Below are 72,089 nucleotides of genomic sequence, written 5' to 3' on the forward strand. Positions count from 1 at the left end.
CCTTCCACACCAAGGAAATTTACAAATAAAAACATATAATATATTAGTACCTGTAAAACCACGTAAAATTCTGACAATTTAAAATATATATACAATTAGTTGTAGTAATAAATATCACGGGGCAGAACAAAAGGCATTACATAATTATACACAAATGCGTTATTTGAATATAAACACGGTAAGGATTGAATGAGGAAATACCAGGTCCAAGATGTTAAGATGTTATTCACTAGTTTCCTCGTACGTCGCAGGATCTTGTGTAAGATTATTGAATCTATGTCATAATTAATTAAAGTTTAATACAGTAATACAGGCTAAGGCTACAATCTAAGACGTCAGGTGTACATTTGTAGACTCGGAGATCTGCAAAAACTTATCCAAACCAAAATCATCGCATTGATACAGTTTTGTCGTTAGGTGTATTAGAGCAGAGACGTGTATATCAGAGAGATCGGTAGCATAAGTAAGTCTCGCTACATCTCGCATGCCGCTATTGTTACATGGAGAGGAAGCTTTGTGTCGCACGATTTGGCTGTGCGCCTGCGCCTAACACTGAACCTAGTTTTTGATCAAGGCTCAGCTCGTCCACTGAAACAGTGACGGGCCGTAAATACTGTAAATGATATTAATTACTACTGTCTTGTTCAAATAAATTCTACCTTAAATCGCCGGGTGTAACAAAAACAGAAAATAAAAGTTTTGACTGTCATAGTTTGAAACGATAAAACAGTTTCCGGACAGATAATATTTTTACTATGACAAATTAAGTTAAGATTTTTTTTCAAGTGTGTCTTATTTACATATCACAAACATGTACATAAATTAATCGACCGTAGGATCTTTCTCCTAATATTTTATTTTCTATGCATATTATTCCTGGTTTTAATTTTCCTGAAAAGTTTGACATTGTATGGTCCTTAATGATTACTTAATAAAGGAACATATAAGATATGTATGTCCCTGCTTGATGATTCCGCTGATAAAAATAGCGTTTGATACCTCCTGAAATTAGCTACAGACAATTATACAACTATCAGATTATTAGAAACATGTCAGGAATTTGCTTGTGTACTCATCACCGTTTGTCAACCTATCTCAGCTAAGTTGTGAATCGTATCACAGGTACGTTGAAAGGTTCCTTTGAACTGCAGCCAGAGAACTTCAGATCTACAGTCCTACCTGTACTGGTATTGCATGTATAAGTTGTAGGTAAAACCGTCCATGGCCGGATGGGGTTGGGGTTGGGGGGAGGGGGATAATATGGCAGATAAAACTTCACTTCACTAGAAATAGAGTATCCTGCTGGTTCACCGAGGCAATTTCATTTGGTTCGAGTTCAGGCTGGCGGTCAGCATTCACTAGAAGTATATCCAAAGATCCTCATCTTGCGAGATACGTTTGTCAGACGCAACAAGAGCTTGTCCCCATTGCAAACGTCTACACCTGCCTTTAACTTAATCTAATTCCCCTGATTAAATTGTTTTTCGTTAATTGCAAACAATGTCTTTTGCCTCTATGAATTCCTTAATGTCCTTTCGTTTGTTTTCCTCCTGAGAACTTGCTTGTATATGTGCTTGCAGTGCCTTAATTTCACCCGAAGGATTGTCCTCGATCAATTTCAATTGTTCTTACCACTGAATGAAGATGTAAACCACAACTACCTGGCCATATAGGGAATTAACCTTCATTTTATTTGAATTTGCGTCTTGTTGATCCCTAATTGCACACACGCCTTGGGTAAAGTGCCAATACAAGCTCCAATTGCCATACTGATCACTACTTCTAATTGCAGGAAAATAACAAAGCTTCAACACCTCTAGGCCCTCAGCGATCGTTTGTTTAACGTTTTTGAATTAAGTTCAAAAGGCAAGTATAAACCATTGGGAATTTGCATTTTTGCACACTGCTCAACTGCTTTACTAAGGTTGATTAAGATATGACACCAACCACCCTAAAATGTCCCCTTAAATAAGACTAGACACGAATGTCCCGAGCAGAGCCAATACTAGGACATTATTCATACCTGCATCTCTTATCGGGCTTACACCATTATGAATTAAAGTTGTTATCGCAAAGATTGCAGATCATGTTCTAACAATAATATAATTTTACGGCATGTCATGTATTTGTATCTTTTTTGATTTTGAGTAGTGGGGGAAAGAAGTATAATTTTCTTTGGTAACTTATCAAAATTTTAAAAAAAATACTGGAAATTTGGGTGAACACTTCGTTTTGGAAATCTTTTACCAATTTTAAAGGAAACAATTCTCATTTTTGCGTGGGGCCGCGTAACTTAATGTTTGACGTCACAGGAAAACAAAAAATGTGTAGATACGTCGGGATTGTAAGTCTGCAATTTGTAGCGCTTCAATGTTATAGTACTAATGAACACAAGAACAACCACACTTTTGAATTCGCTTTGAGTAGGAAGTTGTGAACTTGTTGTATGTATATAGCAAGCTATTAAATGTCCTTTTCTTGTGTCCCGGTTACGACGTGTCAGTATATGTTTCCTTAGAATGGTTCTTGAGTTGTTCATGTATGCGGTTACGACATCTTCATATTACATTGTTAACCATAGATGTTCAGAGGATATAACTCGACAAACAGATTAGTATTATAACTTTTATGTAAAGAAAAATGGTCGTTTTTCGCTTATCCTAACCTAGACCGTGAACAGCGATAGCCTGGGCTAAATATTCAGGTACAATATCATGTGACATATTGTGATTCCCAATAGTATGAAAACATATCGCCGTTGTCCATTAGTGCGCTGCGCGTTGTGAACGAACACTTTTGGTTTGGTTTGGTTTATTTTCTTTAACGTCCTATTAACAGCTAAGGTCATTTAAGGACGGCCTCCCGTGCGTGCGACATGCATGCGTGTGGTGAGTGCGTATGTGTGTTTGGGAGGCTGCGGTATGTTCGTGTTAAGTGTCCTTGTGATAGGCCGGAACTTTTGCCGATTTATAGTGCTACCTCACTGAAGCGTACTGCCGAAGACACCCAGCAGCACACCTCACCCGGTCACATTATACTGACAACGAACACAAAGTGAATTTGACATATAAAATAGAAAATGTTATACTACCCATCCATGTACTTGTTTGTCTCTTGTCGACTCTGCGGATTGTTTACATTTTACTTTGAACGATACAGAATAAACCCGATACTTCATCTTTTTTATCCAAGAGTAATTTTCATTCTCAACATTTTTTTTTATCTTAATACTAAATCTACTTTTAACTGTTGAATCTTTCAAATACTATCACGAAACATTAAATGGTTTTAAAAAACATAAATATATATATAAAAAGATAAATGTAGAGGATTCGAACTCCGAATGTTCATGTTGCTAGGTGGTGGCTTTAATGGAGTAAATACTTACAAATTTGATATTTTATATATGACTAACTTCTCTTTTTCAAATGTTATTAAACTACCGCATCAGAAGAGAATTACTCTTAAGGAATAGGATTTAAGCTGTCATTTTTTTTACACACAATAAGACATTGTATTTGTCCAACGATGTGCTCTACTAGAAACTTGAATTCGGGGCGGAGGGAACCTCACTCGAACATACCTAAAAGCCTAATGAAGCAACTTTAAGGTCATATAATGAAATATTCATCGCAATTATCTAACACGTTTTTTTCGAAATTGTATGTTATGTGCATAAGGGTTGTATTCAAAAGCTCAGTTTTTGAATTGATTTATTCATTTATTCATTTGTAAAGGCTGGCGGTTAGGTCGAAATAGGCCAATATGCTCCATACATCATTATCTATCTCGTAGTTAGCCTTTTCCCCATTCCCTATATGATCATTGTATTATTACCACGTCTCTCATGTAATCAATATGGCTATCGAAGTTCAAAATGACAGATATTCTTGGTGTGACTATAATTAACAAGAAACCATTTTGCAATATCGGACAGATCTTCAACATGTGATACTTATCGAAATGTGAAATTCTAACTTCGTCGAAATAAAGGCAAATATCTTTCACTTCCGAAGACACAAATACGTCATGCTCAACAATGGATAGAAATAAAATCTTGGTCGGTACTGTACAATCGAAATAACATTGAGGTAATAATCATCTACTATTGTAAAGTCAATTAACTTCTCGTAAATGTCCACATCAAGGAAATAAAACTGATACATTGATGAATATGTCTCTCCAATAATCTAATTTCCGGTTTAAAATTGAGTTTCACGAGTGTTAATAAGGGACAGCTGTGTAATCAAATGGCATAGCCCTGACGTATACACATAAGGAGATGTTGGTAAGTCTATGTAAACTTATATACGAAACTTACCACAAAATGCACCAACTAACAACAGTGCGGAAGGTACTGTAAATCACCTATATTTCGCGTGGGATTTATTTTCGCGTTAATTTGCGGGGAGAATCAAACGCGAATTCAAATCCCTCGCGAATATTTATATAAGAATGACAAGAATAAGTGGCGTCCATTTTGAATCTATCGTAATCTTTAGTTGGTGAACAGACATCTCCATTAAAGTAATAACAGAATGATAGATTATATACTTATATCAAAGTGTAATTTTATATCACAAAACACCAAAATTTCACAACACACAAAAAACCCGCTGAACACTAATATTGTAGTTGAACTCGGACTAAAATACCTTCTAGACGACAATTTAGTTAATTTAAGCGCAGTAGGTCCGGTCCCGAGGATCCCGGATGGTCACCCGGAAGACGTCGTTCTTTATTACCCGCGTTGTTGTTTATGTAAGCCTACATGTTTGTTGTACTTCACATCGCTTGATTCTACATGTTTGTTCCCTGTTTACGTAATTTGGACCGGCAAATTATCTTTGGTTACCATTTTTTTTAATTGGAGATCTGTGGCGTGGTCATGTCGGTGAAATAATGCAGAAAAACTATATATGAACGGGCGTGACACTTGTATATGGCCTAGAGGCATATACAGGTACGGTACATACAATTCAGTATAGACAGACATCGATATCACATGACTTTTCTTGTACCGTCACATGACTCTCATAAACAAAATGGCTACCAACATGGAAATATCGCCGACCTGTTAACGTTATTTGCGAATTTAATGCATTTTGAGGTCAGAATTCGCGAAATTATGTATTCGCGAATAAGTCCACTGAGGTGAGTTCGCGAAATTAAGTACTCGCGAAATATAAGTGATTTACGTTTGAAACTCCAAAGTCTGCATTAAGGACCGCTAACCCCTGTATCTGTATAATGTGACCGACTGGGGTGTAACGTGCTGGTGACTGGATGCGACATTTTATTGTGATTGAACTATCAAATTTCCGTACGAGGTCACACCACTTTTGGTCATCGTCCCTTAAGGAGCTCAAATTTAATAAATGTAACTTAGTCAAAAACAAGCATTTCTTCATCTTATTTCTCTGTAAATATGTAGTGCGTCAAATATTTAGTACCCTTCATGCCTTTTATTACAGTACATTTGCCTGGTAACCCAAAATAAAACTGGAAATATTTGTAAAAAAAATTGCCGTACATTGTATCTAATGACGTTTTCCTTATTCCACAATAAAAGTCATCTTCCTCATGGTTCCATCACAACACCTGTCACTGATAGTCCGAAGTTTATTTTCCATTTGTAAAAGAAATAACAAAATCATCGTATCCGAACATTTATTTATTAGTTTAGTATGACATTACTAGAAAGATGAAGAAGTCGTGTGTGTTTTAATTTATATCCATTAATCTGCATATGATGCACAGGTATCTATAACTGAATGAGTTTTACCTTTATTGGATCATTTGTATGAGTCAACAAGCAGCAAATCAAATAGATGCCGACTAATAGAAGTACATCTCAACTAATAGCTTTTAGTTATGTGGGTGAATCTAATCAATTACAAGCTAGGACTTAAAATTTGTCAAATTCACTCAACCAATTGTAATCAAATTCGAATTTCCGAGATGTTAAATCTACAATATGAGATTTTTACTAACATACCGATGGTATCATTTAACAATAGGATTAAGTTGCATAGACCTTGGTCAAGAGTATCATGTAAAATTTTTATATGCTCGACAATTTCAAGCATTTGTATTTTCCATTGTAAGAAATTATATAAATACGTTTTGGCTCGTTCTCGGTATCCAAATATATATACAAGAATATTCAATATTGCCACGTTTTCTTTGCATGGAATGTAAATCTTTCGATAGCAGTCACACCTCAGGTGAAAATGTGTCGAAATCATATACAGGTATTTGTGGAATTAAATGATTAGAATATCATCCGAGTACCCAAAAGTATACCATTTTGGTATTTAAATATGAAGAAATGACTCTACTTTGTACATAGTATCATATATATATATATACATTTATATATAAATGTTTTTACACAAATATACCTAGTTCACATGTATAACATGTAGATATTTAACTTATAAAATAAATATAAGAATTGAACATGGCCGTTGATATTGCCTCGTCTGATGTCACAGAAAACAGACAAATACTATGCAGATGTATTTTACCAGTTTGAGCAAGAGTACAGCTCTTAGAGCATGCAATACTATCTAGTTGCCATGTATAAAGTTTCAATAGAATGATCAGAAAGAGTCCGTAATATTTCGAAAGTTGACGAGACCTTAAAAATATCGTTATGTATCTGGCAATGTCTTCTGCCAACCTCACGCTAATAAAATTATTTGACCATTTTCATCTCAGAAAAACTCCTTTAAGATTGCATAAAGCCTATAACACATTTAAATATGTAAATCTGTTAAACAATACGTGCAGTTCGTGGTTTAATTACTTTAGTGTGTAAAATCCATCCAGGTCACCGACGGCTGACGACCAATAGTTTTATAGCTGATGCTCTAAAAAATTACCATCAATATATAATTGATATTTGAACGGTATGCCAAATATAGAAACGACTGTTATGACCAATCAAACCTCTTTCCTATCTGTTTGAAGAAAAGCTCATTTAAAGGTAGAAAATATCGTTTCAACCTCGATTTTACTTCCGGGTTAATTAAAATATGTTGCCTGCCCTTGTTTTCTCGCAGACACTCTACCACTGAACTAGTCCGAAAACAGTAGAAACCCTTGGTGGCGTTGAAGACGAATTGTTCCCGCCTCACCTGGTGGGACAGTCCCAGAAATTCCTCCACTTTGTATATTTCTTCGTATGGGTTTCGTTTCAGGTTTTCGCCGTCTACAATATGTATCTGGCTTAATGGGAAGTATTTTAGCCAGCGTTTTAGATTTGTATGGTACAGGGAGGGTCTTATACATATATACTCTCGATTTATCTCCCCTGTCCGGAAGTTAAATACAGAATCTTCAAACTTCCGGCGACTCCGGTTGTTGATGACGCGTTGTGTATAATCAGAAATAGCTCTCTCCACAGGCTCGCGAACAACAACGATAAGTTTTATTGTATTGTTGAATTCAAAAGTTCGACCGGGAGCTTGCTCATGGTGAAAATTGTTACTAGATTTTTCAATAGTTAACTGACCTTTTGTAGAATATGGCATCAAATTTCTATACCAATCGAATCCATTTTCATACCGAAAACTGAAAAAGTTTGGTTCTTTCCCGGCTGTTATAACATCCGGGTGTAAATCTAAAAAATGACGTAATGCACCTGTTCCCGCCTTTTTTACTCCAATAATGATACTTTGAGGTAGTCTCCGTTGCCGGCTATCACTAGCCATATAATTTGATGACGGAAACTTGCATGTCCTGTCCGGCCACTGCCGAGTGATACAGGCCTTCGTTATGAAGATAAGTGTCAGAGTGCATATGACACATATTCCAATCAGTTTTAACCTCGTGACCTTTCTATGGCAACACGTGACCTGTACCTTCGAGTTCATGTTGTCTGCTATCAAAGGCACGTGCGATGTGTCCTCCATTGATTAATGGCAAAGGGAAACCTGAAAGAATAATAAAAAAAAAAGTGACTTAGGGGTAACAATACTGCAACACTTGTCTGTCATTTAAAACCAGAAAACACTTAAACAAAAAGGGATAATGTTAAATTGATTTCCTTTTCAATCTTAAATCTGAAAATAACGTGTCTTCATTCTCTTGTGATGATCATCATTAGAGTAATTTCGAAAATGCGTGGATGTTTCACATTACTTTCTAATATTTTCTTCGGTATTACATCATAATTATGACATTTTCATAAAAATAACACTTAAGGCCAATGTATTTATCTGTAAGACTAGATCAAAACAGCCGTTTGGCAAAAACGGTTGTTTTGATCTAGTCATACAGATAAATCTTACAATGTTAGGAATATATTATGAATATCCGTAAAATTGCAGTTCATAGGGCCATGCAACAAATTCCCCAGCTTCAATACAAACATATTACCATTATTTTCATAATAAATGAAATATATGGAATAAGTTGGGATAAATCTGTCTAAATTATATTAATTGTATTTATAAAATAATGAATTTAAATTATTATTATCATATTCGTAACGACTCAACGACATTTAACATATCGTTAATGCAAAAAAAAAAATGGTGAAAACAAATTCAACAAAATATGTAAGAATCGGTTGGTACACACATAATACTATAAAGGTGATACATGTGGGTAAGTTTATCTTGTGGTGTGGACCGCCTTTCAGATAGTGCATAAATTAATATTGTGTACAAGTTTTGAATTGTAATTTTTAGACATGTTATACTGTTATATAATCTATCCTCGTGTAGGTTGTTCATCAATAAAATCCAATAAGATGTGTTTTAAGTTTAAATAATGTTAGAAAAGTTTCTATTATTTGCCCAGTAGTCGACACAGCCAGATAAAACACGAACATTTGATTTTTTTAAATTTGAGTCATTTAGGGCCAAACAAGACCGGATTAGAGGAACGTTGGAATAATAAAAAAAAACTCAAACTAAAAGGTTGAAAGATAATCTAAAACTCATTTTTATCAAACTAACTGATTTTAAAACACATATGTGATGGTATCGTACGAAAATAATCAAATTTAAGCGATGTAGAAATTGTATCGAACAAGTTTACAGTTAATGTTGCATGCAACACTCGTCCCCTGTCGTCAATTAAATTTTCTAAGCAACATAGACCTTGATAGCTATGAACTGAAGTCTCATTTTAACAATCATTTCTAGAAATGAACGGCTTCCTCATTTTAACAATAATGCCTCAAATCTATTGTCTTAACTATTTCATAAGGCTGATCGTGACATGAAAAGTATTGAAAACCTTATTTCAGTAACAGTGACCTTTGCGTATGAGATTTTGAACCATTAATCATAAAACAAACAGCAGTAAAGATAAAATCATATGATATATACGTTTATCTTTTTGTATATTTTGCATTTATATAATGATTTAAAGTAGAAATTGTTGTAAACACTTCCACTGTATATATGTGTATAGATTTTTATAAAAAGTAGTAACGCATATAACGAAGGGACCTCGAACTCGCGATCTACGGCACCTAATCGCAAGCCAGAATACCCGCATCTTATACCAATGCGACACAGTCACGTTCTTAACAAAGAACGTTTCACTGGTGCTGTGATGGGCGGCCTGATGCTCTGACATGAGCATATATTGATGTGTATATACTTCTATACATATATGTTTAATTTGATTTCTATTTTCAAAGTGAACCGCGATATAAAAGCATCTGTCAGTGGACCCATCGTGTGTATGTCCTTAGCAGTTATGACGATGTAAATCACAGGAGACCCGTGTATTGGAATCGATCTGAAATATTTGTTTCTTCTGGACTAGCATAGATTGGCTATAATCCATCATCAGCTCTAGATTGGCTGTTAAATCCGAACGGTTTGGGCGAACATCTGAGGATATCGTGTTAACAACTGCAGAATTTCGAAAATCCCTGTCTTGCCTAGTTGCAAAGGGTCAACGAAATGGTTGTGTTGGAGTATAAAAAAAACTTCGCACATATTTACACGTTGGAAATATTGTCCATGCGTATATATTAACCTTTTCATATAAATTATTTTGATCTCTTTTTCCTTGATCACGGAGAAGTATGACCATTTCCCTAAACAGATTTCTAGCACCAGTTGCCTCCGTTGCAATGTCGTTTGTAACACTTCGTGCAGGTCGGGGGTTGAAGATTTATTTTTTATGTGCCTAGACACATCAATTGTGTAATTCCGAAGTAGTATCTGGCAAGAAATATTACATACACAATGACCACACAGCATGTCCATCCTCTTAATTCCGATTGGAGCAGATACGCTGTCATGGTCACGCGCGTCGTAATTAATTAACGACAATGACGAAGGTATTGACCGGATCTACATTGTAGAACTTAAAATCAAGGACACTACAGACTTTCAACATCAATTGCCTACCTCGATCTTTACTTTAACAACAAAGACAGCTTATAACAAAGCCAGTGATGTCGATGTCCGAGATGTCAATTTCCTATTTCAAGACAGGAGCATCCCAGCTTCCCATACATGTAGTGTTCACATTAAGTGCGATATCAAGTCAGTCTGTTGGATGTTTGTTGATATGCTGTCACTGCCCTATCTCATTTTGTGATAGTGACTTAATCCGGATTGCTTCTTGTTTTGCCTTTTTTGAATCAGAAGCGCAGTTTTGTTATTTTGTCGGTATTCTCTGTTGTCTTAAAACATTATTATGTTTTTATCTAAGGTTATGATATGCAGGTGTGTGTGAAAGCTATTTCGTTAAGATGTACAATGTATCAACTTATTTTATGTGAACAAACGCTTTTGTTTTGGTAAAATCTGCAACGGAAACTTTTATAACAGCCTAAGGCTCAGCATTTAATTTGTATTTTGTGTTTAAATTGTTTCTCATAAAAAGACCCGGCAGTCAGCAGCAAACCTATAAGCTTATATGAAAAAAATGAATCTATACATTATAACAGATTTGTCGAACGGACGTGTCCATACATTGCATTTTAAGTGTCAGGTTGGCGAGTGGTAATACAAGATGTACAATAAACCATGTACCTTTCACAACGTCAGCGTACATTTTGTAGATATGAAATAGAATTAAAAATATAAATGACGTCGATCTCGGAAATATTTTGATTAAGGTAATAATGTTATGCTTAATAATCTGCAATAGAGGCTTGTATATATCTATACCGATATTACTGTGAGCGTACTTTTATGTTATCCGAGGTATAAAGTCTCAACTATATATAGTAATACACGCCTGGTCCTATACAAGTACACACAGGGCATGTCATATCTTATGTTGTTCCAAACGTTATGTTCCAGACAAAAGAAATCCAGATGATTGACGACAATGTCTTCTAATTTCCTGGAGATTCTGTTGTGGATATATACACAAACACCATCGTTACCCTTTTTATAACTAGCTGTCGCTTTTATTGTCACGTGATCGACGGGGTGACGAAGACCTTTAGTCTGTCTTTTAAACGTGCAAGGGGACGCGAAGTACTCCAGGAGACTCTAGGTATTCCAGAAACTCTACGCGACAAACATTGTAACCAAAATAGAAAATCAAAGATAACATTCGGATGTTTCCAAATGCTGATTTATTTGATATCTACATAACTATAGTTATTTTTAAAGCTGGTCTTGTTAACTGCCTAATGAATAAACTATGCTTTCGGGTATGAATGTTTGCCTGACGATGCTTCTGATGCAAAAATAATTATATTTTGGTCTTGGTTTGCAGGAGAGTTGTAATTTATTACGTTTATCCACTGAAAAGAACCAAAGCAATCCTACAACAAGTTTGTAATACGCAACTCGAAGTAGTCATCGCTTTATACAATACAACACGACTCCATGTTGCAGACAATGTACCCACTCCATGACAAATGCAATTATTATTACAATGGCAAATATACTCTATTTCACTAAATACCTGATAATCCATATGCACGAATGTAAAGCATGTCCAATCTATATCTGACAATCCAAATGAACGATGGTAAAGTATTGTCAACTTATATCTGACAATCCAAATGCGCGAGGGTAAAGCAATGCCAATCTATAACTGACGTATCCAGATGACATTGGTAATGTATGGCCAATCTTGGAGAGAATTAATCGAATAAGGAAGACGTTCGGAAACAAAAAGTTATCTAGGATATAGAAATAAAACAGATTTTATAAATGTTACAATTGATATAGTAGATTGTAAGACACACAAATAAAGACGATTATCAAAATGATTTTAGTACGATAAATATATGACAACAAACAGTATAAATCCATCACACAGCTGTTTCTTGTCATTCCAGCACTCATCACTGACACTAGAGGTCAGACTGTCGAGATACAGAAATAATTTGAATTTGGAGGTTTGTCAAATACACCCGGAGAAAAGTTACCGGCTTCAAATGTATTAGGAAGGAGAATTCCCGGGAATCTAACATTCACTTTCCATATACATGTAAGCTCTACCATCATACATTGGCGGGTGCTCTGCCATCATAACTTGGTGGGTATTTGGTTTAATTTGGTTTATTTTGTTTAACGTCCTATTCAAAGCCAGTGTCATTTAAGGACGTGTCATATCTTGGAGGTGGAAGAAAACGGAGAAAAACCACCGGCCTACGGTCAGTACCAGGCAGTCGCACCACGCGGGTTTCGATCTCGCGACCCAGAGGTAGAGGGCCAGTGATAAAATGTCGGGACACCTTAAAACCTACGCCAAAGTGGCCCAATACTTGGTGGGTACTTTACCATCATAAATTGGTGGGTGGTGAACTAACATGACTTGGAGGGTGTTATTCCATCATGACATGGTGAGTGATCTACCATTATCACTTGGTTGATGATGTACCATCATGATTAAGTTTGTGTTTAGCTACATCACTTGGTGGTTGCTCTGCCCTCATAACTAGTTGGGTGCTCTACTATCATGACTTGGTGGGTGTTCAGCTACATCACTTAGTTGGTGCTTTACCATCTATAATCGATTGATATGTTCTTTGTGTGATGTTCAACTTAGAGATATTTAGAACAGTAAAGAAACACAAGTTGTTCCACGTTTAATACGAAGGAATAAATTGGCAGCTTAGTTTAAAGAGGCTCGAAAGGAAGGAAGTGTTTGTCAGCATTAACTTGTCAGAGCGCCCGCCGTGCATGTGTCGATGTCATAATATACTTTCTGTTTGATATTATTACACCAAGCACTTTCGGGACATGACGGAGATCTCTTGAGTCCGAACCATGTTATACGGTATACTATTGGACGTTATAGTATAGATACCGACTACAAATTAAAGTCTAATCATGTCTAATCTCGTCTTTAAAGGGCATAGATCTCGACATTACTGTCGTCCGCTAATCCGCAGCTACACCTTAAAGTTCGTTCGTTATTATCATCTTATCGCCCCAACGTTCACGTGATATAACCAATTAGTGTATTTGACATTTATAACTAAGACGTATTCGGTATCACACAAGTTCAGCCAGACATTAACATTTGGTGATCCCTGTATCACTAGTAACCAGACAAGCCGAGAACGAAAATATCAAAGCATACTCTACATGTACACCTACAACCTGCTTCGTTATAACAGGAAATATCTGTTAACATCAGTCTCGGCGGAAAACAGTAACAGTATTAGCAGACATCCTCATTCCACAAAATTTACTAGACACAAGGTCGTACGAAGTCTCTGTAGGGCCAGGAAACAGACAAAGCTGGACACAAGGTTAATATATAGCCCTCTGGAGACCTATAGAAAGGGTAAAACATACATTGTCCCGAGTCACCAGACAGGCCTGGACATTTCCGCCTTGCGGATCGGCCTGTGGATGCCCGGTGATCTTCGAGCAGGCGCAATGACTACATCGCCTACTCTATTGGATATAATAACGATTTGTGTAGTTATCCCCGTCAATAATACACAGATCTAGAACATGCGTTATTTGCAAAATATGTTCACTGGATTGGTTTGATTTTGCTCTTTTTCTCATGGGATTTGCTTTCGCTTTTGTTAAGTTTTATTAACGTTCTATCAACATTTGCTTTCTGACAAGCGTTGAAATACTTCAAATTAGATTATTGACAAGATTATATCACTTTTTTATTTTTTACAAAAAAAAAAAAAATTATAAACACTTCGTGTTTTGTCAGCTAATACTTGCTGCTTCGATCAGAGACACAAGTACAACTAACCACGGAAGGCATTACGTGATTTTTCGGACCGACCTTTTAACCCATCGGAAATGGGGTCAAGGAAAATGTTAACATTTTTCACGTGGAGTACATGTGCTGAGGTCGCGAACAATTAGCTTATAAACGTCCTGATTCTATTAATGAATGATCGCAACTTCTACTGCCTCGACTAACATGTCAGGTGAATAGTCAGACCTTCTGTAGGTGATCACATTCGCGGATATGAGTACCTGTATGTATTATATTGTTTATGGCCCATTGACCATTTGAGACATTTAGGACCAAATAACACCAGACTAGGACTTTGTCAAGGAATACAGCAAGCTCGAACTAAAATATTAAAGATATAAATGTTATAAATGATATTACGCTGTTCATCACTTTAGAGACGGCAAGGATATATAACGATTTAGTCGCTTTAATGAGGAACTAATCCATGTAGGTTTGGCTACAGACAAGTTAATTCTTCTTCACTGTAATACCTACCATCTCACTGATATCAGGTGGTTTGGCTCTATCCCCCGAAACATAATTCGTTCATGTACGAATAAATCAGCAATGATCTGACTATATTAGGGATATGTGGCTGATTATAACTTCCTACTACAATCGAGGATCAAACCAAAATGTCACTATATACCACAAAGGTAATATTATGAAAGGTTATTCTATTCAGGCTGCACACACAATTGATATCTTTACATATTTCAGCTGTCACTCACAAATGAGTATACTATTATCAATGTTCTGTATTGAAATACCCCCGTTTAAGTGGCCATTTTAGGTTTATTTGCAATTCAATTAAAGTAAAAGACAAAACAATTATATAAAGTGTATCTGATCCAGCAGACTTATGAAATACAACATTCATAAAATGTCCTGTATATATTTATATTGTAGACAGTAACACCATCATCGATCTACTGTCTACGACACTATTATTACACACTGATAAATACTGTATATACTTCAATATTGATTAAAAGGGCATGTTTATGTCACAAAGCCAGGTTTTACGACTGACTTAATACGGTTTCAATTTCCATTTCTGCTATTGCTGGTTATTTAATCTCTCATGGGAAAACATCCCAACCTGATGGAGCTGAAGTTGTGTCTATACAATGTCAACGTATACATGTCTAATCGTCATTCACGAGCAATATATCGGAATTGATATTGCGATATTGTTGACAGTCGTGTAACATGTCTGACGTGGTTCTAATGGCTGCTTCGTAGTCATTTAACAAACCTAGGATTGTGTTTTCACATTTCGATCACAAATGTTCCGGTCTATCACTAGGAGACTTTACATGAACATACCACAGCCTCCCAAAACACACATACGCACTCACCACACGCATACATATCGCACGCATGGGAGGCCGTCCTTAAATGACCTTAGCTGTTAATAGGACGTTAAACAAAATAAACCAAACCAAACCAAAATCGATCACATCCTTTCATTTCTCTATCTATTCGTCCCCTTTTTAACTTTTAATTCTATATTTTATCTTCACATTTTCTACTAAAGTCTTTTGCATCTCTATCCGTGCCCCATGTCGAGTTATGTCTTCGTGATAATAGAGTCAATGAAATAATTTCGAAAATGGTACACTGTTGAAATATGACTAAAATTTACGTACGCAGATTGCAACCTCAAGGTATCAGGATAGTAAAAATTTGACTTGATCCTCGAAATGCCATCGTGCTCATGTCATATTTCTTTAATTGGCATGTCATGACAATTGCGATGAATTCATAAACTATAAAAGGCATATCGATATAATCACTGGGGTCGCCTGCTCGTAAACAATTTTACTATAATGGCTAATCATAAGGCGATGTTTATCTCTAAAGCAACTAACAATTATTTGACAAAGCTAGCTCGATGGGAAGGTCGAATCTTCACTCAGAAAATGTCAATAAGTATTTCACATGATATTGGGGTTTCCCAACTGTGATAATGGAATTTATTACATTTTTACCAGTGAAATATCAAAAATTATTCATTCTATAAAAGTGATATTTTTCACTAGTGAAAAATATCACTTTTGCTGATTTGACAATCAAATTAATGATTAGAAAATACCAAAATAATTGACCAATCAGAAAGCCCGACATATATGTCAGCACCTGGACAGGGGAAACTACTTTTTTTGTATGCAAACTTTCGCTGTAGGCCTAGTTAGCATACGGGGTAGGTTTTTCGTTGATAAAAAATGTAATAAACAGAATATCTAACAGTGTCTTCAGTAATACCAAATATATTTCACTCGTGTGGCTAATATTTTGATATTTTTCACTCGTGCTGCGCACTCGTGAAAAATATCAAAATATTAGCCCACCTCGTGAAATATATTTGGTATTACTGAAGACACTGTTAGATATCCTCTATATCTTCAACGGAACTCCTATAATAAGCAATGAAATGATGGGGGATAATTAAATCTTTAAATAATTATTTCACGGATAAAAAATAGAATGATAGTTCCATGGAAGGTTTGGTTCATTTTGTTTAACGTCCTATTAACAGCTAAGGTCATTTAAGGACGGCCTCCCGTGCGTGCGACATGCATGCGTGTGGTGAGTGCGTATGTGTGTTTTGGAAGGCTGCGGTATGTTCGTGTTGTCTCCTTATGATAGGCTCCATGGAAGGAAGTCGCTGATAACAGGAAAACTACATATATCCGCAAGTTTTCCCCGATAATCTCAGCCGTGTATAATTTTCCAGCTACATATAGCCACTACGTTCGCGATAATTATGGTCGACTTTTAATTTTGTGGACTTCAGATGGTTGAATGACGAACATGTTCAACATCAAACACGTCTTGAGTCGGAATGTAGAGAGTAAAATAACTACTTTGAACCTCCCTTCCCCTACAATAATTACAACACTTAACATTGCCATGACGATGTTAAATGCGTAGTGAGCACATTATAGCTTGGTGCACTGTAGCAGACTATAATATAGAGTGATATCTATTATCGGTGAAGCTAGTAAAACCCGTCACCATACACTTACAAACTGTTAAATAATTGAAACTAGGATCGTAGATATGTAAACCAATACTCCTGATGAATGTATTGTAAATCATGTATTTTAAGTAATATCAACAAATGTAACAGTGTAAAAGGGTTTGTTACAGTATACATATTATCAACAAATGAAACAATAGTATCAAAAAAAATGAGACAATAGTGTCAATAAATGAAACAATAGTATCAATAAATGAAACAATAGTATCAACAAATGAAACAATAGTATCAATAAATGAAACAATAGTATCAATAAATGAAACAATGTGTTTAATTAGCATTTGTTATATATTACTAATTCCTGAAACAGTATACATATATGTATCAATCATATATGTTACTTAGTTTCAGCACATGAAACAAGATAATTCGTAAATCGGGTCTGATTTATGATTTTAATAAATTAAAGGAATGACTAATATTGTTAATAGTTGAAACGCTATATGTCTGAATTATATTTATTACAATCAGGAGGTTTGGCTTAAACAAACAAAAACTAAACTCAGAAAATATCATATGTAATGTAAAGTCATTATCCATAAAAGAATACTTAAAATCAGTTTTAATGAGCAATTATAACAGTGCTGTCAATTTCCCCGTCAGACACTGTTTATAACATAGGGGTAACCGGCTGTAGCTACTCCCGATTTCATATGCGTGAGATACTGAAGTCCATGTTACCTTTTGTTTCATTCGTTCTGCATAAGTAAAACAGTATTGAACACACAAGTGAACTATGAGATCTGTACTGTTACCAGTCAATGACTGTATACTTACACCATAACCATGTATTCCTATTCCAGCGAGATTTGATAACGACGGTCATCCAAGTACACCTCTACATTTGGTACACGCATGTTTAACCGAGTTTTCTTCAAAGAAACAAAACAATGACAGCAAGACCGAGATTTTGGTCATGTTATATTATTAGAATTATATATAATATTTGTTTCTTTATCATATTTTATTATTATAATGATATATATATATATTTGATTTGACATATTATCGGCTAACAAGGTGTTTTTTTGATTATCTTAATCTCTTTTTTTCATGGACCATAGACATTGAAATCATTTTGGGCGAAATAACAATAGAAAATATTATAAGAAAATTATTCACGTTAACACAGGTCATAAAGGCCAACAAATGATGGTTTAACCTGGTATTAAAACGCAACAAACATAATGCATTGCATGCATGTCAATAGGGAATGTTGTTTTAAATGATAAAATTGTACATAAAAGGAAAGTACCAGATACTAAAAAGATTGAAAAGCGTCATCAATACATAAAACGTCAATTACATGTAAATAAACGTAAATAAAGTTTGCATAGTCTTAGCAATATAACATCTTTCACGTGCAATTTATACAAACATCTTCAATGGAGCCGCCAATTATAAAAAAAAAAATCCTGACACTTCGCCACAGGCCCCATTGCACTTCTCGAAATCATACAATAAGAATATTAATTGCCTTTCATCACGATTTAATCATTTTCATATCTCCGTCAAACTCTTCATTATTTTTTCAAAAAAAAAATTCAGGTTGCATAGTAAAAAGTAATGCATTTCTTCAAATGAGCCTCAAGTTTGAAGAGAAACATATCATAAATTGTTGGTGGCGCTCTGATAAGCTAATTTCTAATACGATATAGACGTCACTAATTGATGTTGAGCATACAATTATTGTTGAAATAACGGACCACTTTAGTATGGAATACATATCCAAATGCACATGAATATACAATAAACACAATTCATCTATAACCTTTCAACAATTCATAAAGTTAAGCTTTCCTAGCTTCCTTGACTCTTCATTCAGCCTGATGCGGCTATCATTCTTCCCCAGAACTTTTACCATTACAAAAAAAGGTAATGAGGTTATTTGTTACCAGAAGAATAAAATACAATAAATGAATGTCAATTATCAGCAAACAAGAGAAGTACACGCTAAACGATGTCGATTACAGTGAACTTTTCAGATTTTACCAAAGTACATGCAATGGTACACTTCACCCTTTGGAAATAAGGTAACTTGAAAATCTCAAGACGGTACTTTGATGTTTCATAGCTAAAACTAGTAATGCCTTTTGGTAGAAATGCGCGAAATACTTGCAAAATACTGTCACGAAACATTTCAGTAAAATCTCTTTCGCATCCTGGAGAAAAGCGATTAGCATTTTTAAAATCCAATTATATATTTCAAACTGACTTTTCACAAATAATTTGATAATAATTCACTTAAGGAGAATAGGAGCGAGCTTGGTGGTCAATGATCGCTGTCAATGAGGGAGTTCTGAACTCGTCATTACTGGCAGTCTTAATACGGGTAATCTTGCCCTGGGGGTAATTTTAAATCATTCTAATCCTTGCCCGTATTTAACCCGGATACGTCCTCCACAACACGTCAGATATTATAAAGGAAGGGTTGATATATGTTTGAATTGTGAAGCTTACGTAGACAATTATCAGGAAACAGGGAAACTGCTGTCCGCATTAGAACGTAACAGGTTTACTATATATTTTCAGCAATAGTACAAGTCATTTAAGTATAGTCGTTTTATATAAAAAAAAGAACAAATAATATCGCAATAATAATGAAATTATTTTTCAAACTAAAATTCGATATAACGAGTGCAAAATATCAACACAAATGTAGATTTACATGGAAACACCTGAAAACGCACAAGAAAATCAGGACCAGGTGTTCGAAAGAGTAAGCGTCTTCTCCTTCATTCACGACACCCGCCATCTAGGTAAAATCACAATCTCAAATGAGAGTAGGGATGGTGACACATTAACGGAACCACTTGGCATATTAACAAACATCAAACACGTCTCATTTCATATGAAATCTCGTGTTAAACTCGGGACTTTCCCAAATAGCACCTAATGATCTCCTCATTAAACATTAACAGTGACGTCAACTTGATATAACCTAGATTTTAAAGGCAAAATTAGAAGCAGAAGACGTTTGCTCTTCCGGGACATCTGGACTTATCTATCCAGAATTCTCTACATTTGGTTAATACAATGTCCTCGCTGTATCGGAATACGGTTTTTGTGTAAACGGCAATATTCGCGTGTTGATTTACCAAGGAAAAATATTGTTATTGATATATATTAACATACTACAGGTGTATTGACAAACGGGAAAAATCACATGTACTTGACACGTTCAAACATCACCAACCAACACCACAAAAACGTGCTTGGTCTTTAAATAATTATCATGTAAGTTATATTATTAAATAAAAACCACTACGTGAAACATTCATTATTTTGAGTCTCATAGAAAGGCGGCGTAAATAGTCCCGAAATTACTGACATTGAATGGGGCCGCGGTGGCCGAGTGGTTAAGGTGTCCCGACACTTTAACACTAGCCCTCCACCTCTGGGTTACGAGTTCGAAACCTACGTGGGGCAGTTGCCAGGTACTGACTGTAGGCCGGTGGTTTTTCTCCGGGTACTCCGGCTTTCCTCCACCTCCAAAACCTGGCACGTCCTTAAGTGACCCTGGCTGTTAATAGGACGTTAAACGAAAACAAAACAAACCAAACTGACATTGAAGAATACGCCATCAATTATCGGTTAAACAGTCCTAGTATAAGCTTCATATTCAAAGAGACTGTGTGAATGCGTACTTAACACTGTATTTTATAGATAAGAGATTTTTAACGATCAACTGTTCCCACCGATCGATGTGATGTTTGACAATGTAATATGCCAATACTAAAGCAAGGTCAAATTGGCGCCATCTTGTACTGGCCGAGGTCAGGTATACTGTGTTTTTCTAACCTTTAGTAAGCTATGGTCGTTCGCTAACGATACCAGTATAATATGGAGACGCGAGTTATAGTCAAAATGTCACTGATCACGACAAACACATACATCAAACACTGACATTGGCTTAAATCATCTGAAAAGCTTGAACCTGAATTTGTACGCTATTGAATATAAAGTTTAAACAAGAGTTGCTCTCAAATCGTTATTTTTAAGATAAAATAATTATTCAAGCATATTCAGATAAAGTTATATTGTGTACATTGTATGGGGAAAATAACAGAATTACGGATGTACCGCTTCGCTTATCTGGTGTTAAGCAAAGTTTCTTTAAAGACTAAAGTGCTCACTTAGCCGCACTTAACTTTCAGTGCGATGCGAGGTCTGTCGGTGGACGCCGGGGTTTGTCACTACCATAAATGCATGATTAATTCTTACGAAACAGTGGCTACAGTTCAGAATAAGCATTTTGTGATTAAATGTTCAGACTTTCCAGACCTTTTTTCAACTTTATGCCTACGCTATACGTAATCAGATATAAGAGATGCAGAAGCGGTATCGAATATCTACGTGCAATTAAACTATCATATAATATAACGAGTTTTTCAAACAGTTCGTTTGATACGAGGCATTTTTAGAGTTTTACCTTTAAAAATTTAGTAGGAAATTTGATGTGTTTTTCTTTCTGTTGACGTCCCTCTAATCTCGTGTGGTTTGGCCCTTAGTGACTCAAATTGTCGATTGGCCGTAAAACAATTCAATCAGAGTATACGAATCCAAAGTGTTTTCATCCCATCTATTATTTCACATTTGTTTAATGTGGCTGATTTTCTTTGATCACTGATATCACTATTTAACAGAGCAATCCTCAAACGTGCCTTTTACCAATCATATCACTAACATTCTGACGCTAAGATGAATCGGGGTATCGACAATACGCAGAAACTACAATAAGCTTGATGGAATTCTTTCAAAGCGAAAAAAAAAAATGTTAAAACACAATTAACACTAATTAATATTTAGTTTTACAGTACATAACTCTGTGTACATAATTCACCTAAATAGGTACCTATACGCCAGTGTAGGTAGAAGGGTGTAATTAATATAATGTTGTTATTGCTCTCGGTGCATGAGCGTTAGAGGCGTCGAATTTTCGGATTTCATCTTATCTTAACTTTTTTCCCTCTATGTTTTGGGACAAGGCCTATTCCTGCTTAACGCTAACCATATCAGGAGAAAGACTCAGTCTGCATAATGTTGATAGGACATTAAACAATGCAAAACCAAAGCCAATCTAGCCCTTATAGCGTAATCTATGGCCGAGCGTGTCCTCGAACAATTACAAGGCGACTTGCAGTATATTATTCCCCCAGACCTTACGGCAGTTAAACCCCGCGGTCTCTTGCTTGTCCATAACGACATTTTGTTTTACTTATACCTTAATATATACAGTAACTCAACGTGGAATGTATTTCATTGTAATTTTACCATGACTTATATGGCGAACTTGAGAGTCTGATGACTGCGAATTACTCCATTAAATACATTTGCAGACTACTTATAAGCCAAAATTCATAGCAGTCATGAATGTGACTCCTAGTTCACATGCACGAATTTCCTCCCATTTTTTCAGAAACGAGAGAATCGGTTAACATCCAGTAAAGTATTTTCAAATTGTTGTGGAATTTATAGACACGAAAATATGTTCATGCTTAGCCAGACAGAATGCTGTATAAATAAGATAAACGTTGTCTATTAGCGTACTGCTTACATCAAGTATTCATGTACGTCACTATAAAACAATGGTATCCAAGTCATGCTGCTATGTCAGTATGACAACTGCTGGCTGCTTCCGGCTGTCGCATCAAGTCCCAAGGCTAATCTAGAATCGCAACTTGCTTGATAATGAAAAAATATTCAAAGACAATCGGATTCAAACTAGGAATGCCAGTTCAAGGAGAATACCATTTGCAAAATGAATGCATGACATTTTATTTCCAGTTCTTAAACACTATCGTTAACGATCATGACTTTAAAAGGTGCTCTAGTTTAACGGGTGTTGTGTTGTGGCGCAAGAACTATTCATATCAACCACATGAGAAGATGGCTAATCATCATAAAAAGCCGCGAGCAGATATATGCTTGGACATTCATCTTCAATCATACTACAAATTCTGTAATTACAACGTATCCACTACTCTCAATAATATTGTATTTTGCGGCTATGACACGTGACAGGGAGAAATGTATGACCGGAAATAGAAAAAGTAGAATAACTGAGAGACAACCAACATTAGAAAGATACGCTCTCAAAACAGAAACACGGCCTTCTATTTTAAAGTACAGAGTGTAATAGAAATAATAAATAAATGAAATTCATAGTAAACGAACCCTTGCGAGGAAATGAGCGTACATGCATATAACGATAAACTACATGTTAATTCATATGTATATAAAGTTTATACAGTGCCCCATATGCCCAAATCATTGGTGTTAATAGTTTTTCCATCCTAGTACATGTATATTCATTTAGTGATCAGCAATATTGCCTAAATGGCAGAGAACATGCGTGTCGTTGACTTCTGGTGAAAGATACTACTTATCTGTCTTTGTGCTAAAACGAAAACTGTTTTTTATTGTTGTTGGTTTTTTTTTTGGTACAAATTTGGATTTGTAAATAAAAAGGATCACTGTAGACTATGTCCAAGCAAGGTCATAAAACAATGACAATGGATGAACCAGTCAATGTCAAGATCACAATATACTGATAACGGACAAACAAATCGATATCCACATCAGATAACACATTAATGACAACGGATAAACCAGTCTATATCCACACCAGTTCACAATATAATGACAACGGATAAACCAGTCTATATCCACACCAGTTCACAATATAATGACAACGGATAAACCAGTCTATATCCACACCAGTTCACAATATACTGACAACGGACAAACCAGTCGATGTCCACATCAGGTATCAAATAAAGGACAAAAAATTCGATATGTACGCCAGATAACAATATGACAACGGATGGATCAGTCAATATCCAGGGTAGGTCACAATATAACAACGAACGAACGGGCAGGGGAAATAACCTATAACCTTCCTCGTGCCATCCTCTGAATAGGAATAGACGTTACTCTCTCTGATACCATATAGCGTGGCATCAACTGTTTTATCACACGGAGACAAAACCCATACACTCATTACATGTATGCATCACGCACACATGGAAGGCCGTCCTTAAATGACCACAGCCGTTGATACTGTCGGACGTGAAATAATACCAAACCAAACCAGTCACTATTGTCTGCCTATGTGTACGTTGTATATGTAGGAAAGGGGCTACGTTCTCTCCGATAGGTCCCCATCACCAACCCTGTAGTTGTTGAAGAGACCGCTCTTTATCCCCCTGCTTTCGTTTCTGATTTGTATGTCGCCATACGATTTGTTTGAGAGAAGTAGGCATTGCAGTCTGTACTTTTGGTTTGTTTGGTTTGTTTTTGTTTAACGTCCTATTAACAGTCAGCAGGGTCATTTAAGGACGTGGCAGGTTTTGGAGGTGGAGAAAAGCCGGAGTACCCGGAGAAAAACCACCGGCCTACGGTCAGTACCTGGCAACTGCCCCACGTAGATTCGACATCGCATACCAGAGGTGGAGGGCTAGTGATAAAGTGTCGGGACACCTTAACCACTCGGCCACCGCGGCCCCTTGCAGTCTGTACATTAGACTAAATACGCTAAAAAATCTACGAATTAGACACTGTGCACTGGCAATGTATAAGAACACAGTATATCTATGGAAACTACGTGGAATATCAAGGTCTGAAAGTTGCAATGACAAAGTAATATACGTACGTCATTTCATTATAATTAAATTTGAAATCATCACCTTCAGTGTCAATATAATTGCCGAACCCTGTCGCCGATCCGAATCTCTAGGCGACCTTGTCTCGTAAATTGAATTTTATTGCAATTACATTGCCTACGTTTACAGAATCACTACACTCTGCCTGCATTTCATTTTATTAATATAACTATCTGAGCTGGGAAATTAGCTCTCAATTAAGGTTAGCGTGTTAATATATGATTTCCCAACATTCATTAAAGCTTACAATATTTAAATGTCATTGCAGACCACATCAACCTTTCCTGAGGGTATTTACCATAAGTTACCTTAACGAAGCGTTACATTTGTCCAACATGCTTTTACAATTACAAAACAAACTCTGCATCATTGATTATACAGCATGGCTTATAGTATACATTGCATAAGAAAGTCACACAATAAGTTATGTTCTAGTCCCCTGTGCTTTACATGTGACAAATTAGTCTGACTACTTATGGATTACTTATGTACATCATCATAACAACCAGTCAAAACCAGTGAGACAAAATAAACGTCAATAATTGTAAAGTCTTCATTTCGCTGAACTATATTAATGTAGACCACAAACGTAAAATTTCAAGAGAAATTCGAAATGGCTGAGCACTGAACTAGCAATTTGATTTGTTCAAAGATCCCTAACTTTGGAGATAATTGTCCTCATATATGTTTGTATGCTGGGATATTAATTGTCTCTCGCGAACTTTCATTAAAGCAACATTTGGGAGTCGTCTGTAACATTACGAATTTCCATAAGAAGACCATTTCGTAGACTGTATACTTTCTTTTCTGATTCGTAATGCATTCGACAGGATTAAGCCAAATCTAATCAAAATCTAGATCCTCACTCTTACTCCGTTCATGTTACGGATTGCGAATTAAGATCTAGATTTCAATTAGATTGGATTGAGCCTGACATTTCATTGTTGGTATATTCATCTAATGCAACTCAATGTAAGCATACAATTTGTCTTTGCAGCAACTTTAATTCAGACGATTTTACCTACTACGGTTTAAAGATTGATAAAATGACATTCACATACTCTCGTATAGCATTGGCGTAATTGATTGAAATGTTACCTTACTTTAACATATATATCAACTTAACGTCGGGGTCGGTTGTAAAAAGGATTTTAAGTTTGTTTTCGTTCGCGACAGTGTCACTGTTAATGACCTATTTCCTACATATTTCTATATGTTTATGGCAATGTCTTTTTATCATGTTTAACGTTTGCTGCTAAAAGGATTTTATGATACAGACAGTAAGTTTCGGTTTCAAGACATTGTTTTTATTAAACTAAATATGCAGTATACCCGACGCAATATAAAAGCATAGGCTTTGATGGTATACACTAGCAAGCTTGTCTTTTTGGAGAAGGGAACGTGAATGATGTAAGTAGTCCTATATTACCCACTCAAATAACAGCAAGGTTGCATTGCTTCTTGTGTGATGCAATGCAGGACGCCATCGCTCTCAACTAATATCCACAAGAACACATTGCTCATCAACCGGAAAATGCATCGCTTCTTGCGTATGCCAAAAAATGTAACTTTGCTCTTTGAATAATGACAGAAACATCAGATATATTTAAATGCATTTATAATTATGATCCCTGGTACAATTTTGAGATGTTAAGCAATCACTGAGCCATGCTTAATCCCGAAATGTTTATATTATCATTACTCAAGAAGAACAGAAGAAATATACATGTTTCAGATATGCTGATAATTTTGTTTATTGAAAAACGAAGTTTAGCCTTCCCCTCACAAGCATAGCGGTTTTCCATGGAAAACTCCAGGACGAGGTCTTTTCTTAAGGGTCATGTAACCCAAGTTGGATACAAGCTTTTGGTTTATTCGACAGGTGTGAATATCATGAGACAAGAGGTTTCTGGTTTGGTGGCAACCCCAGAAGTATTGTAATCCAATTCTCCCTGTAACATGAGTATACCTCATAAATCCATTTGTCTAAAGTGTATGTTACCCAGTTAAATTAGTATGCATTGGAATTGCCCAGTTTGGATATCGTATATTTAGATATAGCAAATATTAGGTCCTTAATATAGCACTTTGTATGCTACCAGTGGTATTTATTGGTATGCATAAAACTGTCTAATGCTACATTACTATCATTGTGTAAGTAATAATACGGTCGGTAAAACTTATATACATACCGTAAACTCAATACCCCATACACCAATAAAATAGCAAAGACAATTCCGAATGTTTAGAAATTAACTTCTTTAAATTTCTGTAAATAGATAGATTTCCTGTGTAACAGCTATTAAATGTACGGTGTATATTTACACCGGGGAGTGATTGCTGTCAAAAGATTGTAAATCCTATGAATCGGGGTTTTGTCGACTTTATGCATAGGTGTCTAATCTACATCTGATGTATCTTAAATTTAAATGTTTAATGACATAAAACACTTACTAAAACCAATCCACACAATAGTATGTCTTAGACATCAAAGTAGTCACGAATTCTAAATGAGGTTGACGCACAATTTATATAACTTAAAATCTATAATTTCAACCGACCGAAGGGTACAGAAGATGGAAGTGAAAGATCCCGTATAATACTTTAACTAATAAGTTATAAAGTAAGGCAATAGAATGGATAGTATAAACGCTCTCGTTTCATCCGTTTATGACCACATTTAATCTCGGTGCAGACATAGATTTGCATTACATCATGTCAAACAAGCGCCACATTGCATAAAAGTGAAGTGTTTGTCAACTAAAGAAATCCAAAAATGCTTTCAAATATCAGTATCTTATATATACCAACTCGACGCATACTCTATACAATAACATAAAGTTAAAATACTCTCCGCTTGTCTTGTGTACAATAATTAGTGCTTCGTATGAATGAGCATTCACACTTTGGGGGGGGGGGGGGGGGGTGAATACTGTCTAATTCACCTCGCTAAAACAGCATATTTTAGTTAGTATGCGACGGAAATATAATTTCATTTATATTATCTTATATGTTAAAGTGTATTATTTTCCAGTTATATTTTCCTCTTCTACTTGTCACACATTTCTATGTGCATTTATAGACCGAAAGCTGGACAGAATATACTTGATTCATTGCATTACGTCGCTATGGAAATGGGTAGTTCTCGAGCTTGGTGTACGCGGTAGGGTTACTGATTAAGGTAGTGAGAGGATGATAAAATGTCTATAGGAATTTCCATAGAATTAGTGGCCGGGTTAGGAACCACGTCAGAAAATTAATTAAACTACATTCCCAGAAGTCCTGCGAATCGATGAAATACATTTTAGATGATATTAGAGCCAGGGTCTCTAATACCTTTTATGCCATAAATTGATTGAATAAACTGAACTCCACAGTCTTAGATAAGGAATAATACAATCCGACAAAAATTATCTCGGTAGATTATTGATTGAATATAAAAATTGGAAATCATGTTCCAGAATGATCAGGAAATTCTTAAACGTTGCATTTGCTGGTGATGCAATTTATTTTCAATCTCGCGTGCTTTTAAAACGGTGCGGTGAAATGAATACATTTCGTGGATATACATTGTCCCTACGCACGAACAGGAATTAGTTCGTCACTGGGAACAATAAAGATATTGCGGCAAACTTAATTTTGAATTGATACTCTCGTTATATCGAACAAAAGATCAATTAAAAATGTTCACTGAAAATTCCGCTGGATATCACGAAATACATAGGTAAAAAATGTCTTAGTTATAGGGAATAGAGAAAGATTGGCGGAACAGATGGACTAGTCTGCGATAGTTCGACGGAAATCTATTGAATCCAATTAGAAGGACGGCACGTTGAAGGTTGCCGCCATGTTTCAGATGAAATATGTTTAACCATAAGCGTCAGTGTATCAATCTTCTATCCCAGCATACTAAGGTCATCGATATACACCAACTCGTTGCACTTTGTTGTAGATACAGGTGAAACATAACATGTGAAATAAGAAAGGGTTGTCAAAGCAGCAGGTTTATATTAAACATACAGTTGTTGACATTTTCTTGGCTATATGTCATCTTTTCTTACGATAGGGAAGTGTTAGCGATAATCACTCATTCAGACAGAGATATCAATTCATACAACACAGCTTCCAAGTAGAATGAAAAATATATCACTCTTGACTAATAGTTGTCTTCCTAATGGAGCATAACGAAACAAAGAGGCTCAATGGGCCTGCAATGATCAACTGGTATTCATTTCGTTGATGATTCTTTATCACTTAGTAGGCATTCATTCCAAAATTCCATCAGCAAAATATCCTGAGTTTATACCTTTAAGGTTATTAAAGAATTTGCTTGAATTTAATATCAAAACCTCAGACTATCAATATGGTTCAAACTTCAACGTGAACTCAGATGGGCTCCATACCAGGAAACTACCAGCGAAATATCTTGATTTCAGGGCTTTCGAAAAATGCCATTTGAATGTTTTTTTGGTAAAATGACCCCTGTGAGCTTTTATATAGATCAAGTTCAGTTTTGTTTTGTAAACTTTTTCCAACATCATCCTTGGTTCAATGCCTTTAAAGTAATAACAAGAAATATCTTTAAAAAGATAAACGGCATAGTTTTAATGCTGGTGGTTATAATGTAAAACTACTGGTGAAATAAATTAACGAACTACGATGTAATTAATAAATGCACCTTTTCAGCACGGATAACAAAATTATATCAGTTTGAATCATTTTTGGTGATAATAAGACTACAAATGTGTCATTTGAATAGATGCATCCACCTATTCAGCTTGCATTCAATTTAAAAGGGACATCACGGTAAAAAACGTTGCAATTTTCACTGAATGTACGCGTTTTGTTCCTTTCCAGTTATGTTTCTGTGCTGTTCCAATGTTCACAGTCAATCCCTATGTCCAGCTTGACCACTCGATTTAGTTGGGAATCCCCCTCTAAATTCAGCGCGGAAATTATTTTTAGATCATTACGTGACTGTTTTGAAATCGTGGCAACACAAACACACGATAGTTTACAAGGCGATATCTATATTCCATCTGGGTTAGTTGGATAACGATATTATACACAGTGGTTTAAATGTTAAATACACGTTCTGTAAATATTACGGCACACATATTTATGTGTAAATAAGTGTAAACACTGTTCATATAGTATAGTGGACAGTAGCGATGTACTAGGTACATACTGTATTTGTGTAAATATTACCGAGATTATCATGACCTACTATCAAACAATCAAGCAGAATACGAGCGGCGTCCGTATTACTGCTGTTTTCATGTTTGAACTGTTACAATCTATTGTACTGCTTCCCAAGTTTAATTCTAGGATTGTGTTTGACCCATTTTCCTATTATTCTCTTCATTGCGGAAGCTGTTATAGTTTTCAACCACAGTCGATTCACATTGGAAGCCATTTTCTTTCCGTATATGTCATAACATTTGCATATTCAGCATTTTGCATTGACCGCTACATTGACCAATCACATACTTCATCTTGACCAGAACGCCACCTGTCGCGTCATATCCGGGGCCAAAACCAAATTAGACGGCTATGCCGAAAAAGGTTTCAGAGTTTACACAATGTTGACCTCTGTGACCTTGAGTATTTTTTTCGGTATTAAGGGGACATAATTATGCCTTGTTATAACCATAATAATTTAGTTAGTTATAACATTGTTAACTGATCATCAAGCCTGTTAGGGTTATTTATAATAAATACTCAATTGTGATCAATATTTACAACATCAAAATCTTTTTTCAAATATGCAAAATCTTTAAAATACAAAAGTTTAATAGCCATTTCCAAAAAAAAACATCCTCATTATTGATTCAATATGAAATTTGATGAGAATGTAAGTATACTTTAGTAATGACGTCAGGTAATAACTACATAGGTAAAAGATCATCAATCATTCTTGTTATTGGACCCTGTCGTCATGACGGAACCACATATAATATGCAGATAAACCTTAGCGTAGGTCTTGAATGAGAAAGTTTCCTTTATAATCTATAGTCTTGGAGGTATTACAGATGTGTATTTGCTCGAAGTTATCAATTTTTAATATGTGATGTATCACCAGTGGGAATGATCTCGTCGACAATGATAAAATACTATATTAATAAACTGGTACTGAGTGCACAGCCAACATACATATTTAACAGGACGTATTGTTGCACACCACATACGTATACCTATGACGGCATTAATGTGGTATATGAAAACGACCATAATCATATTTTTATGGGAGAGGTTGTGCCGGACAGGTCTAAAAAATTAACATAATTGCTCCAAATTTGATCTATGAGATAGATTTCGACAGAAATGAAAATTCAACACATCTGTCATCACGAAAAAACCATATCCGCGACAGGAATCCTTCTTAATGACAGTTACAATCTCAAATACCAAATGTCTTAAAATAGTGATATTACGCAACATATTAAAGCTATTAGGAAGGCCAATCTTAACAAAGGGTATCATTTGCGGCTCATTTCGTATTGATTATTCTGAATATAAAAATCAAAAGAGAAAATTAGTGTTCCCGACTCAAAGTCTGACATCAGCCCAGTTATAATTATAGTTAAAGAAATACGCCCTATATTCCATCAATTAATAACAATAAATGCAATATTATTCCGGGTACCAGTTAGCATAACATGTTGTTTTTCTTTGATATTTACCACCCAATATTTTCGTGCTTTCAAATACAGTACCTCGTAACAGATTCACATCACGTTGTAATGGAGTATATTATGTACTTATATATTGGGCAATATATATTTGCTTCCCCTAACTTCACAAATATACATCAGTTGCGATCGTCTAGACTCTAGAGAAATTAGTGGATACGCAACATAGAAACTTTCACGTCTAAATACTAGTATACGGGACAGGGATGCCTCGTTGGACGATTTGTTCATTTTAACATTTTGTTGTAATTCTTCAACAAAATCCAGCAAGTTCCGGATGACTAATACGATACCAAATATGTGGTCACGAATCGCACTTATTCATGAGCTGTAAAGTTTAACATTCTTCGCGTCATCAAACCTCAGTGACGTCGTGATTAGCTTTAAGGTGTCTTCTCGATGTTTAATTTAGTTTAACCTCTCACAATGAATATCACTCACGTACACTACAGTCATGCAAACCGCACACATGGGAGGCCGTCCTTTAATGACCTTAGCTGTTAAAGAATGATAAACAATACAAAACCAAACCTCTTAATAAGTAGTGTATTCATTGGTGCGTGAACCAATTGTAGAGGACCTTTTCGTTTTTTTTATTGTATTGTCGAATTTATATATACTGTTCAATTCGACGAACACATGTTGATAATGATGCAAGTTATAGAATTCACATGATACACGAGACAATATATTATTATTTTAGTTAAATACAATATTTTATTACATTTTTACCAGTGAAATATCAAAAATTATTCATTCTATAAAAGTGATATTTAAATTTTTCACTAGTGAAAAATATCACTTTTGCTGATTTGACCAATCAAATTAATGATTAGAAAATACCAAAATAATTGACCAATCAGAAAGCCCGACATATATGTCAGCACCTGGACAGGGGAAACTACTTTTTTTGTTTACAAATTATCGCTGTAGGCCTAGTTAGCATACGGGGTAGGTTTTTCGTTGATAAAAAATGTAATAAACAGAATATCTAACAGTGTCTTCAGTAATACCAAATATATTTCACTCGTGTGGCTAATATTTTGATATTTTTCACTCGTGAAATATATTTGGTATTACTGAAGACACTGTTAGATATCCTCTATAACTGTCATTGTAATCCACTTGAGATTAGTTGATTAAAACGTAGTTGGAAATCATCGATATCTTATATTTATTTTAGTCTACGTCCCAATTTCCATTCCTTAGAAAATATTTGCTTCATAAAAATATCGGGATAAATACAAATTGCGTCCAATGAGCTTTCTAGTTTCACTGTGGTAGGAAAAAATTGTTTGCAAACTGTATGAATCCGCGTAACATTTTTTTCATACCCATATGAAACATAACGAAGGAGTTAAACAAGTGTAGCAGCTTCCGTTTCTATAGACTCCGGTAAGTCTCGGTCAAGGGGCAGAAATCGAAGATAAAAGGAAAATATTCCAATTTTTGTCGCCTCTTACGATTATGATATTATAGTCTTTACTTTATATTCATAATTTCTCATATTTATGTGAACGTGGACTGTTTTCACATTAGGATCATAGATCAATAACTCTTCAATCACAATGATCAGCTTTTAAGTTCGGGTAAATTACTGTTATATTGATCTTGTTATTTCAACACCAGACAATGAGTCAATTGTTTATTCAACAACCTTCTTTGTCATAAGTCAACATAAGTTTGGCGCCATTTTCAAGATTCCGTCTTAAGATTACTTACATGTCAACAAAAATATTTCATTGCGGAATCAAGAGAAACCACCTGGGAAAATATTATTTAAACTGCTTTTGCGAGATATCACTTCTTGCCAAAATTCACTTTACAAATAGTTAAGAGAAGGCTACAACAGAAAGACATAAACTAATATTGTAACAGTTGTTCCTTGTCCGTATAACATATGAAAATGATGTAAACGAATGAAAAATAGACCAGAAAGTGTCTAGACAAAACATCTCAAAGGCATGACAAGGTCAGATAATGTCTGTGTAAGAAATGTAATTAAGGAGTGTCCAGGCTCTGGCAAGCTTCATCCGGGTCGTTATATCGTACCGTGTATTACTTATCTACCACGAGACAAATAACAATACATGATATAGGGTTGTACAGCATCGTAAACACGACGTTCATTGAGACGACCTGTAGGATTGTATATACCAATGGAAGAACATAAGTTGATTTGGTCCGCAACTTTATGCGTCTTGAACAGCTTAGCACATTCAATATAACAAGTTGTATCGCTGATTTGGACTGGTTTACTACACATTAATCATAAGTATTCGTTTACAGGATATAACGACACGAGAAAAAGACGCACCCAAAAACACATTCAACTCAAATTTAAAAAAGCAAAATCTAAAAGCCACTCACAGATTCGTATACACTGTTGTAAAAACATTATTTTGTGGTTATCATAAAGCAGTACCGCGGGTAAACAGTCGAACTTATAATGGTTTGGTTTTATTTATTTAACGTCCTATCAACAGCTGGGGCCATTTAAGGACGGCCTCCCGTTCGTGCGAAATGCACCCAGCAGGACAACCCACCCGGTCACATTATACTGACAACGGGCGAATAATGGTTTCGTCCGAGGATTTTGAGTTATATGTTCAAAAGTACAAATTCAAACAACTGCAGTTGAACGTACTGCATTACACTTTTGTGAGGTACATTTTGACTTCTTTTACTGTTTAAACAATTTTGAGAATAGATTTTCTGGCCGTTATTAACGGCACACTATGGATATGCAAAAACGTTTTCTGCAGTTTTGTTCGAAACTGTATTTTTGAACTCTGATAATCCGAAAACGAAACGTATGTTTGCTACATTTTTATATCGTATTTAATGGATGACGTTATATTGTTTTGTCGTATGATGGACATACATTTTTCTATAAACATGGTTATTTGAACTGTAAAATATTTGTGTACAAGCCACCAGGATAGCTGACGATATATACTGTAAACAATTGGTCCATTTTGAAAATAATTTCACTTAATGAATTCCCGACTGATTATATTAAAAAAACGCGGTTATGTATTTCGTAACGCTTGTAACACGTACTTCTTTTTACTTAAAAGTCTGTGTATTTCCAGCGATTTGAAAAACACATCCGTTATTCTTGTGCAAAAATATGCTCATAAAAAATTCCATTCAAAGTAAAGTAATTGCACAAGTTTTACATGTGTTTATTTGAGATAAACACAATTCTTTTTTATTTCCTCGTAACATGACAATTGCTAAATAGATATATTATATATGCATAGAAGTTGGAGGAAAAACACTTCATGGCTGTATATACAATTCAAGTTCTATACAATATGTTATTCACATCTGGTGTTACACCACTACCATAACAGATACCAAATGAAAGCATGCTCATGTATAACTTTCACCGAGAGTTACATTTTTGTGTGAATTACGGGATTGGGTCCCTTTGAAAATGTCAATCATTTACAAAAAGTGTTTGGAAACAACATGCATTGGCGTGTCTGCTGTAACATAACAGCTCAGTTTTATATCGGACCTGTCATTCAAAGCGAGTTCTGGTTTAGTGTCTTTGTCTGCTCTAATACAATGTAACACCACAAGGTTATACAAGGACAGGAATGATATCACCACAAACGGACGCTTTTAATGTGTCACCATACGGAACAGCCTCAATCGGACAAAAAACCACAGAAAAAAAACATAAAGGACTCCCAAAATAAATGTCTACGCATACTTGAGATGCATTGTAATTCCAAAATCTGCCATACAATGAAATAAGTTGATTTTAAGTTGTATTTTATTGTATCTTATTACTTAAAGCAACAAGTTATACCTAGTGAGCAACTTGGATGCTAGAACTGTTTAACCATGATTATGTCAATTTCACGGTAAATGTCACGGGACTCCTGGATTTCAAAATGGGACTTTAAATATTCACATCCGAGTCATTGGGACCGTGAACAACAATTATATAGGGGAAACACTTCTACACACGGTGCGTTTTCAGTTTTACACATAGAAGTTAGATTTTACCGGAATTACGTTTTCTTGTGAATACAACACAGAGACATTGTTTACCGATCTGGTAACAAATTGATGAATTACCTTCGTAACGACTTTCCCACTGAAATGTTTTCTTGATGAAGTGCAACAGTCTCATGTTTTTCCTATTAAGAAATACGGCAACAAGTTTACTTCTTGTAACTATTCACTAAGTAAATTATGTAACATAGGAATACTACATTTTCTGGTTCATTAGAACACACATTATTTAGGCTGTTTAGTGACACACTGTTGATTGTAGTTTTATGAAGATATGTGACAAGTTACAAGAGAACAACCACAAAAAGACTCAAATTGAAGAGTTAAGGTTCATTTTGAAGATCATTCGCAGCACACGAACACATTGTTAAAAACATATAAGATATTATTGTAGAATATTATTGCACGTAAGTAATCAGATCTATAAGCTATTGAAAATAATCGCCAAATATTTAAATTTTACCTAGATGATAAAATGGTTAATGGGTTACATGACTGGTGGTATAATAAGGAAAGAAAGTTTCTGACCATTCCTTTCTCCTGGAAAACAGTATCCATTGTGTGGTGTGTGGTGTTTGATAATATCTGGGGAAACAGACCTGTACAGTTATCTGCGTCCATAATGTCTACCTATTCAATGCACATTTACCAGTAATTGCAAGCTGATATGTTCACGATAATTTGTTATCTGGTCTTTTGGCACGATCGGCAGTTCTAATTCTTCAGTAATGTCTACCTTGGAAATCGGAGCAGGCAAACACATGCAGCAGATGTTTAATGCCACCTATGCGATCAGGAATATATACCTATAATTTCCTCCCAGGTACTTTTAAATAAGACTTTTCTGGCACGCTACGGCCGATTTATCCAATGATTGATTGATATCGGGAACTTTCATATGTTGGAGGAGTCCCTTAATGCGTTCCTTCTTAATATCTTAAATAAAAGAAAAAGTGAATGATAAGTGATTAATTAGAGGATTTTTGTTGGAAATGGGGCGTTGAAGCGCATTTTAAAAAGGATAATATTATGCAAGCTGGCATCATATAAGTATTTAAGCGGATACAGGTGTGAAGTTATATGAACGACGCTGGCATGTGCACCAGTTCAAGAACATTGTAGTATGTGTTGATATAACGCATCATGGTGAAAGATTGCATAAAGGTGAACAGCGGTTTCGGGAAATAATTTATCAATAATTGCTGCTTATCCTAAGAATAGTTTATAAACATCAATACTGTTTATAATTATTTTGAATAATTTATAAACCTATTATACAGCTGTTCAGTCTATCTTTCTTTGTCTGTTATGCTAGGGAGCAACACAGTGGAACTCCACATCAATGTTATCTATTATGCATACTCCGTTCAAGAAATTTTAATTATTCGAGGAATGGAAACTTCGATGAAGTGGAGCATCATTTTCGTTTTGGAATATCAGTTATTATACACAAGTGATTATGTTTAAATGGCATTGTAGAAATATTCTAGTTATACTGTTTTAAATAGTCTAGTTAACATACACGAACGATATATGGTTTCAGATAGGATAGTTAACATAGTAATACTGTTTTAAATATCATAGTAATCACACACGAATAACAAGACTTGCAATAGCATAGCATACACGAGTAACATACATAGTTAGCATGCACGAATGTCATGGTTTGAAATCATATAGTTAGCATACACAAATGATATATAGGTTTGTAAAGGCAAATTAAACCTTGACGAATGACAAGGTTAAATCCGAATTCATACTGTTTACATATTCAATATAAGTGTTTATGAATATCGTTCCGTTTAGTTTTTTACATCCTTGGTTTTTAAACCAATGTTTTCTCCGAACGCAAGTATGACCCATTTTACCATAACATGACGAATTATGTAGATGCTTACTGCTGATGTAAAAGTTAAAATACAGGTTGATGAGAGATATGGGACAGTAGACCTTACTTTATATCGCCTAAGTATGCATTTAGTGTTAGGTATAGTAAATTCTAAATCATGAATATAATCCATAATCATCTTTGTCGAACGGTTTGAAGAAGCTGTAAGGAGTAACGGCCCTTTATCTGTCCCGTTTATTCAAAGGTTTATGCATAACTTGTTTATTTATTTAGCTTATTTATTCATTTATTTATTTACTAACTTGAAATACATGGATTGCAAAGTCACATCGCTACACCTGGCCGTATACATACACTCACTGATGTACAAACACACTTGTCTCACGTTTAACCCTTAAAAGTTAGTTATCAGAGTCCACTGGATTGAAGTACAACGCATACAGGCACTGTTACATGTACGTTCGATAATCTAATCAACGTCTGATAACACAGATAGCTCTAGGGATGTTTCGGGAGATTTGCATTTAGGATATATAACCTTAGCTATAACGCGGAGAAGCTAATGGAAACTTGTTCTTTTTACTATCTACTGATAGGTTATATTTTTTTTTTTAATTTTTAAATCGATATAAAGGGAAATCAATATCCCTTTACTTAAATGGAATGAATTCCTGACTTAACTCATAGGAAAGCCATAACGAATCTAATGAAGTTCCTTAAATAAGACTGTTATCCTAAATTCAATAACATTGTCTAGAAGAAAAGGGTTAAGGACTAAGAAACGTTGATGCAGTGTGGCCAGATAGCATAGATGCCATTTGTGTCGGTTCTTCGTGATTTCAAACATCATTTTTTGGTCTAGAGTAGTAAGATTTGGGTTCTAACAACACACCAGCTACTGTAAATTCCTCGAATATTTATTCCGCTAACTTAAATATGTAACTTGTCAGAATTATTCGCGAATACATGATTTCGCGAATGATGAGCTATCAAAGTCATAGAGTCTACAAGACTCAAATATCGGTAATTGATAGCTTGGTCGACATCCAAAAGTGATATTTTCTTACAAAGAATCGTGAAGGATTTGAATTCGCGAATGACTCTCTTCACGTTAATCAAATCCCACGCGAAATATAAGTCATTAACAGTAAATTACCAATGATTATGAACTGTGGACGGCATCACTGTCTAACCCTGCAATCCTTACATGGCAGTAGTGGTTGGTATTATAAGAGGCAAGGACGTTTAGCAGCCGTCTGAAAGTAACAATCAGCGCGAAATCAAAGGCAGCGATGGATTATTGGTAGAACATTTCATGTCGGTCAGGAATCTGCCAACTATAGGCACTGATCTTTAAACACCTTTAGCAGTTAACTTCATAGTGCATTCAACGATTCGAAATAGCAATTAATTTTATCATTCCAAATGATAATCAATCTCATCCTCTCTCACCGAATGCTGATTTTTATAATTAAAAAGACGTGCTTTTGATATCGTTTGTTTTTTGCTTCCCGAGGTTCTTTTCAGAAACATGTTACTTCCATTGTGTGGGCCAGTCCGTATCTATAAGTACAGATTTGTCTTATCAACATCACGATAATGCTTTAGAGACGGGCGGAAGCTAGGCATGGAAGCAGTGAAAATGATTCCATCTGCTCATGTTTCTTGTTGCTATAGTATCTTTGATATTTATCACGGCTAGACATTATTTTTATTTAGTTATTACAGGCTGACAGCTTTTCAGAATTTCCATGATTTCCAATCTTAGTTTAAAATGTCATTTTTAAGATGGATGCTATAACAGTGATTTACGATAACATTTAAGTAAATATAAAGATTATAATATCGACAGTTTGCAAATACTCAGAACATTCCAGCAACTGGAAGTAAAGTTTATTCCCGTACACCTTTAAAAGTTGCTGCAGTGTGCACTGAACAATCTCTGGTGCTTCCACTGCACCTAAAGTATTAGTGAACAATCATATTTGGTTTGGTTTGGTGTTATTTGTTGAACGTCCTATCAATAGCTGAGGTCATTTAAGGACGGCCTCCCGTGCGTGCGATGTGTGTTTTGGGAGGCTGCGGTATGCTATGTCTCCTTGTGATAGGCCGGAAATTTTGCCGATTTATAGTGCTACTTCACTGAAGCATACTGCCATCTATCGTACTCATTCGGTTATCCGAAACCACTATTCAGTTGGGGCTTTTTTCCGGAAAACATCTTAGCTACTATTGTGTTTGCCACTGGCCGCTGGGCGGGTGTATTTGTTCCAGTGCTATAGTACAGAAATGTGTATGGCATATGTAAGACTACAAGCAATTGTGATTACCAGCCATCATCAGAACGTAGATCCCTCCGTTGTATAAAATATTGGCAAATATAGATATCATAAAATCCGTAACCGTTCAATGATTGAACTATCTTTATATTATCATATTTTCCATTGATATATGTAATCTGTTATTGTTTTAAATACTCTTTCAATCAATGATCTCGTAGGCTTTGAATGTCTCCTTCAGATCTTGTATTCTATGGAAGTCTACTTCAGATCTTGTATGCTATGGAAGTCTACTTCAGATCTTGTATTCTATGGAAGTCTACTTCAGATCTTGTATTCTATGGATGTCTCCTTCAGATCTTGTATTCTATGGATGTCTCCTTCAGATCTTGTATGCTATGGATGTCTCCTTAACATCTACACCTGTCCTCTGTTGGCTGTAAACGTTTATCTGGGGTAAATAGGTAAATTACCTGAGGTACGTTACCTTTTTCATATCCGTATATAAGGTGTTTAAGTAAATCTTCACCACGGTATACACCTTTTCAAAGATTTATATGGTATAACGAACTTCTAATAACCTTTTTTGCACAGGATTTGGATCGATAGAGGCAAACGTAGTACCACACGCACGGTATCTAGCCTGATCAATGTCTTTGATCTCAAATGCTGATCTGACCTTGGTTTTACGATAGACAGAATATGGTAAATGTTTAATGAAAAGTGTTTGCCTTCGAATCCACTGCAGGAACAGATTGCTTCAATCCTTGTTAGGCTGTGGCGGTATTCCTTTGACGTATAAACTGCAGTGTTTTCTCTTTCAACTATAACAAGAATGAACTCTCTCCCTGCTGTGAAGATAATGACCTACCCTTACATGTATTGTATTTGAAACAACTGGTAATACCGATATAATAACATAAAGAAAACTCAAATGTTTTAAGGGTACTCCAACAGCAAACATTAAATAATATACAAAGCCAACCCTGCCTCAGACTCGGTGAACGAGGTATAATTGTTACATAGCGGTTGCGTAAAGTGTGTCTGGATTAGTGTATCTCGCAATATGCCTAGCTCCATATGTCCAGCACTGATTACATAGACGTATCCCGACCAGTAAACCAAGCCGCATCACATCGGGTTTTATGTTTGTGCCTAGGTTAATCAGACTAAACTATTTCCGATTCCTAGATAGTACAAACATAACAGGGTGCTGCCAACAGCCGAAGTAACACCCGCAATGTTAGTGGAGAGAGCCTTCTCGTACAAACAACATAACACGGTGCTGACGACAACTGATTGCTTACCGTACCGATAAAATAATCTTGCGACTTAAAATACCATGAAAAAATTACGCTGTAAAATTCGTTTCAAGTCTTTTAGTCACCTTTTACATATCCCATTAAGCTTTTCTAAGTTGATGGTCTTTAAGAACAGATACTCAGCAAGAGTAACGGCTTTATTTAGACTAAAAAGATAGTGTGAGGACAAAATATACGAAGATCCATGAACAATTGCAATAAAAATAAAACCAGGCGTTCCGGAAGGGTAAGCTAAATTGATATTAGTGTGTTTTAGAAGATTGTTTAAGTACTATTGGTACAGTGTTACGTCATTGTTTTAACTAAGGTCATATGAAGAAAAGTTGACATGAAAAGTTTAAGTGAAATCTACTGTTATTGTTTTACATCAATTACAGTTAGCTTTGGCAAGGCCGCCTCGCAGATTGAGATGTATGAATGTTTCAACAGTTTGAAGCTTTGCATTAATTATCAATCTCCTGTGGACTTTCAAGTCTCAACGGCAGGAAGTTAATTCAACCTATTGTATTGTTAAAGAAGAATGATGCATGTGATGTCGTGAGCGAGAATTGTTTTTTGTGAATGTGTTACCATTACACCAAGGTCAACAATTATTCCTGAACATTGTATGATATTTATTGGCACCCAGTTCAGCATACTTAATTTGCTAATTAATTTTCAATCCTCATTTCTTAAACATGTGTTAATCTACTATGAACAAAAAGAAATCGGAAGAACTATCACATAACGTAATAACACTACCCTTAGATGACAAAAACACAACTTCTACTGTATTCATTTTAGATATTCACTATTAAATATTTACACTTGCGTTGCATTGTCACTAGATGTAGCTTATCAAGCTCATATCAATTTTCGATAATATGCATGGTGATTAGGCTTGCGCATCGATATCAGGCGGCCTCGTTACACACTTGTCAAAATATAACTGCGCGGTTGTAACTTATGTTTGTATTAAATACAATCCAAGAAATATATATTTATGATGATTTTTTAAATCACAAAAAATACAAAGCATTGTCTGAATATCTAAACGAATATTGTTGAACATGTTGATTGCATTGTTTTCCTTCCGAACTATTTTGTTTACTGTCTGTCGTTAATGACACCACGGCATCGCCATCGATGCAGCCACGAAAAATCACTCCTTAATTAAACTGATACGATAAATTTTGTATAAAAATATAAGTTTTTAAGCATGTTCAAAAACCACAAAAATTGTTTTACCGATGTAAATACAGAAACCGTACTGTACGGGTATTTCACGGAAATGCTTAGTTGTTAACTTGTTATGGTGCATGACAGTGGTTAGGGATAGTAACCGGTACATCTCGTTTAGTTATATCAGTCAATATATTCAATTGTTGCTATTCAACATTTCTCGCGCGTTTGAAATCTCTTTGGAATGAGAAATGACGTAAGGCTTTGTTATCGCTGCCATTATATAAAACGATACACAATTAGGACGTCGCCTGAAGCAATTAATTGAGTAGAGTGAAATCAATTTCGTTTGTTTATCAATACCAGCGTGACGTAATACAAATCATATTTATGTTTATATAACGTAACGATTTCGTTTGAAAACAGTGATCAAAGTACTGCAAATCGTTTACTGCAAGTAGGAGCATTCGGTATTCTTTTGACATTGCTAACAAAATAAAAATTATATTCTCATTACCAGCACTCAAACCATTTCCGCAAGCTTATATTTGCACGCATTAAGTGTCGTAGCATACAGCCATGTCCATACGAGGACAAATGTGAATTAGGCGCTAGCAGATGGTTTGGTTTGGTTTTATTTGTTTAACGTCCTATCAACAGTTAAGGTCATTTAAGGACGGCCTCCCGTGCGTGCGATATACATGGGTGTGGTGATTGTATGTTTGTGTTATGTCTCCTTGTGATAGGCCGGAACTTTAGGATGGAAAGTTAGCAAAACACAAACAAAAGAGCAGACAGAACAGGAAGAAAAAGAGAGGAAAGAAAGATTATATAAGTATCCCTTTGTAATGAAGGCGGCAGGTCTTGATTCATCGATTTCCCTTAAAAGACAACGCAAGCGATCAATTCTGCAGCACGGAGTCTACTTTCTAAATCATCTGTTACTTCGTATTTACATGTATTTCGTCCACAGAATGTCATCGTTAAACTAGAGGTTTTAATAATGTTCTACGCGAATCGTCATCTGTCTGCAAAACACATTACATGCCTAGATTACAGTTTGACATTTAACGTAACGTATTCCAAGAACCGCCAAGCCAGACTCATACGTTAACAGATTTCAATTTCTCAAGTGTGCTGTTTTAGTTGAAACGATTAGAAACGTACAAACTTCAATTAACTGAAAGTTTCAGTTTAAAGCACACATATTCATACAAAATATGTTTTGTAAATTAGCTTGACTGATTACTTTCTTATATTCGCGTGAGTTTTCTGCTTTATGACAGAACTGGTTATACATGTATCAGGAATAATACGCGCCAGACGTGCACACTTTGTTTTTAAAATTCATTTATGTATATTTTTTTCTGTTTTTTTTCCAGTGGCAATTTCGATTGCATATCAAAGTAACGAAATTAAACTTTTTTTCACTGAAAGTAATTAAAGGGGAAATAATTGTATTGAATGTAACTTCTGTTACCGTATCTTGTTTGATCGTCGCCTGAAGAAGTTTCTACGTCTGTAATACAAAAAAAATGTAGCTATCGTAATAGACCATACTTATTATTTACCAACCTGACGGGGAGATGACCTTCAAACTTAAAAAGAATATACACATGCCAGGTCTATTACAACTTCATCAGAAAAACTTACACTGCATCCGCCCAGACCGATATACATTATACCTACCCACACCATGGCCATCCATAGGAACTACAGTTACAAGGAACAACAGAAGTGAACAACCGAGAGCAACTTAATACTGCATTATAACATCACAGGTTCGTATGGAGCTTTCGATATATTTCGTGGGTACACAGTTTCGTTGTTAACCCATTCACCAATAAAGAAAACAACAAACGTGTTTCATGTAATATACAGTAATATGGGGAGATGAATATGTTTCTTTTTGTTTTGTGTTTCGCTTTTTACAGTGTAATGAGGGAAACACTGCCAACAGATTTATCAGAATCGATTAAAACAGCTCGTTTGCATGTCGGTATTTTTGCTTCACTTGATTCTAAAAAAGGCATTTTGTGACGTACACATGTATATACATATGTAGATGTATGTTAATTAGCATCTTCGTTTGTGTTGGACTAAAAACTTAACATTTTTTTTGTTTTGTTTCAAACACTACATGTTGTATGCTGGATATCTGCAGAAACACAACTATCTCATATTTTGATTGTGCAAAACGAGAAGAAATAAGATGTTCAATGTGGAACTTTTACTGCTCGATAACTTAACCCGAGTACCACCAATATTTAGCATATGTAGTATAATGTAATAGCCGAGATTAACACATTATCGTCGCTGATTGAATTTTGAAAATTTGATTATTTCTCCCTTGGTAAATTGCTCATGCACTCTAATGTTATTGCAGGCCAATAAACAAATTCAATTTGCATTCCATATCCATTGAATTATGAAAAACGACACCTTTCCCCCAACAACTCTGGTACAATCAAATCCCGTCACAGATGTGTGATTATATTTTATGTTCTAAATGTAGCACCGGATTATACATTATGTAAAGCCTGAAAATCGAATTATGTACACTCAATACCAAACACAGCATAGTTCTTAATAATGCAACTGCAATAAAATTGAAATTCAATATTGTCGCAGTAAATCACTTAATGTTAACTTCAATATAAATTTGGTCAAGTTTAATCAAACGATATGTTTGACCAATGACATCAAAAAGCAATGATGTCTCTCTCATATAGCCTACAACCATCTATAATACTGTCATCACGAATATGCTTAAGCTTGCGTTTTTGTTTGGGTTCTACTTCATGTGGTTGCGCGCACACGGTCTCCCCGCCACCCTGTAGTGACAACGAGCGCATGATTGACTTGTTCATAATATCGAGTGTTGACTCATAACAGGTTTTCATCATTCGATATTGGTATTAATACAACAATCGATCAATATAACGAACAGTTTTAACATACAAGGTATGTTTTGCATTTCGTCACGTGGGTTGTATTGATGTGTAGTCAAGATGCGTGACGTAAGCATTAACGTGGTTTTCGTCAATCTTGCAATTCACAAGGAAGAAAGCAATCCGATTTTATCCATTCCAATCTAATTAAAATCTAGATGATCATTCTCACTACGTTACATGAACGTCTAACGACATGGTTTGGTTTTATTTGTTTAACGTCCTGTTAACAACTAAGGTCATTTAAGGACGGCCTCCCGTGCGTGCGATATGCATGCGTATATATATATATGTTTTGTGAGGCTGCGGTATGTTCGTGTTAAGTCTCCTTGTGATAGGCTGGAACTTTTGCCGATTTACAGTGCTACCTCACTGAAGCATACTGCCAAAGATACCCAGCAGGATACCCCACCCAGTCACATTATTCTGACAACGGGTAAACCAGTCGTCCCACTCCTAATATGCTGAGCGCTAATAATAAGCTGGCATAAAGGGTCACGTCAGGATGACCTTTTGGATTAACCAATCAAATACCTACTTTCAGCATCTGGGAAGTGAATTTCGTATGTGCGATATAGCATGACTAGAGTGCATAGCTTGCATAATCTGTCAATCTGTTTCAAGTCATTTCGTCTAACGAAGCATAGCTATATACAAATGTACATGCTGTACCGATAATGGTTAGCTTCAGATGCATGATGTGACGAATCAGTGAGATAGATGACATCGAAAAATTGACAATCTGACATGAAAGTGAAATATTGAGATAGCAAAGGTCACCAGAATGTGAATTCTTATGCGATGTTAATGTAACGTAGTGAGATTGAGCAACTATTTTTTAATTAGATTGTATCCTTTCCGATTTGTACTCGAATATGACTACCACTCTTCGACTACTTCATCTTTATATGTAACGCAACACTAGGCCTCTCTTTACAGATCTTCTCATCTCCTTAGCTACATTTTTTCTTTCAAAACGTCTTGCTTAACAGCACTTGACCTTTGATCTTAGCGTTGAGTTTTTAAGATTATGGGTTTTGTCGTCAAGACAATTACGTTAGAATTAGCAGATGGTATCGTCTGCCTGAGGTTTAGTTCGAGTGACGCTAATAACTGCTAACCAGCTAGCATGTCGTTAATGCAATGTCGACTCGTACCATGTCAACAGGACCTACTTATCCGAAATTTTATATACACAACACATATCATTATTCAGTCACTTACAACTGTTTGGACAATAATGAATTGATGGCCCATCATGTTACATATTCCTGAGGATATCGGAGAGCAGAATCTTGATTCCTAGGGAATATTTTCAGTATGAAAGTACAGTTATAATGCATATGATTATATTCTATAAGCGTTGTTATCAAATTCGAAGTGGAAGGGCATTATTTTTACGCATGTAACTCACTAGTGGAGTTTTGTATATAATCCCTTTACTTAGCGGTTAAAAGTAAAGAAATTTTATTTAAAGTCGCATATTTTAAAACAAGACAACAATAGCACTGTAGTGCTATTCTTGCGACAAACATAAGTAAAATCAACATGATCACAGTACATGCATATATTGTAACAAATTTAAATATATAGATGTATCAGTTTCATATTTATAATAAAATAATAGTTTAATAATGGACTCTTGTAATTCTCACAAGAAGTTATCAGTTATCACTGTAATGGCCGTTAAGGTTTAGTGTATAAGAGGTGTGGTCAGCTGTCATTTCTATCGTCCTTACCTTGTCGTTTGATAAGAGGCTAATAAATGAGAAACAAAATCTTCACCCTCTAGAATGTTTGGGTGATATCAGTATAGTGTATATCTATACTATCCGTATAGCGTACCAAACCTTTTAATTATATTACCTACGTTCTTAAAGGTGCCAGATCGACGGTTGATATCATGGTGTGGTACTAAATATAGATGGATGAATGAAGTCACGCTCATAACACCACGGGGTTGGTTTAAGGAATAACTTACTCGGTATAATTAAAGATGCATAGGCATACGTACTAGGTTTAGTGACCTTAAGGCTACACGATAGTAACACAAATGCAGGCCCTTTACACTGCATTCCGTTGAATAATTTATAAGGACGGTTCTGTCTCCAAGGTGTGATGATATAGGGATATTCTCGTTAGGCCAACTAAATACAATGTTATGTTTCATATATGTTCCTGTTTTAAATGTATATATATATGGATCGGTGAATAATTTAAGGGGATTCTGTCTCCGAGGTGTGATAATATAAGGATATATTCTCGTTAGGCCACACCCAATATAATATTGTGTTTCACGTATATTCCTATTTAATATACATATATAAATCGGCGAATAATTTAACAAGGCAATACCGTCTCCAAGGTGAGATAATATAAGGATATTCTCGTAAGGCCAACCCAATATAATGTTGTGTTTCACGTATGTTCCTATTTAATATAATTCAACAAGGCGGTACTGTCTCCAAGGTGTGGTGATATAAGGATATTCTCGTTAGGCCAACCCAATTTAATGTTGTGTTTCACATATGTCCCTGTTTCACTGTTTTGAACCAGGCAGTTTATATCGTGTGTAGATGAAATCTTTAATAAGGCCGCCCACTTTTATATCAAAGTGTAACAAAAGAAAAATCTGTGACCAGCAGTTAACACTGCACAATGATGATATATTGTCAGACATAGGTAGTACAATGGACAAGAAAACGTATTATCATTGGTTTAACGATCATAAAATCGATTTAATCTCGTTTGTATACGGGAGGCCAGATAGATATGATTTTATGTGCGAATAAAGTCTCTAACAAACACTGGTATCAATTAAAACGAAGGACGTTATCACACACAGGCTCCGTACAAACATGGCGCAATTAGACGCATAGTAAGACATAGACCATTTATTAAGAAGCACAGGGACTTGGCACAAATTCCTTACTTACGGTCCATATAGTAATGTATCTATGGACCGTGGTTTGGTTATCCGTACCAACTCCCTGTGTTCAGGAAACGATGAATCAGAAGGAAAAACGAGCTAAGATGCCTGTAATGAATAGATATTGTGAGAAAGAATATCGGACACTCTCTGGATTGACAGTCTACTAACCCGTAAACTACGACTCGATACATTGTGAACGTATAAATGATTATGCAACGTCTTATATAAGGAAAGTGAAAGTAGAAACACTATAAGTACATTTGTGTAAGCCTTTTGTATTGCAATGTAAACACATTGAATGAGAGTGCAATACGTGGTATACAAATTAATTAAATAGGCGGTCACGTGGTAAATTGGAATGTTACGAGGTATAGTCACCAAGATAAATATAATGTAACGTGGTATACAGTCAACAAGATAAATAGGAATGTAACATGGTATGTAGTCACCTACGTAAATACAGCGATACCGTGGTATACAGTCACCTACAGTAGGTACAGCAATACCATGGTATACAGTCAACTAGGTACAGCAATACCGTGGTATACAGTCAACTAGGTACAGCAATACCGTGGTATACAGTCAACTAGGTACAGCAATACCGTGGTATACAGTCACCTAGGTACAGCAATACCGTGGTATACAGTCAACTAGGTACAGCAATACCGTGGTATACAGTCAACAAGATAAGTAGGAATGTAACGTGGTATACAGTCAACTTGGTTAACAAGGAACGTAACGTGGTATACAGTTACCTAGGTAAATAGAGCGATATCGTGGTATATTAATCTAGGGTAGGGCGGTAATAGTTGTATATTTATATGTAAATAGGTTAGAAACGCGGTATACTTATGTAAATAGGGCGACAACGTGGTAAATAAATCTAGTGAAGGGTTTTAATGTGGTATAGTCATCTATGTATGTTGGACGATAACGTGGTATACAGTGAGAAAGATAAATAGGGAAATACCGTGGTATAGTCGCCAAGGTAAATAGGGCTGTAACATGGTACATGTATATAAGTAACACACACTTACCATCACATCCTCGACACTAGTGTGTGTGATCCGAGAGTGTTCTGGTCCTATGTACTACGTTTACGGTTAATATTGGTAAACACACACCAGCAGGGAACAGAATCAGAGAAGTCGGTAACGTAACACAACTATGTCCTCCCTTTATTCCGTACAGGTTGAACAGGCATTGATCCAGTCCGGTCCCATATGATTGGGATGTAGCGTCATTCACTGTGGTGTCTCCTAAAACTGTATCAATATCACCATAACATCCTACACCATTACAACACACACACAGCACACAGAGCCAAAGGCATGGCACTGGAGCTCCATCTAGTTCAGTATTTATCGGGATATCAAACCGAGTCCACTGCCAGTATCACAGCGATGATACAGCGAGCATGTGCCGGTCTGTACCAGTAAACACCCCTCATGATCAGTCAATGACTTCCTGTCTAATGTTGTTATCAATAATGCCCGCGACCTCTTCTACCAAGCACGATTTAAACCTTGTTAATGGAGATAGCCATGGACTAACACCATCAAACACCTTCCCAGATCGTTTTGTATTTTGATTTCATACACATCACATTTCAATATGTTCAGGGAAATCCATTACTGGGCGTGACTAATCAGTGAACAGCAATTCCCTAATTCCGACGGACCTCGTACATAGGAGGTGAATCCGTGTGTAATTTACTCCTCTCCTCTCCTCTCTTCACTCTGTCATCCAGCTTTTATGGGTCGTCTGTTAGAAATTATGTGTTGTTGGACTAGCGAGACCCACATTCTATAAATAGCACAGCGTGGTCAGTGGAGTATATCAGTCAGACAGATTCACTGCTCGCGTCACATGTAAACGTCAGTTCTGTGTGCACAACGTCTCCTCTAGTAGACTAACATTTAATTTCTGGTTTGTACGATTTGATTTTATTTGCATTATATTGTTTTACGGCCCATCGACAGCTGGAGTGATTTAAGACCAAACACCGCCGTTTAAAGACGTTAGCGATACTACAATCACACGGTTATAAAAAAAAAATCAAATGATTAAAAATATGATCGGTACATGAATATATACACTCGTAGCTTTAAAGTATATAAATCATTTATTATGATCGAATTGGTTTTCAGAAATTATGCTTAGTGCTTAAGTAAGAGCAATTAAGAGCAATTGATTTCATATATTCAAGCATAAATGAAGGAGATAATGTGAGTTCAAACATGAAAGTGAATCAGAAGTAGAGCGCCACTCATGTATAGTTAGCTTACGCCATTAAGTTTCACTTCGCACAATCTAATTTAAAATCTAGATGGTCATTTTCACTACGTTACATGTTACATAGTGAGAATGACCATTTATATTTCAATCAGATTAAACTTAGCATGAAAACGCCCACTCTTTCTACGGGTTCCACAATGTGTATGACAAGTTAGAAAATAGTCATTAACAGATTTTGGAATCACCTACCACCAGACTGTTATAAAATTGAATAAAAGTAATCATTCAGAATTGTCATTAAATAACCGTGAAGTCTATAAATACTAACTTTTATCTTTCTCTTTGCCCCCTTCAAAGACTATCTGGTTCTGTTGGGCTATATACACCCCAACTATGACACAATCTTGTTTTTTTTAATTATATATATATACAAATGTATTTGTTTTTAGGGGTTTAATTAACCTTAGCTTTTGAAAAGCACCTTAAATAATAATAAACAAACTAAACATCCTCGAAATAGCCAGGGTATTGGTTTGGTTTTAACATCCTATTAACAGCTAAGGTCATTTAAGGACCGCCTCCCGTGCGTGCGATATGTATGCGTGTGGTGAGTGCGTATGTGTGTTTTGGGAGGCTGCGGTATGTTTAATTTGTGTGACGCCTCATGGTGATAGGCCGGAACTTTTGCCGATTTATAGTGCTATCTCACTGAAGCATACTGCCGAAGACACCCAGCAGAACACTCCACCCGGTCACATTATACTGACAACGGGCAAACCAGTCGTCTCAACCTAATATGCTGAGCGCTAAGCAGGAGTAGCAACTACCATTTTTAACGACTCTGGTATGTCTCGGCAAGGGGACAGAACCCAAAACCTTCCTCACAGGGGCGAACGCTCAACTAAAGGCCAAAAGTGAGGCATTGTCAAGGGAGACATTAGGAAGAAGAAAGTTACGAAGAAAGAAGAGAAAATATAAGATCCCAAATTTAGTCGCCTCTTACGATCATACAATGGGGGCAGCAGGTACAATTCTTACGCCCTACCTGCAGGGCAGAGCCAGGGTATTACGAGGACGGTTGTCAAGGTGACACCTAAAGAGAAAAACCAAGCACAGAAAGACAGCAGTAAGGAAAGAAAGAAAAACATAGGATACAAAGTGTTGCTAAAGGGATATCTGTCTTAGTCTCTTCAATGTTTCCAATATAAAAGGCAGAAGAAAAGAAGAAAATCCTCGATCCCCTGAATAGAAGACAAATGAGAAATTAACCCCGACCCTGCAAGCGGCCCCTCAATTAGTTTCCTCTTACAATGTATATTTGGTTTGTTTTTGTTTAACGTCCTATTAACAGCCAGGGTCATTTAAGGACGTGCAAGGTTTAGAGGTGGAGGAAAGCCGGAGTACCCGGAGAAAAACCACCGGCCTACAGTCAGTACTCCGCAACTGCCCCACGTTGGTTTCGAACTCGCAACCCAGAGGTGGATAGCTAGTGATAAAGTGTCGGGACACCTTAACCTTAACCACTCGGCCACCGCGGCCCCTTACGACATAAAGTGAGATACAGCAAGCATACTCTTTCCACGCTCCAGCACGGGTTTTCTTGTTTCTTGTGCGGGGAGGGGCATTCAGTAATGGAAGTAGAAGAAGTAGAAATAACACGAAAACAAATAATCCGGTTGCTATAAATTCTATATACGGAGAGAGAATGCTTCAGAAATATGTCACGTCATATTAACATTTTAATATGAATATTTTGTTAAGATCTGATCCAAATAATAGAGTAACAGACTATCTTATTCCTATCTTATATTGATAATCGGACAACTGTATGCTGCCTTTAATGGATAGTTGTCGAACTTTGTCTACAACCAGCGCTGGGTAAATAAGCACCCAAGTAGAAACGTAATTCACACGCAAGCCACTCAAAACATGTGAATTGATATTCTGTTCCCATTGCAATGTTGGGGGATGTATCTTTTTCCATTTTGCTTCCATCGGCCACGAAGATATTGATTAATATATTTTCTATGAGTTATATACATTCCTAGCAAATGATATTGGGTGGTGACGATGTATCGTACAGAGAGGTCGCACAAAACATGTTAACAAAGATATCTGGTTCGTCGAAAGGTAGATTATATCGATATCTGATAGATAGCCACTGTGTACAGTTTTATCTACGTAAACCTATAGAAACTAAATATAAATGTATGTTAACTAAGTTTACAACATCCTCACACAAATTAAATATAGAAATAGGTAGACATAATAATATTACTCGAAGAAATGGAACCTGTAACAATTGTGATTTTGGTGACATCGAGGATGAGTTTCATTTTATTTTGATATGTCCATTATATACAGATCTGAGGGTAAAATATATGAAAAAATTTTACTACAAAAGACCATCTGTTTTTAAATTAATCCAACTCTTATCTGTTAATAATGTTAGAGAGTTGTCAAATTTAGGTAAATATCTTTACTTGGCTAGCAAAAGACAAAATTGATTAGTGTAGATAATTATATATCGAAAAATTTTCATGTACATGTACATGTATGTAACACTCTCCTGTACACATCTGTATTGCATATAATGTTTAATGTTATATATCTTGTACACCTGTATGCCTTATGGGTTTTGGTAAATAAAGAACTTGAATGCAATTTTTTTTTATTCAATTGAAATTTTACTTATAGTAAAAAATCAACATTAGCTCTTCTGAGTTATTAACACCTACTCAAACAGATATTTGAAAATGTTTGATATTAAAAAAACTGGTAAATAAAAAATGAATATGAATATAAAGGACAAGTTTGGACAATGTAAGAGTTGGGGATAGCCCTACCAGCGATGTCTGCTCTGGCTGCCACCACTTACACAGTGATTAATGTACTTCAAATAAAATAGGTAGATTTTAGAACTTTAAACATTGCAAAAACAAATAATTTGCAGTTGCAGAAAACAACTGTTTTGAAATATATATCTATTAAAATCATTTACCTCTTTAAACATAGCATATTTACACTATGTCTGCTACTTCCTTGGAAACGGTGACCGGAGGATATATATTTATCACAGGGAACATCTCCAAACCATTTCATTTTTTTTTCATTTCCGAACGTAGGCCTTTAACTTGCGTTGAATTAAATATATATACATATTTGACCGTTGGATGTTATATATATGTCTACATGTTTTGTCTACATGTGTTGCATTTTCATTTTGGCCCATACCAGCTACTTGTCATTGATTTGAATTGTGCGAATGAAGATGCACGCGCGGGATATTTTCAAATGTTTTCGCAGACACAACTTTAACTTTTATATTGATTTGCCCGATAGGGCAAATACTTTTAATATTTGCTTGCCCGAACCATCAATCAACTTGCTTAAATATAATTGTTGATAATGAGTCATCCTATTAATTTAACTCTTTAACTCATAAATCAAACAAGAACTACCGTAACATTGTTTTATTACGTTCTTACGTTTTAACACTGTTCTTGGAGTAAATAACTATATATTAATTGAATGAAAAAATTAAACTGACCCAACTAAACTGTCAATTGCAAGGTACACATTCAGAGTGCACTGCAGTGAAACCTCTCAATAATAACAATTATACTAGAAGTCTAAAGCTGGTCTACGCCTTCTCTGTCCTCCGGTCCAACACATGTTTAGAGCCCTGGCACATTTGTACTCTTTTACAGCCGGTCCACACACCGAAATGGCTATTAGATAGCCAAGCATTGCAGGATCAAGAGTTGGCCGTTGGTCACATAGCGTTCAATCATAGAATATGGTGCTGTAATGTCACGCTAGCCTCCGCCATCGGTCCACGCCAGCCGAAGGGTTCATGTTTCAACTTCTACCAAAAATATTACTCTTACTGTATCTTATTGTATTTTCTCGTACTGTTTCTATATCATGTGATTGTATTGGTATTCTCCGTGTCTTGATAAGGGACGGATTGCCTCGAAAATTTGACATTTTTCGTTGTCCACACTGTTAAAAGTATTTCAAATTGCCTCATATATATATATGTACATATACATATGTAATAGTGTTTGTACATCAATGCTCTATTCGAAGACAAATAATATGTCCTTTGAATACTCATCACTTCGTCAATATATAAAGTAACACAAATGACAGGGGAAGGACATTTTATGTCTCATGCCCTTACTGGGCATCGAACTTACGATCTACGACACCTAATCGCCTAGCCAGAAATACCTGCAGGTGATACCACTGCGCTACATCCACGTTCTATAAAGACCATTTCAATGGCTTAGTGATGGTTGGCCTGATACTAGGACAAGATAATAATGAAACAAGAGATATCTTTAAAAAGATAAACGGCATAGTTTTAATGCTGGTGGTTATAATGTAAAACTGCGCATGCTGGTGAAATAAATCAACGAACTAATGCATTTCAGCCCGGATAACAAAATTATATCAGTTTGAATCATTTTTGGTGATAATATAACTGCATTTGAATCTGGAATATAATTTTATTAATGTGTCATTTGAAAAGATACATTCACTTATTCAGCTTGCATTCAATCTTAACTTTGTTTCGTTCTTAACTGCATATCTGTATTTTGCATCTACCGCTACATTGACCAATCACATACTTCATCTTGACCAGTAACGCCACCTGTCGCGTCATATCCTGGGCCAAAAAAATATTATACGGCTATGACGAAAAACGTCATCGATACTTAAATTGTTATGTCCATGTATAATAATACATACCTTGATGCGAGTCGTACACATTACATGTATTCAACATAGTACAAATACGACAGAAAACCCTTCGAGCCAACAACACAGAGCATATGATACATACTATACATGGATATATCGACCGCAATTATAAGCCAAACGTCTTCAGTTTAGCGGAAGGATGTTTGTGGACATCAGACATGCAGAACTGTCAGTGTTATCTTATTTATTGACTTACCATATTTGCACTGATCGATATAGGCGGTTACCTCTGCTTAACAGGAACTGTTGATGTGATATGGTCAGTTGACCTCTAGATGAAATGTCACGTCACTCATAACGTATATATATATCTGCGCTGCCAGACGTGCATTTTTGTATCTCAATGATTCCGCTGATTTTGATATTGATCCTTTTTCTTTTGTTTTTGTCCTTCGACTTCTGATTGTTATGTCACCTGACCACGTTCAGCTTTGAATTAAATCACAAACGGCTAGGTTATTCTCAGATATGCCATCGGTTGATATCGGTTGTGAAATTTCAGTGTGATGACACTCGATATAGTGTAGTTCTACCACCAGTGTATACTTTTAAATGATAAATTGAATTTCAGAGTCTCAGAGCAAATCATCTACGAAAATTATCATATTTAGAAAATTCAAATCAGAAGGAAACTGATATTGAAAGATAGTTGCATTGCAAAATGCATATTTGTGAAATATACACTTTTTCGGCATAGCCGTATAATATTCTTTTGACCCCGGATATGACGCGACAGGTGGCGTTACTAGTCAAGATGAAGTATGTGATTGGTCAATGTAGCGGTAGATGCAAAATGCAGATATGCAGTTAAAAACGAAACAAAGTTCAGATTGAATGCAAGCTGAATAAGTGGATATATGTTTTCAAATGACACATTAATAAAATTATATTCCTGATTCAAGTGCAGTCTTATTATCACCAAAAATGATTAAAACTGATATAATTTTGTTATCCGTGCTGAAACGCATTAGTTCGTTGATTTGTTTCACCAGCAGTTTTACATTATAACTACCAGCATTAAAACTATGCCGTTTATTTTTTTTAATGATATTTCTTGTTTATACCTACGCCATTATCTTCCTAAATGTTAATTATACTACACCACAGAAAGTCGATGACATAATCAAATTGTCGCCATAGGTCACATTTTTGCATATATTTTAAAAGCCCATATCCAGAGTTCTCGACTTCCGTGTTACTCCTGGAATACAGCATTGGTTAAGGCATTTCCTCCTGACCCCATGTGACCTTTGACGGCGTGTTGGGAATAAATCATAAGAAATCAAAACATTTAAAACAGAGCACGTGTCTGGTTAAGTGAGGAAAGCATCACGCTGGGGAACTATTTAGGTTGTTGAATACAATATTAGCTGCAGATACAGAGTCCTGCTGGGATATCAAGGTTTTCCGGTACGTTCAATCTCAGACAAAAGCCGCTTAATACAAGTCTGCCTGAAAGAAAAATTTGATGCCTACAAGATCCGTTTTATCTTTTATAGGTTGTTCAAAGTATCAATATATATATATATACTGTATACCTTGTAATTTTCAGCCCCGTTTAATTTTCGTCATTTTCGCCCTTTGATGATAGGGCGAATTTAAGATGACGGCGGACATTTCAAGCTCAATTGCAGGATTTACAAGTTATCGTACATAGGCTAATTGTAGTCGGATCCAAAACATACCCTCTTACTATTCAAGTGTGTTTTATCCTATACAATTACAAGCAACACGTGTTATATATTTACACTAAATTCATAAAATCTATGCATGTGAAATAAAATCTAGATCTAGGCTGTAGCGTCGTTCAAGCTTGAATAGATAACCAGATTTGATATTAATAACTTCAGTCGGCAGTGCCGGTGTATTCTTCACATTGTAAACAGGCATGGTCTTCACACAAACTGATGACGTAGTTATCATGTACACAACAAGGGAGCACTCATTATACAGAATGGGGGTGACCATTATTTATGTTAAAGTTTATACGATAACTATCGTCACATCCCCCTCGTTTAGCACTTTAATTTAGTTCAGAGTTTCCCTTACTTACAGTCACTACAAACGCGGTTGTGCCATTTGACCTACACTGTCTTAACCGACTTATTAACACAACAACTGACTATAAACGTTTAACAAACTAACTACTAGGTGATCTGGAAAGTCCTTGGAACAATGTCTGAACAACCTACAATATGACTAGATAAGTGTTCTGTATGATTCAGAGATTCACATAAAGATTACGTAGAGTATCTTTAAATTAACAAACACACTACTGACTAGACATCTAGATAAACACGTGTATTTTGGCACTTCACTGTTGTTTTCGGTCGCGATTCAAGATGCAAACGTAGTCATTCAGGTAATTCGGTCTGTTCACTTCACGATTGGACCTCCTGAGCGTGACCTCTGCATGTGGCTCCTCATGGTCAGTAGTGGGAGGTGCCTGGTCCTCGTTGACATTCGGTGTGTCTGGAACATCTCCTTCTGGTGTCACATTTAACTGACCATCATCCTCTGTGAAAACTTCAGGAGTCTTATGGAGATGACGCCTGTTTCTCCGATAAGTCGAACACTCTTCAGTTTGAACCTTGTATGATCGAATGTTGACTTTTCCCTTTACACTGGCTTTAGTCCATTCCTTCCCTGGTCCTGTCGGTTTCATTCTGACCGTTTCTCCAGGCATTAGTTCAGCTAACGCCTTAGTGCCGCGATTGTAGTAATGTTGTTCTTTTCCTTTTCTTTGGTTTATGTCTTTCCTTGTCTCCGACGTAGGAATTGTGCTTGGCTCCAATAATGGCGTTGTTAATGGAAGCAAAGTCCTAGTCCTTCTACCGTACAGTTTTTGCACTGGGGATGACTTCACTATCTCTCCTGGCGTGTTCCGTCAATCCAAAATAGCAAGATAAGGGTCCCGTCGATCCTTCCTTGATTTTTCCAGAATTCGCTTTACGGTTTTCACCGCATTTTCCACCTTACCATTGGACTGTGGATATCTTGGTGAACTAGTGATGTGTTGGAATTCATTTTCTTTCGAAAAATCTGAGAATTATTTTCCGTTGAATGGTGGACCATTGTCAGACATTACTATGCATGGTAACCCATACCGCGAGAAATGAGACTTTAACTTTCTGATGACCTCGTTGCCCTTCTTGTCATGGAGGCGGTCAATCTCAACAAAATCAGAATAGTAGTCCACAGTGAAAAGGTAATCTTTTCCAGCTGTATGGAACAAATCCACACCTACCTTCTCCCATGGCCGATTCGGGGTTTCGTGTGGTATCATGGGCTCTCGGCTATTTTCAGCTGAGTAAGTATTGCAAGTCTTGCATGCCTGAATATGTTTTTCAAAATCTGAATACAGGTTTGGCCAATATAACGACTCCTTTGCTCTTCGCAAGCATCCCTGAAGGCCGATATGACTGGAATGCGCCCTTTCTATCATGTTTTGGCGCTCCGAGAATGGAACTATGACACGGTCATTCTTGAAGACTAAACCGTTCTGGATTGTTAGCTCCTCTCGAAATGGGAAGTATTTTTTTACTTCTAGAGAAAGTTGTTCCATGCTGTCCGGCCAGCCCCTGCGAATGACGCACATTAGCTCTGCAAGATTGGTATCAGTTTTGGTGGCTCGTGCTAACCTACGCAAAGTATCGGGTGATACTGCCAGATGCTTTACACCATTTACCTGTTCCACTTCTATGTTGTGACTCATATTTCGCCTTTCTTCATCAGTTGACGGCAAAAATGCCCTGCTCAATGTATCAGCCATGTACATGTGTGTGCCTTTTTTATAGATAATTGTATAGTCAAACCGCTGTAGATTGAGTAGCATCCGTTGTAATCGCTTTGGAGTGCTGAACAAGTTCTTCTTGTGGATAATCTCCAAAGGTTTGTGATCACTTTGTTTCCATATGTGTACTGCTCAAACTTTGTCATTCCAAAAACCACAGCTAGCAGCTCCTTCTCGATCTGGGCGTAGTTGCACTCGGTAGCCGTAAGCGCTCTTGACGCATACCCAACTGGGTGTCCTTCTTGGAGGAGGCAGGCTCCTAGCCCGTACTCCGATGCATCACACTGTAATATTGTCTGTTTCTTTGGGTCAAAATACCTCAACACCGGAGTGTCGGATAGTGTTGCCTTTATCTCACTAAATGCTTGGCCATGTACAGTCTCATCCCAAACAAACTCAGAGACCTTTTTCAAAAGGTCGCGTAAAGGAGAAGTCAGCTCAGACAGCCGTAGTGCGAATTTTTGCACAAAATTGATCATTCCCAGTAGACATTGTATGCCTGCCTTGTCCTTGGGAGTGGGCATCTCAGTGATGGCCTTGACTTTCGCCGGATCCATTTCTAAACCTCTTTCTGAGATTTCGTGGCCCAAGTATGTGACAGAACTTAGACATAGCTTTAATTTTTCCTTGTTCAGTTTTATATTCTTCTCGCGGCATCTGTCGAACAAAGCATGGAGTTTCCGGTCATGATCTTGCCTTGCCTCTGCGTCAGTGTCACCGCATCCAAACACAACGATGTCATCATGTATTGCCTTGGCTCCCTCTAGACCCTCCAGTGCTTCATCCAGCCTACGTTGAAACTCTTCTGGCGCTGGGGAGATACCAAAAGGCATTCTTATCCACCGATAACGGCCCCATGGCCTGCCAAATGTCGTCAAGTAACTGCTTTCCTCATCCAACTCAATATGCCAGAACCCGTCCTAGGCATCTACTACTGAGAACAGTCGTGCTTTGTTTAGCTCTGGAAGAATGTCCTCAATTGTCGGCATCGCATAATTATTCTTCTTGAGTGCCTTGTTTAGCGGTTTGGGATCAATACAGAGTCTCAAGTTCCCATTGTGCTTCTTAATCACCACAATCGATGAAATCCAGTCTGTTGGGGTGATAACTGGTGTTATCACACCAAGGTTTGTTAGTCTCACCAGTTCGTCCTGGACCCTATCTTTCAATGACACTGGTATTCGTCTCACTGGTATTTTGGTAGGTGGCACAGTGGGGTCTACCTCGAGGTGGAGTTTGCCTGCTAACTTCCCAAGTCCTTCAAACATGGTGTTGTCGGTTGTTGATGCCTGTAGGACTTCCTCCTTCGGAGCCTCAGCTTTCGGATATAAATTATGTTTATTCACAGTTATCAGATTCATGGCCTGTATCACACGTGCTCCTAGGATAGGCTTTACTGTTTGGTCGACAACTACAAATTCCACTGAATATTTTTTCCGGTTTTTCGGGTTACGGACCTGCACTCGTCTGACTCCAACTGGTGTCATCTCTAATTGATTGAACATCACTAGGGTCATGTCCGTCTCTGACAACTTTTCCAATTGAGGGTCATCAAACACTTGTAAATACTTTGATTTAGGCAACACATTGACGGTTGATCCACTGTCCAGCTGGCATTCTACCAACACCCCATTTATGTCAATGATAGTGTGAATCTTATTAGGCTGACCAACGTGTTTTATTGAGTTTACATCCTTCTTATGCACCGTAAATATAAACTCTTCATCTGAGCTTTCATTCACTTCCTCCAGCTGATATACCTTTGGTCTGTTCCTCCTATTCTGATTCCCATACACTTGGCGTGGTTTTGACCTACATTTTTTTTGCGAAGTGATTCAATTTCCCGCAAGCTGCACATACTTTTCCCCATGCTGGACATCGCTCCTCTTCATGACGGAAACCACATGCATCACAGCTTATCATGGGTTTCTGGGACTGTCTCTTGTGTTTTCCTGCACTGTTACGTGTTTTTTCCTGTGACTGAGAGTGGTTGCATTCTTTCTCTCCACATGCCTTAACTTCCTCACTAGTTATGTCTTTCATGTGTTGAAATGATTTCTCAAAAGACCGACAGATGTCTATGCATTTTTTTAATGCCAGAGACTGATCTTGCAGCAGTTTCTTTCTTGTCGCGTTTTCTCGGACACCCATGACTATTCTATCCCTAATAAGACTCTCTTCTAATGTACCGTAATTGCATGTTTTTGCTAGTGACCTTAATGCCGCTACGTATGCGTCGATTGTCTCCCCTTGGTCCTGTGCTCTGTTGTTAAACAGATACCGCTCATATGTTTCATTGGGTTGCCCTATGCAAAATCTTTCAAATTTCTCTAGCGCTTTGGTTATGTCAGTCTTATCACTGCTGTCGTCGAACGTAAGACCATCGTATATTTGTAACGCATCGGGCCCTATGCACGTTGGTAACGTAGCTGTTCTCAGTTCCTTGGTTTTATTGATTAGATTACTTGCAATTTTGTAATTGTCCCAAATTCGGCGGAATTTCTTCCAGTTCGAGCACAGATTGCCTCGCAACTCCAATGCCGCTTGTACAGGGAGGTTTGAAGGTGCTTGAACTACAATGGGCGCGCTATTGCTGTTGGCCATGTTTACAGTTCGTTATTCTTACGAGATCTATATGTCCTTGTTATACATTAATTCGAATAATGTCGCTTCATGTGAACGTTCTAGTCCTACCAACCACTTCTGACACCATGTAGCGTCGTTCAAGCTTGAATAGATAACCAGATTTGATGTTAATAACTTCAGTCGGCAGTGCCGGTATATTCTTCACATTGTAAACAGGCATGGTCTTCACACAAACTGATGACGTAGTTATCATGTACACAACAAGGGAGCACTCATTATACAGAATGGGGGTGACCATTATTTATGTTAAAGTTTATACGATAACTATCGTCACATAGGCCTGGTTAATTTGCAATGTCACGTGGAGTAAAATCGAGAATATGGGCTAAGACAGCGTACTAGATTGAGTATATTTGATTAAAAAAAAACTATCAATACTAAGTAACTTTAAAAAAAATTTAAATGATGCACACAAAATAGCATCAAATTCTTGCCATTGTGAAGACTGATTTTAAGAGTTCACCGTCGCTTGTTGCTTCCATCGACGACAAATGAACAAAAGAAAGCACTGGACAGTAATTAGTCACGGCCCGGTGAACTTCCCTCTCATTGTGTTTGCTTAAAATTTACCATGCATATCTGATACTATTTGAAACAATATAGGCTAAAAGTAAATCTGAACACAGGTAAACGTTGTATATTTCATACCTGATTACATTTCACACTTCAGCAGGATATGCAAAGAAAAGAGTGTTTCGAGTGCAATTGTATCGAGAATTCCGAACGGAATTTTCCGATTGTAAACGTGGAAAAGACATTTCTTAAAAGTAGTTTAGGGCGAAATTAAAACGGGGCGAATATCTTTTGTGTTGCTCAAGGGCGAAAATAACCTGGGGCGAAAAACACCAGGTATACAGTATTTGACAAACTGATGTATATATATCCTTCCTTTAATAATATAATCTCGTTACCAAATCTTGTTACTCCACAACTGTACATCCGTCGCAACAAGATTACAATCCCGTAAAAACAAAAAGTATAACGGAATGTCGCAGCGTGGTAGGATTCCCTCCGTACCCGGAGAAGAGAAACATTCCTTTCTGTGTTCTACTGAGCAGACGTTACATATTCATGTGCCAAAGTTAATCAACTGCTTTCGAATTGGAACATTTCGAGTATCGTTTTTAATTTCTTTTTTCCTTTTCCGGTTGACGCATATTTAAATTGTACTCGTATTTAATTACCTGACCATCCTCCGCTGGTCGGCTTAGTTCCGGACTATCACAAGGAGACTGAACACAAACGTACCGCAGCCCTCCAAAACACACATACACACTCACCACACGCATGCATTTCGCACGCACGGGAGGCCGTCCTTAATTGACCTTAGCTGTTGACAGGACGTTAAACAAATCAAACCAAACCGAACCAAGTCTCCGGCTTGTCCGGCATTGCAAAAATATAATTGCTGTTACCCAATGCATTAGCAAAAGAATCTACAGGAAGCCCTTAGGGGATTAGGAATTTGCTATTTGGAACAGACTACGTACGTCAGAACCAGTTTTTCCACACTTACATCTATTTACGAGCATGACAAATGTTTATAAGTGGAATTGTTGTCCTTTACTCGTGACACAAATCAAATCCACAACCGAGGTTTTGAGGTTAATATTTCCCCTACTTGTGATGTTTCTATGCTCACTTAGTAATGCCTTGTTAAAGCCCAAATGGCTATGTAGAGCGTCAGCACAGGTGAGGAATGGTATTGATGCTGTTGCTGACAGGACATAAAATACCAAACCAGATTTAATCGGGGTCATGTTCTGAGTGTAGTTTGTGACGTTTCAGTGTGATTACACATATATTGAATGATCCGGTCATTCGCGGATACCGTCTGTTGCTAGTTTCTGGTTTGATTTTGCATTTCCTAACGTCCATTCAACAGCTTATGATATGTGTGAGGTGAATGTATATGTTTTGGGAGGCTGCGGTATATTAATGTTTCTACCACAATACCCTGTGTTATTCAACTCTCAGACCATCAGTTAATCATTACAGCCGTTGATTAACAATCTGTTTATACCACACGTGGTATCAATTCTGTACGCATTTTGATTGGCTAACACGGTGAACTTTGACCCAAGCTGCAATTGTTATTGACGTCATCAATAATCTAATGACGTCACATCACCGGGTCCCGGACATCACCGGTACACTTTATTTGCATACGCGAAATTATACTTGGCCACGTTTCCCTTTGATTCAAGCCGATATTATTGTGGTGGAAACAGGTCACACGACTCGAAATTGTTAAATTCCATATCCAACAACCACTCGTTGTGTAACCTCTATTTATCTCCTTGTGATATCGCGGTACTGATACCGAGTTTATAGTGCGGCGTAATGCAGAAGGGACACCCCACCTGGTCATATCATACTGACAATGGGCGAACCAGCCTTCCTACCTCCAAAATAGGGCGTAAGAATTTTACCTGCTGCCCCCATTGCATGATCGTAACAGGCTACTAAATCTTGGATCTTTTCTTTTCCCTTAGTTCTGAACAACTTTCTTCTTCTTAATTTCTCCCTTGACAATGCCTCACTTTTCAGTTTAGCTTTCGTCCCTGTGAGGAAAGCTTTGGGTTCTGTCCCCTGGTCGGGATATACAAGAGTCTTTAAAAATGGTAGTCGTTCTCCTGCATAGCGCTCAGACTTGTGGGAGTGGGACGACTGCTTTGCCCGTTGTCAGTATAATGTGACTGGTTGGGGTGTCCTGCTTGGTGTCTTCGGCAGTATGTTTCACGCACGGAAGGCCGTCCTTAAATGAACATGGTGAGAATGAGCATCTATATTTTGATTAGATTGCACCAACCAAAGACACGCTGATCATGGTCATCTTAATCTCACAATCTTAATCAAGTCAGCTGGATCTGCTACCAACAGTTTCACCGGAACAATGTCTTTAAGCACTGCTCCCGTGATAGCCTCAATCATGAACAAGTCATTGGCTGAGTTAAGAGTTCCATTGTGTTTCAAGATTAATCCCAGGCTACTGGCCACTGTTGAAGAAGCCTACAATTGATAAGTAGGGATTAAAGGAAAACTGTCCAGTGTTAAATCGTCCTTTGATACTCAGGATATTGGAGGGGCTTGTGTACCTGCGTTAAGAAGCTCATTTCCGTACAAACATTCTTTATGGGCAATTCCAATCAGCCTATCCCTTGCGACGCTTCGCCAAGACGGCCATACTTCATGTCCTCATTGACAACCTACTGCTATGGATAACAGCTGTATTGTGGTCCATATCATGCTTGATCAGTCAACTACATTTGACGTCATTAAGGTGGACCGACCCTTCGGGTTTCCTCTGATAGATCTCCTTAATTTTATTTTTATTTCAATGTTAATTATGCTCTTATCACAAAAAGCACATAAAAAACATATGTCACCACGTTCGTTTTACTACCAGGGCCACATAAAGATACGTATTAATTAATAGCTGAACCATATTTTTAAGGATTTTGGTAGATTTTATCTTTCCCCGATAATATTCACCTCAAGAATAAAAAGAAGTTTATATCCTATTTATATCATCAGTATGAGCAATATCATTCATAATTATCAAAAAAAGATAAGATTCTTTGGGTGGTTAACAAAATATGGCTATTTTTATACGAAAAACCTGTTATTTTTATACGAAAAACCTGTTATTTTATACGAAAAACCTGTTATTTTTAGTGAAAAATTGATTTTAAAAAATACACGTTTATTTTTTTCCTGAAAAAATGAACAGAAAAATTACCCCCTTTTTTTTGCTTAATTAAAAATTTCATATGTATGCTTTAAGAAAAAAAAATAAAAATAACACCTCACCATATTACTTTTCACACTATGGCCGTTTACTTTGCTGGTACCTCAAAACTTTTGCTTCAAGTATGGCTCAAATTACCAAATTAGAGCAGTTATTTTGGAATCTGAGATAGATGAATTTTTTTGTTAAATCTTTACCATTTTCTTTCATAAATTATATTGTAATCTATGTTACTGGTGCTTTCTTTTTTTCTAAAAGAATTTCATTTGTTTGATTTCCAAAACGCAATTAACATTTTCCGGATATTTTCCTCTTTTCCGGATGAAAATTAGAACATTACACTAACGGTCCTTCAGACGCTTGCTTCTAATACGCCATGTCAAACGAAGCGTATCGGTGATACAGAATGCCAGAATATGCACAATATGAGCTTCATTTGCAGCGCTAAACAATGTTGCTCGAGTGTCGAGCGTTCCAACCTATGCGATAATGTAATTTGAATGAAGGCAAAGCCTTAGAAGAGCGCAGCTATGACAGTAATCACTCACCGTAACATGTATATGTAGCGGGGGATGTTATCGTGTATGTACTGATAGGTTAAGCTGACAGGGTTAAGCTTAACGATAACTATATGCCATGCCTATATGTCGTGTCTGTACTATGTGTACCTGTGTCACCTTGACCTTTGCTAGTCCTCTGTTCACGTGTGCTGTCTCTGGTCGATGTTTTTGTCGTGCATTGTTCGTAGTCGCTTGCTTTTTCGTCAGTGTCTGTCGTGCCTGTGTATCCTCTGTCGTGATTGGTCCTTATAGTTTTGTATTGTTAAAAAGTGGGATAAATTTAGGGTGGTGTATCGTATACTGGGCAGTCTGATGGATTAATTTCCTGTGTGCTGTCACGTCTTTCTCGCTAGTACTAATGTAACGTTAGGGTATGTAGGGTCTTGGGTGGGTAGTATTAGTCTTGACTTTAAACATATTTTATTGTCTAAACAAGAACAATAGGATTAGGCACAAGTTATTACAACTTATGAAGCCTTCTCCACTCAACATGTTAATATTTACAAGTAATGACATAGGTATAATATATAGTAAATCATGTAACATTTAGGAGGAAAAATGGATAATTTAACATACAATGTACATTTGCATAATAAAGAGATACAAGTATATATATTCAAAATCTTCTGCTGGACTTTATGAAAGACTGCACATATCCAAATACATAACTATTCACTTCCAAAGCCAAGTTTTCATTACCATATAATAACAAATTTAAATTTACATGTATATTTAAATCATTAAAATATTGGAACATTTCAGCACGAGCAGTAGCATATATTGGACATTCAAAAAAGAAATGATGCGCATTTTCACAAATGTTACCACAGTTTACACAAATAGAGTCCTCTGCCAAATTTACACGAAAGTATTAGTCGGGATGTTGGGTTTAGTTAGGTCGTACAGGTATGGGGGGGGGGGTTAGGTTAGGTTAGGATGTTTATTATATAGCTAGGCCTATGCTGCTGTCCGTTTATATGTAATTTCATGTTGTAAATGTTTATGTCATCGTTAATAAAGTGTTAATTGTAGTTCAAGGCGTTTGTTTTCTCTCTATACGACAGATACAAGTTACCCATCGAACCTGGGTTGTTGGTCCAAAAGGGCGAGTCGGGTGCAGTTTGACGTACGCAAACTGGGCCCGACACGCTCCTGTTACATATATACTACCACATTTTCAGATTTTAGACTTTTTTTTTTAGGGGGGGGGGGGGGGGTTAATTTAAAAGAATGACACACAAAAAATGCTACAAACTAGGCCGAAATATAATAGGTGATTATACCCCCCTTTTTAAAAAATCTAAATCTAAACATGTAAACACATTGTAACATAACTATGTATTACATCTAAACATCTATACATGAAAGTATATATGAAAATTCCTTAGACAGTATGTCTACAGAAAATTGAAATCCCATAGCCCAAGTCATTTTTCCATAGACCCATTTTGTAAACATATTGTTGAAAAGTAGAATTACTGTCACGCAAACGCTTGCATCATCCAGTAATAACACGCTATTATGGGTTAAAAAACCTCTATTTTAAGCTCGGATTTCATATCATCATTTGTCAGAAAATATTGGAATGTTGTTTACATGAATTGTAATGTATGTCAGGACTCAAACTTTTCATAGCCATTGGGGCCAACACTGAGAAATTTTACATAGACCGACCAGGTTTTCTATAGCCTCGGGCCATCGGACCACCTTTACTTTCGAACACTGCCGGAAGTTGAGTGACAGACTTGTTTATTGTTTGTCCTGATGTGAATTTCATTGTCTTTACTTTGCATTGTTGGATTCCAAATGATCGTGCACTTAATAATGGCATCAGTATTCTACTGCCATATTTCTTTGCTACTAACAACGTAAAAGGGCAGACGATACAACAATATTTTCATGATGTATATAACAGGAAAGCGAATTTAGTGCCTCCACAAGGGGTTAAACCCGCGACCCTCTGCTTACTGCTCCATCGCTCTACCGACTGACTTAATGGAAATTCCCCCACCTGAAATCACTATGTACCCTATTTACAATTAAAACCTGCCTCACTATTCCTCACTTTTCAAACGTGTTCGCCCCGAACACACATTAACCCAGGTTTTATCCCCAACGAAGCCTCTCATTTTCATATAGCTTGCACTTGGAGTGGTCAACCGATGTAACAGAAAAGCAAGTAGTGTGCCTCCACCGTCATCGAACCGCGACCCCAGGCTTTACTCACCGGGTTCAATCGTACTGACCGGGCGCCGGTGCTTACACCTGGGCATCGATGAATTTTACACCCGGGCAACGATAATTTCGATAGAAAATGAACGCCGAAGACGGGATCGGAAGAACGGTTGGGCTATTTTTTCTCTTTTTTGATGTGATAATGATGTCCTTCAAGGAAAATAACCCGACCACGGAAAAAAATGATAAATTGGCTATAACTTGCAAGGATAACTGACAGGAAAAACACCTCTCATTTTTTGCTAATTCGCCCACATTGTAGGCGGGTATGACCAAATTATGCCGCAATCCACGAATTATGCAACATATACAGCAAAATCCGCGATCGAAATGACTGTAAATCTCACAGTTTATCGGAATTATATATTTTGATATTGTCAAGTCTTATTGGATTGATTGGTAATAGTTAAATAGGAAAATTAAACATTTCCGTATTTTACACCTGTGGCAACGAAGACGCTCTTGAGCTTTACACCCGGGCGCCGCAATTTGCTGACATGGTAGTGATGTAGAAATTAACAGAGTTGGCATTTTGATGGTTTTTGTTTATGTATATTTTGCATTTATGCAACTCGTTACAATTCATTCACGGACATGCCTCTTTAAAGGGTCCGAATTTGTGCTTGTCAATCCGTCATCCGTTTTTGTTATGATCTATTTATAAAACTGCTCGAATCTGGTAGAGAGCTCCCCATGGAGTGAAATCTCCAGCCTAGACCGATCACAAGTATGTAGGATAGGGATATTCCACCCGAGGGGTCACAAAATGTGGTGAAACCCGAGGCTTGCCGAGGGTTTTACCACATTTTGTGATCCCGAGGATGGAATATCCCTATCCTACATACACACATAATGAAAGTGTCTTTTTCTCTCATATCATTACCGAATTTCTGGCGAAAGTGTCCCTCAGCCATCCATTTTCTTCAATTTTTTTAATTTCTTTATTTGACGTTTTTACTAAATATACTTGTGATATTCTGAAAGATCATACCCTATTTTGACAAATTATGTTTGAACACAAATTTCATTCATTTTGTGGTTAAGTGATGAACGAATGAACTATTCGCCGATAAAAATAACCGTAACTTTACCGACTTTTACGTGGCCGTGATCAAATTGTCATCATCCGAGAAAAAGAAGTTCTATCAACAATACTGAAAGCCAACGCTGAAATGAGTTTTCCAACTTCACATATAATTTGATTTGCACCTCGACATATTTAATCATTTCACAGAACACACTGTACTTTTAAATGTCAAGTCAAATTTTTTTTATAAAATACTACGTCACTGCATGACGTCACGACTGTCATTGGAATTCCATTCATAGTTTATTGAGAGTGATGTCGATCTCGATCGCCATGACGCGGCGATGTTTCGTGGCTGGTAATTTTAAATTCACTGTGATTTTGGCAACTTCGTGTGTGAACCAGCGAACAGTGACTCTATACGAGTATTCGATCTTTTCTGTGACGTAGGATTATATGTGTTTAACCGGTTGTCTTGATGGAATGACGAAGGTAGGTCAGTCGATAGGCTAACGATGATCCTATTGAAAGGCTAGGATGGCAGTTAGTTTTCATGGTTACTCTACACAAATATAGACTCTGAGTTACAATTAAAATAAATATTTTTATATGAACATCGAGGGGTGTCATTTTTACCGAATGTTCGTTCATTTAAGAGCCAATTCCCAACTTCCAAATACACAGGTTACTGAGTAGGCCTAACAGTTACTGACAGTACAGTAGAGTAAACAAATTCCAGGGGCCCCTGCTGACGCAAACGGAACCATTTCATAGGTTGTGACGTTTGACATTTTCTTTTTTATATTTTTTTATGTATGGCTTTTATTTTACTTCCTGTCATTGCCAGGTGATTGTGTGTGTTTACATGTTTTTAATGACAAATGACAAATCTGTCGGGTAGGCAAGTCTGTATTGTACTGTAACTGTTACAACAGGCCTGTAGGCGTAGTCTAACTGTTTGTTACAGTAACGGAGTTATATGTTCGCTCAGATGAAATGTCTAATCGTTTAACCGTGTAGCCCTATTGATTTACTGCTGATATGATATATATTTATCTAAGAATGTATGTATTTTTATAGTTAAGTCCAACGTTTCAAAACCGACACCGACGAAAAGGACTGTCGGATGTGAACACAAGCAGACGACGTTGTGAGAGTTGTCCCCCTTGAACGCAGATTAATCCGCGCGCGTGAAATGCTATGTAAGATTGTAAGACTCTTTCATATGTGTATATGTAGGATAGGGATATTCCACCCGAGGGGTCACAAAATGTGGTGAAACCCGAGGCTTGCCGAGGGTTTTACCACATTTTGTGATCCCGAGGGTGGAATATCCCTATCCTACATACACACATAATGAAAGAGTCTTTTTCTCTCATATCATTACCGAATTTCTGGCGAAAGTGTCCCTCAGCCATCCATTTTCTTCAATTTTTTAATTTCTTTATTTGACGTTTTTACTAAATATACTTGGGATATTCTGAAAGATCATACCCTATTTTGACAAACTTTGTTTGAACACAAATTTCATTCATTTTGTGGTTAAGTGATGAACGAATGAACAATTCGCCGATAAAAATTACCGTAACTTGACCGACTTTTACGTGGCCGTGATCAAATTGTCAACATCCGAGAAAAAGAAGTTCTATCAACAATACTGAAAGCCAACGCTGAAATGAGTTTTTCAACTTCACATATAATTTGATTTGCACCTCGACATATTTAATCATTTCACAGAACACACTGTACTTTTAAATGTCAAGTCCAATTTTTTTTTATAAAATACTACGTCACTGCATGACGTCACGACTGTCATTGGAATTCCATTCATAGTTCAAGGATATTGAGAATGATGTCGATCTCGATCGCCATGACGCGGCGATGTTTCGTGGCTGGTAATTTTAAATTCACTGTGATTTTGGCAACTTCGTGTGTGAACCAGCGAACAGTGACTCTATACGAGTATTCGATCTCTTCTGCGACATAGGATTATATGTGTTTAACCGGTTGTCTTGATGGAATGACGAAGGTAGGTCAGTCGATAGGCTAACGATGATCCTATTGAAAGGCTAGGATGGCAGTTAGTTTTCATGGTTACTCTACACAAATATAGACTCTGAGTTACAATTAAAATAAATATTTTTATATGAACATCGAGGGGTGTCATTTTTACCGAATGTTCGTTCATTTAAGAGCCAATTCCCAACTTCCAAATACACAGGTTACTGAGTAGGCCTACCAGTTACTGACAGTACAGTAGAGTAAACAAATTCCAGGGCCCCCTGCTGACGCAAACGGAACCATTTCATAGGTTGTGACGTTTGACATTTTCTTTTTTTATATTTTTTTATGTATGGCTTTTATTTTACTTCCTGTCATTGCCAGGTGATTGTGTGTGTTTACATGTTTTTAATGACAAATGACAAATCTGTCGGGTAGGCAAGTCTGTATTGTACTGTAACTGTTAACAGGCCTGTAGGCGTAGTCTAACTGTTTGTTACAGTAACGGAGTTATATGTTCGCTTAGATGAAATGTCTAATCGTTTAACCGTGTAGCCCTATTGATTTACTGTTGATATGATATATATTTATCTAAGAATGTATGTATTTTTATAGTTAAGTCCAACGTTTCAAAACCGACACCGACGATAAGGACTGTCGGATGTGAACACAAGCAGACGACGTTGTGAGAGTTGTCCCCCTTGAACGCAGATTAATCCGCGCGCGTGAAATGCTATGTAAGATAGATTTATCTTACATAGCTATCTTACATGGGCAAACTCTATCCAACATGGCGAGATATGAGAGAAATATTTATCTTACATAGCTATCTTACATGGGCAAACTCTATCCAACATGGCGAGATATGAGAGAAACGTGTTTTATAGGCCTACAGTTAATTAAATACAATATTTATAATATATCCAGAATATGAGTAAAAAGGCACTTAACATCTACATCAATTTCACGGGTTTTAGGTT

At 36.6% G+C, this 72,089-nt stretch overlaps 1 protein-coding gene across 2 annotated transcripts; it reads right to left on the reverse strand.

Moving 5' to 3' along the window:
* Positions 1 to 5,656: 5,656 nt before the first annotated feature.
* Positions 5,657 to 49,833, reverse strand: LOC117343771 (heparan sulfate glucosamine 3-O-sulfotransferase 1-like). Of its 2 annotated transcripts, none has more exons than XM_033906262.1 (2): positions 49,126 to 49,833; positions 5,657 to 7,940 (listed from the first exon to the last, which is right to left on the reverse strand). In XM_033906262.1, the coding sequence occupies exon 2, from the start codon at positions 7,917 to 7,919 to the stop codon at positions 6,939 to 6,941; it is 981 nt and encodes a 326-aa protein (XP_033762153.1). In that variant the 5' UTR covers positions 7,920 to 7,940; positions 49,126 to 49,833; the 3' UTR covers positions 5,657 to 6,938. The 2 variants fall into 2 exon arrangements, with proteins under 2 accessions (XP_033762153.1, XP_033762154.1); XM_033906263.1 differs by lacking the exon at positions 49,126 to 49,833 and adding an exon at positions 17,984 to 18,003.
* Positions 49,834 to 72,089: the final 22,256 nt, after the last annotated feature.

Source organism: Pecten maximus, chromosome 15 (genome assembly GCF_902652985.1).
Source record: "Pecten maximus chromosome 15, xPecMax1.1, whole genome shotgun sequence".
Classification (NCBI taxonomy): Eukaryota; Metazoa; Mollusca; class Bivalvia; order Pectinida; family Pectinidae; genus Pecten; species Pecten maximus.

What these genes read in the sequence shown, in the direction of transcription:
- LOC117343771 (XM_033906262.1), bottom strand. Translation starts at nt 7,919, where the DNA reads ATGGAGGACACATCGCACGTGCCTTTGATAGCAGACAACATGAACTCG.